The sequence below is a fragment of the Malaclemys terrapin genome, chromosome 4 (genome assembly GCF_027887155.1).
Source record: "Malaclemys terrapin pileata isolate rMalTer1 chromosome 4, rMalTer1.hap1, whole genome shotgun sequence".
NCBI classification, from domain to species: Eukaryota; Metazoa; Chordata; order Testudines; family Emydidae; genus Malaclemys; species Malaclemys terrapin.
In genome coordinates, this window is record NC_071508.1 from 106488732 (window position 1) to 106560820 (window position 72089).

At 43.5% G+C, this 72089-nt stretch overlaps 1 long non-coding RNA gene across 1 annotated transcript; it reads right to left on the reverse strand.

The window, feature by feature from the left end:
- Positions 1 to 27984: 27984 nt before the first annotated feature.
- On the reverse strand, positions 27985 to 29876 carry LOC128835514 (uncharacterized). The gene is made up of 3 exons (XR_008444664.1): positions 29785 to 29876; positions 28957 to 29079; positions 27985 to 28219 (listed from the first exon to the last, which is right to left on the reverse strand). It is a non-coding gene; the product is annotated as an uncharacterized LOC128835514 (long non-coding RNA).
- Positions 29877 to 72089: the final 42213 nt, after the last annotated feature.

Below are 72089 nucleotides of genomic sequence, written 5' to 3' on the forward strand. Positions count from 1 at the left end.
TACCCTCTGGCCAGTTCCAATTGTTGTTTCCTATAATCGTTTTCTCTCTCTGGTTTTATTGTGCAATGTAATTATTTGAATTGCAGGAACACGATCAAAACAAAAAGTGGGATATAATGTGTGCTTGAAACCTACATTAGCCTCATTCAAATCACTGGGTTTCCTAGAAAGCCGGGGTGTGTAATGAAAGCTTTCCATCCATTTATTGACATGGCAAGCTGATAAAAGTGCAGATCTCGCTGAAAGAGCTGGTATGTGCTGACAAGGGGTGTTTTAAGCATAGTAGTCCACCAGTTCTGTGAAACCTTGATGTTTAATCTGCAGATTAAGTGCATTTTTAAAACTATGACTTGTACAAGCAACAAGGGGAGGGATAGCACAGTGGTTTGAGCATTGGCCTGCTAAACCCAGGGTCATGAGCTCAATCCTTGAGGGGGCCGCTTAGGGATCTGGGGCAAAATCAGTACTTGGTCCTGCTAGAGAAGGCAGGGGGCTGGACTTGATGACCTTTCAAGGTCCCTTCCAGTTCTAGGAGATGGAATATCTCCATTAATTTATTTTATTTAAAATCTGTTTTTATACAACACTAGGTTCCTGTCCTATCAAGAGGATGATGGGGGAAGTGGGTGCGTGGGAAACAGCATTGTTTAGCCAGTTTCTATCACTGCAACCACAGAGAGGATACTGGACTCTTTACTTGGCGGAAAAGTTAGTCTCATCACCTGCTTCTAGATAACACTGTCCACTGACCAAGAGAAAAAACTATATGCAGAGCACGCACTCCAGAGGATGAAAGTACCTAATTCAAATGATTAAGTGCCACCAATATCATCCTCTGTGCTACGCAAAATGCAAAAATAAAGACAGGGCCTGCTCCAAAAGATTAAACAGACAGACCAAGAAGCCAGACGGCAATGGGAAATAAAGAGGAAATAGATTGCAATAATTGCATTATTTAGAAATCGGTGTTAAATTTATCACTAAAATTACTGCCATGGGGTCACATCTTGCAGTCTTTACTCATGCACAATTCCAGTGGAGATCAATAGGAGCTTTGTCTGAATAAGGGCTGCAGGATTTGGTCATTAGGGTTTTTTTTTCACCTCTAGGGCTCAGCTATGGGACTGTGGGAGCCAGAAGACTCCAGTTTCCTCTGCACTTTATACGCACTTACCAATCCTTTTCATACGTGCTATTCTTTGAGCCAAACAGGAGGACTAGACTATTTGCTCAGATTTTGTCAATACCGCCCTCTTACTGGCCAGCTCTTGAGCCAAAAATGATGAGTCTCCTCCAGCAAAGAGACCTTTGTCTCCTGAAACTTCTGGCTCATGGAAAGGCAAATCAAAACAGAACCTGGAATTAAGAAGTCTTCAGTGAGACCTTTTGATTCAATTCTATTCTTACCATTTCATAGGCTACCACCATAGCTTTTCAGAGAGTCATTTCCATTCATCCAGTTATTTTCCTACTGTTTTTATGTCTCCTTATTGAAGTGTGGACCTAATCTCTTCTGTAATTCAAATTTCCTTTGGCTTTTGTTACACTTTTTTCAAGTTCTCTATCTTTTCATTGCAGGGAACTTTTTAAAAAGTAGCATCCTGATCCTAGTCTTCTTGGCTTCATGGCAAACTAAAACCTTGATCCCCAGTAATAAATGCAAATGTTTCCTAAGTAAGTTTTGTTAGAAAGTAAAAACAACAACAAAACAAATACTATTATAAGTTGTTCCTTTTTTTTTTTTTTTTTTTTTTTTTTAAACCACTGGTTAAAAATAACCAGGGAAAATTTTTAAGAATCCCACTTTGTGTTCTGAAAAACATGCAATTTTTATAAGTATTTTAATAAAGTGTTTGAGGTGAAAAAATCCACTGTGTTTAGATTAAAAGAAAATATCTGTTGAACCATGTTCCTAACAGTAAAACTTGTTACTTTACAAATTGTACTATAATTCAACATCATATGCTCAGCATGTATAGAACAAGTGTTTCATATTAATGTTGCATTTGTAATGGTATATACAAGCTGCAGAAACAGCAATTGATTCAAACAGTGAAACAAAATAAACTCCCCAGTGGAGTGCATATTCTAAACACTAGTATTAAAAGTTGGGTGAACTTAGTTTCCATGATGCTTACTTTGCAAAATTATTATGCTTTACAGTTGATGTGAACCAGTGTATTGCCATGGACTTTAAGAATTACCAATTTACACCAGCAAAGGATTGAGTCTATTACTTATATTGTGATACCACACAAAGGCCCCAGGTCAGGATCTGGATCCCTTTATGCTTGGTGCTGTGAGATCACATAGATGGTTACTAGACCAAAGAACAATTTTTTTTTAAGTCCAGGTGTAATTAATGAGTGTAACATAGAATGGGTGGGATGAAGAGAGGGTTTCTTGAAGTGGCGAGAGATAGACTCAGAGAAATGTAAGATTGGAAGGGAGCTTGAGAGGTAATCTAATCCATCTTCCTGTGCTGAGGCAGAACCAAATATGTCTAGACCACATAGGTGCCAGCTTCCTCCGGGCCTGGGGGATGCTCAAACCCCAAATCTGGCCCTGGCCCAGGCCCAGACCCCGCACCCACCCCCACCCAATCCCTTCCCCTAAGTCCCCACCCCGTCCCACCTCTTCCCAACCCTACTCTGCCCCAGGCCCTGCCCTCACCCCACCCCTTCCCCCAAGCCCCTGCCCCTTTCTGCCCAGTTCTGCCCCCTGCCCCCCAGTGTGCCCCATCCCCACTCCTCCCTCTCCCTCCCCCTCCCAGAGCCTCCTGCATGCTGCGAAACAGCTGATTGTGGCAGGCTGTAGGCACTGGGAAGGAGGAGGAGGTGCTGATCGACAGGGCAACAGGTGGGTGGGAGGTTCTGAGGAGGGAGCGGGGAGCTGGCTGCCAGTGGGTGCTAAGCACCCACTAATTTTTTTTCTGTGGGTGCTCCAGGGCTGGAGCTCCCACAGAGTCAGAGCCTATGCTAGACCATACCAAACTGGTGTTTGTCTAACCTGTTCTTGAAAACCTCCCATGATGGGGATTCCAACACCACCCTTGGAGGCCTTTTCCAGAGCTTAACTATCCTTATAATTAGGGAAAACTTTTAAGATCTAACAAATCTCTCTTGCTGCAGATTTTATAAGCATATTCTCCACTCCATTATCCAAGTCATTAATGAAAATGACTGACTGAAAATTCTTTCCTTAGAAGAATCATGAACTCTATCTATTGAAAAAAGAGGAGACTTTTTAGGAGTGGCATGAGATGGGAGGGTAGAGAGAGACCACCTGTGGGGATGGGTTGAAGTCAGTGGGAGGAATTAAACTGAATATGTGCAACCTTTTGAAAGAACTATCCTTAATATGGGTTGAGGAGCTTAGGTGCAATTTTGGCCTAAGAGTCGATGGGGGGGAAAAACCACCTAGCTGGAAAACAGTTTGTCTCCTTTAAATATTAGAACTTTAGAAGGAGAAATTACAGAGTTCTCAGATCAAAATTGTGACACCCCAGAAGCTGCATTTTCCTAGAGATGCAGAAAAACCCTTCAACCATATTGAATGGCAATATCAATTTTATATGCTTCGATGATGCAGCTTCATTTCTCATTTTATCAAGTTGGTTTCCCCTTCTTTGCAAATACTCCTCTGTCCGAATCCTTAGAAATGGTATTTTAACACCTTTTCTCTCTTCTGAGATGCACACTAGATTTGCCCTTTTCTTCCCAGATATTCATTTTAGCTATTGAACCTTTAGCTAAAGCTATCCAAAGTCATTCAGGGAACAGCTTTCCACACAGCTGACTTTCACTATATACTTGTGTTCTATGTAAATGACTTACTTCTGTACTTAACCAATCTTCTCTCTTCTGTCAAAAAGATTTTTACTTTAATCCAGTCATTTTCACAGCTCACTGGGTAATCGGGCTAAAATGATTCTCTTGGAGGTATTCAGTCTTTCCTCTTGCTTTACCAGCTAATTCCTCATAAGGAACAGGCTTCCAATATCTGGGTATTATATTCCTTACAAATCTTCTATGAACCATATTTATTAAAAATGCATCCATTACTCTATTCTCTGGTCACAAATTCTGCACTTGATATTTACTATATTATAAAAAGCTAACTAAAATGTAGCCAATATCACCTCCTATTCAACATAAAGGAAAACAAACCCAAATGAACTCAGACCAGCCTGGTTTGTGCTAAGTAGTATTAATAATTCTGTTGGACTTTATTTATACTTTTAGTAGGCTACCTACTCTTTTCCCTGGTATGCTATGTTTCATGACAGAATGATGTATTTCTTGTGTTCTAACACGCTCAGAATTAACCTGGATAAACGGGTTAAACACAAAGTGTACAGAAGAGTTGTTGATTTCTCAGATGTCCAACAATATATTACATATATAATGGACACAAGGGACTACATTCGCCTCTGGAAGAGATTAGCAACTACTGATTTATCTCAAGGAGTGGGACTCCACCAGCCAAATGGAAGGTTGTGGGTTTGAAATGAGTTAATAACTTACATTTTGCATTAGGGCTTGGAGCGGGCTAGTACAGTCCATATAGTGATCAGCCATGACCACAGAGAAGGCCTGGCCAAAAACCTTAAGAGATTACTAATTCAGCATAGCCAATATATGCTAATCTCTGCAATTCGCCTGTATGTGTGTTATAGAACTCTCACATGGCTGGAACAGAACACATGATCCATTAATCAATGCTGAGTTTCACCCATAGCAACGGGGGAGAGAGTGGTGAACGGATACCCATTAAAAGCAACTCGTCCAGAGGAAACTCCTCAATTCTCAATACAGCTGGTAGAAACCAGTTCATGGACAATGGAGAAGGGGACCCAGAGATGAGTCACTTAGGATGACTTCAAAAATCTACCCCATGGACCCTCCTCCCCCCAAAAATACCTTTTTGAATCTGAGTGTCCTGGGGTCAGAACAGTCACATGTCAGCAGTTTTGGATAACGGCTGCCTAGTGGAAGATTCTTTTTACCAGACTGAATCTTAAGAGGCAAGGACTTTGTCTGCCTGGTAAAGGACCCTCGCTGCCACAGCTGGGATAAGCCTCAGAAGCAAAACCTACATGACTGTCACTTTGAACAGAAGTTTTATAAGAAAATAACCTAAGTTTGTCTTTGTCTGTCAGTCTGTCTTTATTCTTAGCACTGTGCAACTATATCTTGCTTCATTTTTATTAACTTAATAAAGCCTAAATAAATGTATGATGGTATCAGACTGACCATTGCCTTCTTGGGTAAAGGAGGGAGATCTAAGGAGGAACTAATCTGTCATGTGTGTCTGGGCCTTCAGAAAGAGATGAACTTGGATTGTGTGTAAATATTACAGTCATATCACAGGGGTCTGCTTACTTGCTGTCAAGAGTGACTGAGGTTTCCAATGGGACTGCATAAATTCTGTATTAAGGTGGCAAAAGCCTATGGAGTCAATAAGCAATGTGTCTGGCTGGTGAGGTCTAAGGAGTTAGAATCACAGTTGGCATTGGGTTAACTGCCCTGTTATTGAACAGTCTTCTCTGAAGTGAGCCCATGGTCTTGAGATACCAAGGGGCACGACAAATGGGGCAAATCACAAGTTCCTTCCTCCTCCTATTGATCAGAGACATCTATCCCTTATTCCTTCAACTTCCTCCACAAACACATACAACATTTCTGGATGCAAGATCTACTTCCTCTCCATAACCCACTTCCCCGTATGGTGTGATCCAAAGGCGGCTGAATACTGAATCTTGAACCTTGCAGCAAAAGCACCTGAATCAAATGGCTTTGCAAGCTCCCCAGATTTGCTTGAACTGGCCCTATTTTTCATGCCAAGCACAGACTGTACCCATTCTAAGGAACTACCATTAAAATGACAGGAATTCAAATCCAAGTCACATTTGTTACCCTTCATGTCCAATCACATGGCTGTCCTCATACAGCACCAAAGTCGCACCACATATTCAGTGTGTCATTTTAACAGGCAGGCAACGTGGCTAATGCATTGTCCTTTTACTGAACAGTGCTCTTCTCTCCCTTCCTTCTTCACTGCTTCAAAATTAAACTTGAAGATGATAAAAGTATATTGGTGAGTTGGTTGAGTTCAGGTTTTCTCTTCAGTCCTTAGCATTCAAGTCACTCTAGCTTGACAGAAATAACTTTTCTACTTCCTCCTATTGCAGTGCTAGGGTTTAGCCTTAGGCACAGGGTTTCTGTTAAGCACCTAAATTCCATTCCTTCTTTTGCTTTGGGGAGCTTTTTGGTGGAACAGTTACTATTTGGAGGTCAAATCTATTAACAGTCAAGGATGCCTTTTCTGGACTGAAGCAAGGGCACTTACAGCTTAACAGGGCTTAATAGCAGTTGTTAGGGGTGAGAGACATTTCTTGACCTTTGTTCTACCTTGGAGTCTGAATAGGTCTGATTTAATTAAGCAGAAATAGTATAAAAATGGATGCCAGTGCAGTGGTGCAGACGACTAAATCTGTAGTTTAAAAAGGGGGTAGGGAGGGAAGGAGGAAAGAGAGAACTGCCTCAAAAAGAATTTCCCAGTAACAGTGAGTAACCTCATTACCTCCCACCCTTCCTTCCAGCAATTCACCTTACAAGAGACCAAGTGTGAATAAGAACCCCAAATTTTGGCTTCATGTATTTATTTTGAAAGTTTCATACAGGTCTCACAATATTGTTTATTGCTGCGATGCCAGATTCTCTCTGTGTTAAGATATTGTTTTCCTTTCAAGGAGATACCCTGTCACTGGAAAGAGGAAGGGCAGATGAGTTCAAATCATGGAAATTCCCTGTTTAGCAGGAAACATTGGGGTCCCGGATGTGATGCATTTCAAACTCGGCTATGATCCTGAGAAAGAGAGACATTGACATCAGTGAGACCTGTTGTCCAAAGCTGATGATTTGTGTAACCTCACAAGAGCTGCTGAAAAACCAGAACAAAACAAGTCCTTTTCGCGCTGGGCTCATTGTTCTTGATTGGAATGTCAAGTAGCTGGTTTACTCAAGAAAGTCAGGCTTAGCTTCCACTGGAAACTGACGCACTCTAACATGACCTCACCCTTTATTATTTTCATTTAGAAGTGACCTGGCCTTCCTTCCTCCACACTTTATTACTTTTCCTATTGTCTCATCTCAAAAATAAAAGGAGGCTGCCGTATAGTCCCTAGTTCAATCCCAAAAAGAAATGTATCAAAGAGAAATGCTGGGGCCTCAGACTGTTAAAGTCTGTGGTAAGAAAGTTATGCTATACCATAGACATGAGAAGAATATTCTAACAGGAGATGTAAACAGAACAGAACATTGTAACCTAATGTAAAGTAAATTGCATGGTAATCTGTTAGTCTCTAAGGTGCCACAAGTACTCCTGTTCTTCTTTTTGCGGATACAGACTAACACGGCTGCTACTCTGAAACCTGTACTTCTCCTGGTATAAGGTCTCTTAAACAAGACACTGTATAGCATTTTCAAGTATCAAAGTCAATGGTCTTGGCGGGAAATAAAAAAAAAACAGAGAGGACCAATTTCTGCTATCTTTGCCAGCAACATCCTGGTAGTGATTGCATCACACAAGGCCGTAGGCTTGAATTTTCTAGCCTAATGACACACCAGTCTTTCAGTCCTAAGCACGTAGCTGTGATGATTTATAGCATGATTCATTGGGCAGAGAGTATTTCAGCAAACATGTGGGTGGGGATAGTTGCACGTAGAGGACTGTAGAGCTGGAATTGGTGTAATCAATAGTCATGGGAAAATAGATGCCAGCAGATCTCACTTGATAAAAAAAAAAAAGTATCCAACACTTTGTAATATTACTTTAAAATATCTTGGAAACATAAGCATGGTTAGACATTTATAGAAAAAAAATTGCTAAACAATGAGCCTGAAAAATATGATTTGTCACTACACCAAAGCTCTTTAATTTAGGGGGATGGAGAAGAGGTTAGTTATTTAGAAGAGGAACAGATAACAGCATGAAACTAAAGTTTGTACTCAAGGATGCAAACTTACAATTAATGCAGTATACTTCACAGAACATAGTGGATGAGAACTCCATTGCAATTGTGTCCTAAATGATACAATCTACAACATGTTGGAAATGTCCAAAACAAACTAAAGAATTACATTTACCAACAGGGAAATAACCAGGCACAACAACAGTTCATTGGAACTGGAAATTCAGAATTAAGATATTGGCTAGTAGGGAAAATTTTTCTTATAATAAAGATCATATTTGCCTGCAAATTATAACTCCTTGCATGTGTAAAATGAATAGTCATCTTCTTGGCTCTCTGTTTCCGAGATTCTTTTTTATTTATTTTGCAGCTCTGTTTGGCTGGAATTAATGTAACTAGTGACAAAAGGGATAGACAAGGAATTTTGGATTTGATAATTTCACACCAATAAATCTCCTATGCTAGCTAGTGAGGTTTCTGAACCCCAATCATGTGTAGTCAAAAGTGGGTATTTCAATGTGAGTCACCACCATTGTGAATGCCTTGGGCTAAGAGACTGGACTTTCATATTGACTAGTAAACTGTGATGCACAGATTAAACAAACAGCATTTATAGAATAAATTTATTTATAGAAAACGATTATTGCCACAGAGAAGAAGACACACTTTCAGAGACAAAAAGCTAAAAGTCAAACTGCAAATTTCATGGCCAGCACAGGATGGGATGTTTACTTTGTTGCTTAAAGAGACAAATTGAGGAGTCTGACAACAAATTATGGATTAGAAATCTAAGAATGATAGGCTTTTGCATGATAAACTTCCAGTTTCAATGTTATCTTGTGCAATGACTTGGAATCAGAGTAAGTGAATTGATAGAAAGAGTGGGGCATTGTTTGCATTGATTTGTGCAAGACAAACAAATAGTGAAAATTCTTCTGATTCAAAAATTCCTGAACTCTTCTTATAGAGCCAAATACTGGCCCAATTATTTACTTCAATGGAATCAGAATTCTACCCATACGTTGTGGAAGTAGATTAAATAATGAAAGAGTCTCTGATGTCAGTCAACAGTAAAACCAATTTAGCTTCATGTATAAAGGTTCTGTGGTTACTGTACAGAACAGGTACAATATGTCTGTGTAAGGTAAACTTGGGTATAATAACCACAGAAGTCAAATGTAGAAAACATGAAAATGTTCAGACAAACAATCAGAAAAACAGAATCACTCTGGTCTCAGACTTGGTTGCAGAAGTTAGACATTTAAGATAAATATTCAGGCATGTCAGTCTGAATCCTCTGCAGTCATTGAGGATCAGCAATATTGAATCCTCAAATGCTAGTTCTGAAGCTACATTTGAGGTCTGCAACTTCCTTAGCTGAATAAGAGCCTCAGCTTCCCCTGGATTCTGGAAAACAAATATTTGGCTTCTGCAGCTTAGTTTTGCCAACTACAACAAAGGAAATTTAAGTCCCAGTATCAGACCTGTGGTTTGCCAGAAGCAAAACCTTGATGTTTCTTTCAAGAACAAGCAAAATTTCCAAACTTAAAAACTGAAAACTTAAAATTTTTGGCTATTCGTAATGCTACATGATGCACAAGAGCAAAACAGAAGAGAAGCAGGACTTTTTCCCCCCACTCTGGGTCCTCTATAATGCAGTGAGGTTGGTTGGTTTTCACCTTTTGAAGCCACTTTAAGAATCAGAGGCATGGGAGACAAAAATCTCAGGTTCATCAAACAAAAACAAAAGGCATCTGTAGTCCATACTATGTTGTAGAAGGGGAACAGAGTATCATTTGAAAAGTGTATTGTGAGGCAAAATGGTCAGTCTCCAGTCTCCCCCAGTGGTCTTATATTGTCAAATATCTGTGGAAACAGCCTCTAAATTTCTGGATAGTCTGCATCATGGCTTAGCCACATAACCTTCCAGGATCTCTGAATGCACAAGCTAACTAGTCTGACAATTATGGAATGTTTTTCTAGCCACATAGATAGAAAAGGCCTCCACTCAAAGATTCTACCACTAGTCTTTTTGTTCAGGCTTGAGACCACAACATGATTAAAGTAGTCCAAAGTGGTAGTGGAGGGATAGGGGGATGAAATGAAAGTGAGATCATATCTGCCTGTCCTCCCACCCCCTATCAGTTCTGCCTCTTCCAGACCTCCATCAATTCTATCCCTACACTCCTCTAATCAGTTCCGCCCCCATATCAGTCCTGTCCCCATCACATCAATTCTGTTCCTCCTACAGCTCAAGGGCTGCCCATGCCTTTCCCAGGCCTAGGGGGCTACAGTGGGCTCCTCTATTCCCCTTCCCAGTCTGGGTGATGTAGGGTGGCAGAGAAGCCATTCTGTTATTCACAGAAAGGGATGAGGGAGGAGAGAGCAGAACTGCCCTGAGTTGCTGGACTCTTTCTGCTCCCTCCTTTGCCCTCTCTCCTGTGAGAATGGGGTCAGTCAGCTCTTGAGGGGATGCAGTAGAGCAGGGGTTGGCAACCTTTCAGAAGCAGTGAACCGAGTCTTCATTTATTCACTCTAATTTATGGTTTCGCGTGCCAGTAATACATTTTAACGGTTTTAGAAGGTCTCTTTCTATAAGTCTATAATATATAACTAAACTATTGTATGGTTAAGAAGCTTCATTTAAAATTAAATTAAAATGCAGAGCCCCCTGGAGCGGTGGCCAGGACCCAGGCAGTGTGAGTGCCACTGAAAGTCAGCTCGCATGCCGCCTTCGGCACACGTGCCATAGGTTGCCTACCCCTGCAGTCGAGCACGCTGCCTGCCTGCTGCAGCAGCTCTGATTGGCTGCCCTTCTCCAGGAGGCAGAAAAGTGGGGTAAGCAGCCAATCACAGGGAATTCCCCCACCCCCGCCCCCCAGCAGGGCTGAACTGTGGCCCCTCGGCCACTGGGCTTGAGTTGTAGAGATTGTATTCACTGGGTTGCGACCCCTTTCGACCTGACACATTAAGCACCGAAACCACCAAAACATTATTGGACCTTATTAAGATGGGATTGTGGTAGTGCCTGGAGGCCCCAATACAAAGATATATTCTGCACCACTACAGGATTCCAAAACATTACAAGTTAGCTTTTGTGCTACTTAAAATCATTTCTGATTAGCTTATAGATGAGGTTTAACTCATGCCATCCTTTAGGCTCCTGCAGAATTTTGCCCATTTTATGGTATCCTATATACACTGTATTAGAGGAAGCCAGTAAGCATTGAAGATACAGGCAAGCTCCCTGTTTGTTTTAGTCTTGTATTAGGTATCATTAGGGGGTCTACCCAGTCATCACAGGCTTCTGAACGTCCCTGGATACAAAACATTTGGGCTACTCCATTTGATGCTACACTCCTTTTTTGAGTCTCTAAAGCTAGATGAATATTTACACCAACATTTTCCTCTCACAAAAATAAAGCTATCCAATGGACTTTGATCTATACCTAATCTGACTTCATTCTCACTCTTCCTGAGAAGCTCGACTGCCTCCTCCAAGCTGCACAAATAGTAATCATAGCATGAACTTACAACACACCCACAAATGCAGCACTGAAGGAATTAAATATGTTGAAACGCTTGGTCAATTTTAGTGTCAACATAATCCTTAAGAAACTTCCTCCCTTCTCATGAGAAAAATAAACATCTGAAGGAAAACATATCAAGTCTGTTTCAGAGATGATCATAATCACTGCAAGTGATTTTGGATGAGAGAGGTTTGAATATCGGACTGTACCCAGTAGCTTTTGGCTTGGGTATAAAGAAACTGGTTTCATGTGTGCTCTTTCCTCTTCCCCCACCCCTCAATCCTGCTGTTGTCCGGACTTGCAGAACACCTTCTCTGTCTGCACTAATCTTGTCCTACATGTGCTGCATAATACCCACCTGAGGATTTTAATAAACTTCCATTTCCAGCTGTTTCCCCCCCCATCTCAATGTAGACAACACATGCCAGATTCTCATGTACACTAAGGGCTGGTCTACACTAGAAAATTAGATAGACCCAGCTACATCACTCAGGGGTGTGAAAAATCCACACCCCTGAGCAATGTAGCTAAGCAAACCTAAGTCCCCGTGTAGACAGTGCTAGGTTGACTAAAGACTTCTTCTGTTGAACTAGCTACTGCAACTCAGGGAGGTTGCTTACTTATGCTGATGGGAAAATCACTCCTGTCGACATAGGTAGTGTCTACACTGAAGCACTACAGCAGTGAGCTGCAGCTTTCCAAGTTGAGACAAGCCCTAGGGCTCCTTGACAGATCTCTGAAAGCATCAGAACAGTGGAAAGGGGACAAAGTGTAAATGGGAATTAGATCCTACAAGTTTCAATTGCCTATTGCCAAGCAATCAGTTCCCATAGCAAGAGTCAGTTTAATAATGGATATGGAGCCCTGATTGCTAGTATGGAGGTAGCCCTGGTGTGTTGCTTTCATCTGATGGATGTTTGTTGACCTATGTAAAACATGTTGGTGTGTCTGAGGCCTTGTCTAGACTGACAAGTTTCTGCACAGTAAAGCAGCTTTCTGCGTTGCAACTCCTGAGATGTACACACTGCCAAGCCACTTAGTGCACAGAAACTGCACAGTTGCAGCACTGTAAAACCACCCCGATGAGAGGTGTAGAGCTTTCTGAGCCAGGACTACAGCGCTATGGTGCCAGTGAAGACACCCTCGTCAATTACAGTGCTGTGATTGGCCTCTAGGAGGTGTCCCACAACGCCAGTTCTCATCTCTGGTCATCGGTTTGAACCCTACTGCCTTGCCCTCAGGTAACCAACCATGAGCCCCACACCTTAAATTGCTTGGGAAGTTTGAAAGTCCCTTTCCTGTTTGTTCTGTGACACATGCAGTGGTCTCAGTGCAATTTTCCAGGTGACCATGCCTGATCCCCCACTTGGAGCAATGCCGAGCTGCTGGACCTCATCAGCATTTGGGGAGAGGAGGCTGTCCAGTCCCAGCTGCACTCCAGCCTAGGAATTATGACACCTACGGTCAGATGAAATGACCAGGACACACTGTAGTGCAGGGTCAAAGTGAAGGAGCTGCGGAACGCCTACCACAAAGCACGGGTGGCAAACCGCCGCTCCGGTGCTGCGCCCATGAGCTGCCGGTTCTACAAAGAGCTGGATGCAATACTCGGTGGTGACCCCACCTCCACTGCGAAGGCCACTGTGGATACTTCAGTAGCTCGCATGCCAGTCGAGAGTGGACCAAGCCAGGAGGAGGAGAAAATCTTGGACGAGGATGTGGAGGGAGAGGGGGACCCAGAGGCAGAGGACGACTTGGAGGTCAGAGATGCATGCAGCCAGGAGCTCTTCTCTACCCCAGAGAAGGCTAACCAGTCACAGCTGTCAGAGCTTGGAGAAGCGCAAACAGGAGAGGAGGCCCCTGGTAAGTGTCTTTGATTTTGGGAATCGCTGAAGTGAGTTGTTGAGGGCAGGAGGGTTGCATAAAGCAGGCCTGTGTCTGTATGATGTGTGTACCAACACATGCCTTGTCTGAGCGGTAGAACAGGGTGTCGGTTGACTCCCTCACTTCACAGGAATCTGCCTCAGAGACCTCCACGAAACTCACGGAGATATTGGACAATCCGCTGCCACAGATTCTTTGGCAGAGCTACTTTGTTTCTTTCCCCATTAAGGGTAAATTTCCCATGCCACTCTGCTGTCATGGTCTGGGGGGAGGAGGGGAGGAAAAGACCATTGCTGTACACAGGTGAGTTGAATAAGGGCCAGGGCAGAAGCCAGTGTCTTGGAGAAGACCCTCCCTTGATTCCCTGCTCACCCTCAGCAGCGAGATATCTTCCATAATCAACACAGCCTGTGGAAAATGTGGGGACAGTAATGATTATAAGGACCCCCCCTCCTTTATGTGCTGGTTCTCCCCAAGAGCCACATGCCCAGTGTACAGCAGGGTCTGGAAAGAGTGATTTACCCTGCTCCTGCAGTAACTCATCATTTTGAGGGTCTTGTGGCTCACGTGTGCTTGCCTGGGGTCAGTCAGTTAGTGACAGGTATGTGAATAGCGGCTGTTTTAAATCACTGAATCAGAGGTCTCTGTGTTGCAAACAATACTGCTTCTGTAAAATGTTGCATTTTGGCTTCACAGATATGACCTTGGGAGCCCAGTCTCCCTCTTTGTTATCACTGGCTGAACGTCTGTGCAGATTTAGAAAGTGGCCACGAAGAGCTAAAGAGGACTTTCTGCGCGATGTCATGATGCACTCCGCGGCCAAAAAACAAGAATTGAAGGAGTGGCAGGACAGCGAGAAGAGGGACCAAAAGGAGAATGCGGTGCGTCAGAACGAAGCCACAGAGTGGCTCTTAAACATTATGGAGCGCCAAGCGGACATGCTCCTGGTGCTACTAGCACTGCAAACCAAGCAGCTCCGTGCCCGCCCTCCCCTGCAGTCGCTGTTGCAAAACTCTTTACCATGCCCCCCAGACACTGCCAACACACTTAACTTCCTGGCTCCAGTCTGTACCTGCTGCATTCCACTCTTGCCCTGTCACAGTCCAGCACTGCAGACTCCCAGTACCCACTGCACTCAACACCCATCCCTCTGGAGTTTAGCCCTGCTGAAGTACAGTACCCCCTGCACTGTACTCCAGAGGACAAGGTTGCATATGATACCGGGACAGACACAAATCTTTAACCGTCCCGGGACCCCACCTCCTCCTGGGACCCTCCCTTCCCCCAACCCCCGGAGTGCTGATGTGGTTTTTTTTTGTTTCTCCCCACCGATTGTTTTTAAATAAAAAAACTGTTTTGGTTTGAAAGCAATCTTTATTCCATTAATTGAAAGCCAACAGAGCCCTGCAAAGCAACAGGCTATTTTCTTAAACCTCTATAGTGCATCATCTGCACCAATCACAATCACCTCCTAGCATTACAAGCACTGCACTCCCGAGCATAGCAACAAGTAATAGTAGCTTTCAGCTTCAAATTGCTGCCTCAAGGCATCCCCGATCCTTATGGCCCTGCGCTGTGCCCCTTTAATAGTCCTGGTGTCTCGCAGTTCAAATTCAGCCTCCAGGCACTGAGCCTGAGCAGTCCAGCCCTGAGTGAAGATTTCACCCTTCCCTTCACAAATATTATGAAATGTACAACCCACAGCTATAAGCATAGGAATACTGTCATCAGCCAGGTCCAGCCTCCCATATAGGCAGCGCCAACAGGCCTTTAAACGGCCAAAAACACACAACAGTCATTCTGCACTTGCTCAGCCTGTTGTTGAACCTCCCCTTGCTGCTGTCAAGGTGCCCCATGTCTGGCTTCATAAGCCACGGCATTAAGGGGTAGGCAGGGTCTCCCAAGATCACAATGGGCATTTCAACTTCCCCTACAGTGATCTTCTGGTCCAGGAAGAAAGTCCCTGCTTGCAGATTCCTGAACAGGCCAGTGTTCTGAAAGGTGCATGCGTCATGCACCTTTCCAGACCAGCCTGCATTAATTTCTGTGAAATGCCCACAGTGATCCACAAGCGCCTGGAGAACCATAGCAAAATACCCCTTCTAATTAATGTACTTGGTGGCTAGGTGATCTGGTGCCAGAATTGGAATATGCAGGTCATCTATTGCTCCTCTGCAGTTAGGGAATCCCATTTGTGCAAAGCCATCCACAATGTCATGCACATTTAGTGCCTCTCCCAGGCACCCCTGCCTGGAGAGTTTTCTTCCATACACTCCGCTTCTTCAGCTTTTTCCCTGCTGACTCAGGGCCCTGCAAACACCTTCTTGCTCCCTGCAGTATCTACAGACCTAGCTGCTGTCTCCTAAAATTCCTCTTTTTACCGCAACTTCCTTCTGTTTTTATTCTGGGATCAGCAATTCAACCCAGGTGCGGCTTATTTTGTAATCAGGACTGGTTTAGGGGTCAGAATTATTGTGTGGAAACTCCCAAGCTTTAATTGTCAGTGTGTGAAATTACTAAAGACACTATCTTAAGAATCAGAATAGTCTAAATTAAGTAACCAAACTGGTAAGAGCTGAAAAGGTTTGAAAGTTCCCAGGTTCTGAGTGCACAATAAACACCGAACTACACAGCCCTGTGCTTCTGAAGCCTACCCTGACATGGCACATAAGCACATTGGCTAGCATGCTTTAGCCAATCAGGTTTCATCTTTCTATATCTTTTGTTGCTTAAACAGCATTTTCGTGGCTATTAGGAAAGGAGAATTTGTTGGCCTTTCTGGATCTTCCCACCAACCATGTTAAAAGGTGGCTTGATATCTAAGCAAAGCAAATCCCATAAATAGATTAGCAAGACATAAAATGAGGAATCAAGGTACAATACAGTAACCTGATAGCGGGAGGAGGGGAAGACTCACATGCACAAATATAGATAAATTAGAAAAAGAAAAGTGTAGCTATATAAAAAAGTGACATGGGCAGAGATTAGCCATGTTATTGGCCAGGCTAAACAAGGCTATTTAAACATTGCTCTAGGCCTAGAGTAAAATTTTCAAAGTGCCTGAGTGATTTAGAAGCCTAAATCTCAATAAGGCTCATTCTTCTAAGTGCCTTCTTTTACCAGTTTTGTCACTTAGTATAGACTATTCTGATTCTTAAGATATCTTCAGTAATTCCACAGAGTGGCAATTAGAAATTAGAATTACTATGGGGAAACTCTGATTCCCAACCCAAACTCTTCTTATAAGCCCTTGTCTACACAAAATTTCTTTGCTTTAGCTATCCTGGCCTATTTAAAGTGGCAAAACACCTCTAGTGTAGATGCAATTACACTGGTTAAAAAAAATAAAAATAAAAATAAAGTGTTTATGCCAATATAATTTATTCTGATTTAGCAATGCAAGATAAGCTATACACATATGAAGCATTTGTACAGGTATGACAGTATTATGCGAAGGCTTTTACTATCATAACTATAATATAATATGCTGGTGAAACATTTCAAGAGTAGACCCAGTCTAAGAGAAGAGATGGTCACAAAATTATGGACCATTTTTCAGTAGGAAAATACCAATTTGTCAAAATCAAAACATTCTATGAACATGTCAATTTTGTTTAGAAAAACAACAAGGGATCAAGACATGCCATTTTGTTCTTATTGGCACAAAACATTTCAATTTTTCCTGTTGAAATGACTTTTCATTATAAAATTTAAATCCAAACAGCATTTTGACTGACCACAGATGCAATTTTTTTGCACATTTTATTTCATGGGAAATTTATACAATTTTCATTCTGATTCAGCACAGAAACAAATTTCAGAGTTCTGAAATTCCCCACAAATCAGAAATTCTGGTTCCTGCTCAGTTCTTTTGCTGGAATAGTTAAACCACCTCCTTGAACGACATAAGCTATACGGGCAAAGGAGTCCTGCCAGCATAACTGTGTAGACTAGGGCTAGTTCTGGGATAGCAAAGTTAATGGGCATAGATTCACCCCTCCCCCATCCAATGTACCTATGCTGACAAATGTGTAGTGTGGCTCAGATCAAAAAGGTATGATTAGGGGTCTACTTAAATTGCAGAGAAATCACATTTTTTGAAGGTTGGTCACAGTATAAATAGCAAGTTTTGCAGATTTGTTCATACTGTATAATTGCATGGTATGGTATTGCCACCCTTCCTGTTGTGTCGCTACGAGCAGTGGCGCTGCCTTCAGAGCTGAGCACCCAGCCAGCATCTGCCATTCTCTGGCTGCCCAGATCTGATGGCAGCACCACCACCAGCAGCAACACAGAAGGAAGGTGGCATACCATACCATGCCACCCTTCCTTCTATGAAAGCAGCAAAGAGTCCTGTGGCACCTTATAGACTAACAAACGTATAGGAGCAGGGGCTTTTGTGGGTGAATACGCACTTCTTCGGATGCACGTAGTGGAAATTTCCAGGGGCAGGTATAAATATGCAAGCAAGCGTGAGTAAGCCTAGAGATAACGAGGTTAGTTCAACCAGGGAGGATAAGGCCCTCTTCTAGCAGTTGAGATGTGAACACCAAGGGAGGAGAAACTGCTTTTGTAGTTGGCTAGTCATTCACAGTCTTTGTTTAATCCTGAACTGATGGTGTCAAATTTGCAGATGAACTGAAGCTCAGCAGTTTCTCTTTGAAGTCTGGTCCTGAAGTTTTTTGCTGCAGGATGGCTACCTTTAAATCTGCTATTGTGTGTCCAGGGAGGCTGAAGTGTTGTCTTCCTTCTATGCGGCTGCTGGCTGCAGTGCTGCCTTCAGAGCTGGGCACCTGGCCAGCAGCTGCCACTCCCTGGGAACCCAGCTCTGAAGGAAGAACAGAAGGGTGGCAATACTGCAGCCCCTATACAAGAGCCAGATTTCATGAGGGAAAACCAGATTTCACGGTCCATGACTTGTTTTTCACAGCTGTGAATTCAGTAGGGTCCTAGATATGGTGAATGGATGTTATCTCATGTATATTTCTCTGGTGCTGGGGAAATTGGTTGCAAATGCATGGAGTCTTTTCATAGAAACAAAAGTCAAAGCAAACAAACAGTAAAAAGGATAAAATGGATAAAAAGTCGTGAGAACTCTGAACTTTATTTTTGGCTTCAGATCATTAAGGGCAAGATTTTGAGCCCTGGCTTTTATTTTTGCATACACAACTTATTCTGAGAGAAGTGTGAGCACCAGCTTTCCATTCACAAACATGTGTGTGCATTGCAAAGCACTCAGCTGAGTACCCCATTTCTGATTTTCAAAAATGGAAACTGGTTTGAGGCTGGCTGAAAATTTGCCCCTAAAATGCTATCTAACATGCCAGATCAGAGAATCATAGAATATCAGGGTTGGAAGGGACCTCAAGAGGTCATCTAGTCCAACCCCCTGCTCAAAGCAGGACCAATTCCCAGCTAAATCATCCCAGCCAGGGCTTTGTCAAGCTGGGCCTTAAAAACCTCCAAGGAAGGAGACTCCACCACCTCCCTAGGTAACGCATTCCAGTGTTTCACCACCCTCCTAGTGAAATAGTTTTTCCTGATATCCAACCTGGACCTCCCCCACTGCAACTTGAGACCATTGCTCCTTGTTCTGTCATCTGCCACCACTGAGAACAGCCGAGCTCCATCCTCTTTGGAACCCCCCTTCAGGTAGTTGAAGGCTACTATCAAATCCCCCCTCATTCTTCTCTTCTGGAGACTAAACAATCCCAGTTCCCTCAGCCTCTCCTCATAAGTCATGTGCTCCAGACCCCTAATCATTTTTGTTGCCCTCCGCTGGATTCTTTCCAATTTTTCCACATCCTGGTGAATGATGGTGTAAAGAAAGTAAATGTATTGATCAATTGTACTTCTAATCTGCAGAGATTATAAATATTGTTTTTCTTGCTTTATTTCTATCTTTAAAGAAGGAAAATTTCTATATAAATAACAGATGAGATGATCAATCAATAGAGAAAGGTAAAGCGATCTCATGGAACATATACGTAGCAAATATAATTCATTCACTAAAAGATCTTGACCGTCTCCCCCTTTAAATTTTCACAAATTTTGATTAAAATGTAGTATTGAATCTTAGCACTTTAGAACATTTTAAAAGGCCTGCACAAGATGGGACAAGGATCTGAAATATCAGAGGCACTTCAAAAAGCGTATTTTTAAAATTTTAAAAATTGGCAAACTACTTTTTTGTGAAGGTGTCATTTTGAAGCCCTGTCAACAGAGGTGTTGGAACAATTTTTATTGTGCGGGTACTGAAAGCCATTGAACAAAACTCAATATAATGGAAGCCACTTCAAGCCAGGGCATGCTGCTGATCTCTCTTAATCCACAGAACTACACATATAGTATGGTCAGTTGCAACAAGAGTTTCTCCTCCTAGAGCTGGGTGAAACTTTTTTGGCAAAGAAAGATTTGCCAAAAATGCATTTTGCAAAGCAACCAAAACTATTCATGGATTCAGATAGAATTCAGCAAATAGTTTCAGCCAAAAAAAATTCTGCATTTTTTGAAACCTTGATGTTTTGTTTCAATGTTTTCTAAAAAAAGAACAGGAGTACTTGTGGCACCTTAGAAACTAACAAATTTATCAGAGCATAAGCTTTCGTGGACTACAGCCCACTTCTTTGGATGCATATGCATATGTTCATATGCATCCGAAGAAGTGGGCTGTAGTCCACGAAAGCTTATGCTCTAATAAATTTGTTAGTCTCTAAGGTGCCACAAGTACTCCTGTTCTTTTTGCGGATACAGACTAACACGGCTGCTACTCTGAATGTTTTCTAAATGAACCATTTCAAATACATATTTTCTGAAGAAGATGTCTTTGAATTGACATTTTCATTGTTTCATTTGGAACACTTAACCAAAAAAAAAAAAAAAAGTTATTCATTCTGCTCTACCCACACTCACTAATCTTATCCCTGATGTGGAGGAGTGAGTCCTTAGTATCTCTGCTGAGATTTCTAATGGGTGCCAGCTAGAGATGGTATTTTTTGTGATGTGACCATCAGGAACTGGGTTGAGACCAGACTCATTTCATACTGCACAGCTGACATGTGTTAATGAGTTGCAGACACTACTGACCTGGGCCAAATAAGAACTGGTGTCTTAAAGGTAGAAAGCTTTCAAAGTCCTACTTCCTGTCCCATGAGGGAACCATTCCTCTATCATATGGATAAGACATATTATAACACTGTTGTGGAGCACAAATGAAAGAATAAACAGTTGTGATATCCTTTATTTTTAATGATAGGCCTGGATTATGCAACTAAGGCTTGGTCTACACTAAACCCCCAAATCGAACTAAGGTACGCAACTTCAGCTACGTGAATAACGTAGCTGAAGTTCAAAGTACCTTAGTTCGAACTTACCTCGGTCCACACGCGGCAGGCAGGCTCCCCCGCCGACTCCGCGGTACTCCTCTCGTCTAGCTGGAATACCGCAGTCGACGGCGAGCACTTCCGGGTTCGACTTATCACGTCCAGACAAGACGCGATAAGTCGAACCCAGAACTTCGATTGCCAGCCGCCGAACTAGCGGCTGGGTGTAGACATACCCTAAGTACTGCAAAAATACATGTATTCATGCACTGATGGGCAGTATTTTTAAGCCATGCAGCAATGTCCGTGGGACTAGTTGAACATGCTAGAAGGACAGAACACCTCATGAACTCAATAGCTACTATGAATTATTTTTTTTTCTTTGTTCTTTTGGTATCACTGAAGAAGACTTGTAAGGGAACCAGAAGTCGATTCCCATTTCAGTCTTTAAATTATGTAATTCTGTGACGTCAGAATTATACATGTGCTAAAAGTAGTTTATAGACCAGTGGGAGGCAGATTTTCAACAGAGCTCAGTGCTCAATGTGCTTTTGAAATTCTGCCCCCAATTGCAGAATTTGAGAATCTGGCACTTAAAGTTCTGCATGTCGAGCTTGAAAGCTTTTTCAGTCACATGAAATTGGATGAGCACATACATGCAATTCAATGTGTCCTTTCAAATATATATATACACTATGCTATAGATCATAGCAAAATATTTGGATACTGCTTGCCTCTGAAGAGAAACAATTGCCGGGGCAGAGGTTGTTTTCTTTCAAGTTAGGAAATTTAAAAATCAATTTAAAAGACAGAACAAACAGAATCCAATTCATCAGATTTACTAATGGCAGTCTGACCCTTGTTGGGTCAATCTCAGGCTTAAGAAATGTGATAAAATAAACTGAACATTTCAGTTTAAATCATCTTTCAATCGGTCTGATTAAATCTCCAGAATTTGGGCATTAAAAAAAAATCAGTTATCCAGTTACGGATCAGGATCCTATTGTGGTGGCACTGTACACACACAAGAGATCCTCCCTACCCCAAACAGTTCACAATTTAAGTACGATTGTAATGAGAATAAGCTAGTAATAAGAGTCAAGTTTAAAGAAGCCACAATCTACAGCAGTTACCTTGACTCAAAGTAATAACAATAATAATAATCATAATAATAGAGGAAAAATACACTACTACACAGAGCTTGGAAAACCTGGGAGTGGGGGGGGAAGAATCCACTCAACAAGCAAGCTCTGCTGCTTTTATAGCCTTCAAGGCCATTACAGAAAAGCTCAAATTATTGCTCTTCATTTACAATAATACTCCTGATGCAATTTCAATGCCACAAAAACAATTTTTCCATAGAAAAGTCCTAGAAATATCTCTCCTCTTTTGTCCATCCCCATCCCACATACACAGACTCAGGTAATAAATGAGTTTGAAAAACAGAGCGCCTGAATTTGCTCTCTCAAACTGCTGTAAATCTGGAACAGCAACTGAAGTCAATGGAGAATGGGTTTTGCACTAGTTGAAGTGAGATCAGATACAGACCCATGTATTCTAGTGCTCTCTTTTTCTCCTCCCTTTCCTGCAATTCTAATTTAGGGACAAGGGCATAATGCAAAACCTGGCAGTTGAGCTCCATTCCTTTCCCCTCATCCATCCAATATAAGGCATTAAAGCAGTTGTATATGAAATTTTAAGTGTTACTGCTTCTTTATTAACCTGCTTCTTTATTCAGTTACATAAGTCTAAATCTATAGCAACAACCTGTTCTAATCAAAGGGCACAATGAACTCATTAAATATTTGAAAAATCAGTTAATGCCCATTGTTTTTCTTGTAATATATACCCACATTACATTCAGACCGAAAGTAGGATTTCTAATTAAACATTATACACATACAGTTAGTCCACTTAAAATCACACCCTGGAAAGCTTGTTTCTCTATGGTAAGGAAAGCCTCTCTTTGAATTGGCGGGAATGAAGCCAACTGTGCTCCATAGTGCACAATACTCACCACACAAAGTGAACAGACCATGGAAGTTATGCACAGGTCAAAGGCATCCTAGGCATAAAGTTACATTAAGCTTTTACACTATAAAGCAGGCACAATGGACCAGCTCCGGCAGTGCAAAGGGGATAAGCAGGCCTGTTCCAGGGTACACTCACCGCTAGTGTACCTCCTCCTGACTGCTCTGAGAACTAGCTCCTTCCAGGTGTAATGCTCTCGTCTGTCACTCATTCACACACCCAGCAGCCTCTCTCTACAACCAGGATACCTCTCTTCACGGCTTGTCCCTCCAGCCAGGTCATTTTGTGTTTTCCCTGCTTCCAAGCTATCAAAGTCCCACAGAACAATCCATCCCAGGCAGTCTTCAAATCCACTGCCTGAGTAGTGGAACCCAGGCCCACTCTCAGCTCAGGGACTCTCTAATCCATGGTCAAGATCAGCAATGTCCCACCTCACTGCCATTTCCTACTCTGCCTCTCTCAGACTTCTGCTCCACCATTCTTCTGGGTAAATATTCCTCAGGGCCTGGATCCCCAGGATTTCTATTCTCCCCTCAGCTTTCCATCTCTAATCCCCTGGGAGCAGTTGCAAGCTTCCCCTAGTGCTGCCAACTTCCTGGCTTTATATTAGCTCTGCCTGTTCCTTCTCAGCTGGGCTCATTAATCAGGGGGTTGCTTAGACCACTTAATTCCCTTCAGTTCTGGGCTATCTGCTTCATTGGCCCTGTATCATCCTCATTAACCCTTTCCAGGCTAGTGTGGGGTGAGCACCCCACCACAGTGCCCTAGTCCTAATAGGAAATCAGAGAATTTCCTTTGCACAGACTAATATCTGAGTAGCATGAAGCCAATACAGCTAGCTCTACTCCATACATTTCTCGCCACTGGCTGGCTGGCTTTGTCTTCAAGGAGTGGCATGGGTGCAAGAAGACTTGTGGTTGGAACACAATGTTTTCCAGTGACACCGGGCAAGCAGCCAACTGGTGTAAGTTAAACCAGCCTTGAAGCTGCCTTGGAAGAGTGGCAAAGGGAAAGCTACCTAGGCTTCCTCCCTCTCGCGTGTTCCCACCGGAAGTTCTGGCCCAATGGCTTTAACAGGGTGTACTTGGAGAATCACATATCTTTTCATACTAAGTAATATAGTTGACATGGAGTATAGTCAGGAAAAAAATAAGATAAACATTGTGTGTGTATTTTCATTTTCCTTAGGCTACAGTCATTTCAAATAGTACCTGACCAAAATATAGACCTTGCATTTCTTCTTTTTCACATAGAACCACCCAGCCTTCTCTCCAAAACTTAAATGTGCAGTTTTGCTTTTGATGATTGACCTCTAAGAAGCAATTTAAAGAGTTACATCATGTGTTTCTGTGCATCACTTCCAATCTCATGACAGCAGTCAGAATCAAGTGGGGTTTTTTTTCCACCTAAAATGGTAAAAAGAAATGCAGTATGCAATATGGCTTCAATGATTAAGGAAGTCTTTAGTTACAACTAAATTCCACTAATTTTTGTGGACAACATTTTGTAAATCTACATAATTTTATCTTTAGAGAAAGCTTGTAAATAAGATTCTTGTGCAACACAGTGTCTTCCAGGAATGTATATATTCAAATACCACTTCAAAAGACAAACACAAACAGTTGTTTCTGTTGGTAATGCAATACTTCATCCTCCTTCCACTTAAAAACTTCCCTCTTTGCACAACAAACAACATGCCCCTAGGCAGCAAAGTGAGAGAAGTTGGTGCAAAATGCTACCATTCTAAATTGCATGTTACACCCACTTTGTACTGGAAACATAAGTGACTACATAAGGCGTAGGCCAATGATGAATTACATCTCTAGTCTTTGAGGCTCTCTAACACCCCCATCTTTTGCTATATCTTTGCTTTTTTTTTTCAGATTTAAAAATTTTATTAAAGCTAATGTTCAAAAATATATGTATAATACATAGGTTGAAAAGAGTGTCTGTACATCTGGGTATAGTGTTTAGATTACCCACAAATACAAAGGTTGTTTTTAAAGTCATAAGATACATATAGTGCATAATCAGGAATAACCCAAATTTAGGTGAATGAATTTAAGAATACAGTTTAGATATTTAGCATCCATGCATTCAGGTACATTACTCATGAAAAAAGTTATACAGAGAGTTGGTGGCAGAAAGCAAAATATATCAATGAGTGAAGACTGTCCCTCAGTAATTGAGAATTTAGGATAGGCTGTCCATTTAGAAAATACAATCCACAAGGAAAGTATTTCAGCTCATCCCCTCTGGTATTGCCAGTGTCCAGTGATGTGTTCTATGTAGATGTCCCTCAACCACCTAATAGCATCTAACACCATCAGCTACGATATCATGGACTTCTCCAATCAGTTGCAGTGCACACATACAAAATGGGAAATGACTGCCTAGGAAGGAGGACTGCAGAATGGGATCTGGGGGTCCTAGTGGATCACAAGTTAAATAGGAGTGAACAGTGTAACACTGTTGCAAAAAAAGCAAACATCATTCTGGGATGTATTATCAGGAGAGTTGTAAGCAAGACACAAGAAGTAATTTTTCTGCTCTACTTTGTGCTGATTAGGACTCAGCTGGAGTATTGAGTCCAGTTCTGGGTACCACATTTCAGAAAAGATGTGGATAAATTGGAGCAAGTCCAGAGAAGAAGCAACAAGAATGATTAAAGGTCTAGAAAACATGACCTAGGAGGGAAGATTTTTAAAAAATTGGGTTTGTTTAAGTCTGGAGAAAAGAAGACTGAGAGGGGACACAATAACAGTTTTCAAGTACCTAAAAGATTGTTACAAGGAGAAGGGTATAATAGGCCAGGGAAGGCTAAGCCCCCGAGGGACACCTGGGTCATGGTGGCCCTGCCCCTTCCCGAGGTCCCCCCCACCCACTGCCTGCTGCTTCTGCCGCCTGCCTACCTGCACTCCACTCCCCCACAGGTCCCCGCTACTTGCTGCGTTGCTTCTCTTCAGGGGCGGGGGAGTGAGGAGGGATGCTGCAAGCAAGTTGCGGGTGCAGGGATCTGGTGGGGAAGTGAGGTGGCTCAGCTGGGCACTGGGGTCGCCAGCTTGGTCAGGGGGGAGTGGAGCGCCGGCTCTGCCCAGCACTTGGGCGGGAGGAAGCAGCTCGGTCCAGCATTTGGGCTGGGAGTGGGGGGGGGAGTGGCTTGGGCCGGTGCTGGGGCTGGCATGGCGCTCCGGGGGGGATGGCTCAACTAGGGTTACCATACGTCCTCTTTTTCCCGGACATGTCCGGCTTTTCGGCAGTCAAACCCCCGTCCGGGGGGAATTGCCAAAAAGCGGAACATGTCCGGGAAAATGGCGGCTCTGTTTAAGAGCCCGGCTGCCTGAACGCTACCGGCTTCGGGCAGCCCGGTGCCTGGAGACCCTGCGCCGCTGGAGCCCGGGAGGGGAAGTGCCCGGCTGGGGGCACAGGGTCCGGAGGCATGGGGGCTGCCCAAAGCCCGAGCGCTACCGGCTTCACGGTTTGCTGGGCAGCCTCCAGACCCTGCGCCCCCGGCTGGGCGCTTCCCCTCCCGGGCTCCGGCGGCGCAGGGTCCGGAGGCACAGGGGCTGCCCGAAGCCGGTAGCGCTTGGGCAGCCCAGCTCTTAAACAGAGCGGGGGCGGCTGGAGCCTCCAGCCCCCGGGGCTCTGTGTAACTGACCCAGTGTCAGTTACACAGAGCCAAAGAGGAGAAAAGCCTCCAGCCCCCGGGGCTCTGTGTAACTGACACAGGGTCAGTTACACAGAGCCCCAGCCGCTGGAGGCTCTGTTTAAGAACCGGGCTGCCCGAGAGCTACCGGCTTCGGGCAGCCCCCTTGCCTCCGGACCCTGCGCCCCCAGCCGGGCACTTCCCCTCCCGGGCTCCGGCGGCGCAGGGTCCGGAGGCACAGGGGCTGCCCAAAGCCGGTAGCGCTGCGGCAGCCCGGCTCTTAAACAGAGCCTAAGAGGAGCAGAGCCTCCAGCTGCGGGGGCTCTGCTCCTCTTCGGCTCTGTGTAACTTATACAGTGTAAGTTACGCAGAGCCGCCGGAGCCCCGGAGGGGAAGTGCCCGGCTGGGGGCACAGGGTCCGGAGGCATGGGGGCTGCCCAAAGCCCGAGCGCTACCGGCTTCACGGTTTGCTGGGCAGCCTCCAGACCCTGCGCCCCCGGCTGGGCGCTTCCCCTCCCGGGTACCAGCTGCGCTGGGGAAGCGCCGGCTGGGGGCGCAGGGTCTGGGGGCTGCCCGGGAAACCGTGATGCTGGTAGCACTGGGGCAGCCCTTTCCCCCTGGCTGGGAGTGGGAGGGAGGAGGGGGCGGAGTTAGGGTGGGGGAAGGGGCGGAGTTGGGGCGGGGCTAGGGGTGGGGAAATGGGCGGGGCCATGGCCCGTGGAGGGTCCTCTTTTTTTATTTATGAGATATGGTAACCCTAGCTCAACTCAGCCCAGTGCTGGGGCTGGCCCAGCCTGATGCTCAGGCGTGGGAGGGAGCAGGAGCAGCTTGGCTCAGCCTACACTGAGGCCAGCATGGCCTGGCGCAGGGGGAGCGGCCTGGCACAGCACTCTCTCCAGCCCTCGGGCTAGTGGGGCTGATCCAGGGAGGCTGGGGTGGGCAAGGCAGGGCTCCTCTGGTCACGGGGGGGAGGGGAGGCCTCAGGGCACCTCCTGTTATGGGGGGCAGGTTTCAGGGCTCCAGTATGTGGGGGGTGGGGCCTCAGGCAGAAGGGGCGGGGCCAGCAGGCTAGCTTCCCTAAAGTGGGGATTCACTTCACCACCCATGGTTTTCCCTTTCTAGTGAGAATTCACAAAAATCATCAAACTAGTAAGCATCCTTCAGCAAAATGATTCTTCCTTTTTCCTTCCTTTCCAGGCTGCAAGATTCCATCCTAATCCTTGTTACTGCCCCAGTTCTCCAAACACATAAAATACAAAAATAAATAAAGAGAAATGCCAACATTTCTTTCTCGTAGTGCCAACCTTCCTGTATAAGGCACCCATAACTCCTTTACATATTACAGTATTAAGTGTCCTTTACATTCCACACATTGTACACCTGGTCTTGACCTGATCAGTTTCCACATTTTGAGAAACTATTTCTAATGACATATGTGTGGCTTTCAGACTTTACTCAGTATGAAGGTTGACTGAGGCCTTACATAATAAATAACTTTTTTAAAAGTATTATTGTTATTATTATTATCCCCTATAGGAAGCCAGCATAGGAGCTTAGATAACTTTGTTACTTCCAAAGGTGATTAATGAGGTGATTTTAATATCAACAGCTCAGCACCAACATTTTCAAACACTGTTTATGTTACAAAGCGACAAAGCCATTTGTAACTTCTGCAGCTGACAGCTCCAAGATGGGCTCCATCCAGGAGAGATGTTTCCTCCAATTAGGCCATTGTTTATCTTATCCATGACGAAAATAGGCCCCTTTGCTCAGAGCTGTATGCTGTATGTTTCCGACATGGAGTGTTTTATGTCTACTGGTTCCAGAGAGCCTAGAAAATAAACACAAAAATACTTTCCTATGGAGTTAAGATGCATTTCTGGTGAATTAACATCAGTATTTATAAAATGAGCTTCTACATGAAACATCTTTCCTGGAAATGCCCAGCACATTGGAGCATTCTCTTTCTAAACATGGAGAGATACTAAATGGCATAGCTACTGTATAAACAGGCTGTATACCAATGCAAGGAGAAGCTGATTACATTTAAATCAGCTTTTGACAGCTACCATCATAACAATTACGCCATGTTGCACAGAGTTCAGGTTCTCTTCACAGTTTTGTTCCTCTAATAGTTTACATTTCTACTAGATGTAGAGTCAGACTGGTTTGGATAAAACAAGAACCCATCTGAAACGTCATTGCCCCAAACTCAAAACAAAAACAAATTTTGAGGTTTGACTTTTAAAAAAAAAAATCTACGTATTACTACTATTAATTTGAATGCACTTTTATACTTCCTGGTTCAAGCCAAGACCAGAAATAGAAGTGCTGAGATACCATGAGAAAAGCTGTTCTCATGAAATTTCCAGCTGGACTGGAAGCAGGAAGTACCAAAAATATTGTGAGAGTCTCTTCTTGAAAGTTAGTTTTCCAGACGTAAGAGGTTTGGACAGTTCAGATAATAAGTTCATCTGAATTTGGGGTGCTGATTTGCAAAGATTATTGGTGCTTATCCAAATCAAATATCTGAGCTTTATTAAGTTATATCGTTCATTTCCACTATACCTTTGTGGTGAGATGAGTTAACTTGGGAGTTAGGTAGACAGCACTAGAACATAGTTATGTGTTGCTCCATAAGAGGTCAATCCTGCAAGTTGCTGAACACTACGGCTCTGCTCCTGTAGAGCACTTAAAGACATGCTTCACTTTAGGAATACAGTACAGTAAAAGCTGTGTTATCTGGCCCTGTACCAACCGGAAAGCTCTATAAACCGGCATTTCACGGTTAGGTGACTCCACCCACAAGTGGGAGCTGTGGATCCAGCGCTTGGGGCGGGGTGGGAGCAGCGCGCAGAGCTGCCTGGCCGTGCCTCCGCCTAGGAACAGCAGGGACAGGTCGCCACTTGCTGGGAGCCACCCGAGGTAAGCGCCCCCCCAAATCCGGCATCCTGAAACCCCTCCTGTGCCCCAATCCACTGCCCTGAGCCACCTCCTGCATCCAAACTCTCTCCCAGAGCCTGTGCTCCACACCCCCTCCCGTTCCCCAACCCCCAGTCCTGCACCCCCTCCCACACCCAAACTCCCTCCTTCTTAGTTAACTAGAATTTTTTTTAAAAAAGCTTTTACTGTATTTACAATATCTGAGTGTCTCACAGTCTCTTAACGTATTTATCCTCACAACTGCCCTGTGAGGTAGGGAAGTACTACTATTCCCGTTCTACAAATGAAGAACTCAGAGGAGCTAACTAATTTACTCAAATCTATGGCAGAGCAGGAACTGAATCCCTGTCTCCCAAGTCCCAGGTTAACCCCCTAACCACTGGACCATCTTACCTCTCAGCCATGCCAAGGAGTTCACACTACTCATGTGTGTAAAGTTAAGCACATACTTACATGCTTTGTTGGGTTGGAGCCAGAGTGCTCAGCATCTTGCAAGAGCAGGGTCTTAATGTCAATACTTGAAGTAATATCCTGTTGATTGTTAGAGGTTACTGGAATAAAAGGACTCTTAGTTGTCACTCTGCCAAAATATTATATACTGTAATTAGGACAATGAGAATGGCAACTTTCCCACTTACTCCACCCTTTACATTTCTGCCTTACCTTGCTGAACATGTGCTGCTTTGATAAACAGGTTTTGTAGGTTTGAAAGTTATATTATTGCTGCTAATGGGAATGGACTCTAATATTCCAGGAAGAAAGATTTACTAAAACACTCTCTGGACACTGAAAGTCAGTGCATATTTCATATATTTCCTCTCTTTGATTACCAGGGATGCTACTGCAGTACTAGCTTTAAGGGGGAGGGGAGGGTAATGGACTCTGTCATGCACAAAATAGAAGTGTCAATAGTAAGGCAGACATTTTGCCAATGTACTCAGAAGTGGGTGGGAGCTTTCTCTGTGCCAGTACAGAGATAGGGCTAAGGAGAGGACTCAAAACTAGTTAATGAAAAATTGCCCCTTGATCGAGAACTTTACCTGAACAAACACTTCAGAAATTTTCATAAATATTTGCTCAAATGAAAAGCTACCTGTGTTCATGATCCTTTCTGAATACTTCATCAAAGAAGTTTAGTGGCAAGTTTAGACAACTAATAGAGAATATTCATGAAAGGAGCTAGCGAACAGGAGCAGCTAACAGGGGAGTTTTGCGAGGGACTTCTCCAGGTGAAGGAGAAGCGATTACGTGACTCTAAGTTTGTTGTCTGTTGTGTGTGTGTTTGTGTTTGTTGTGGTGTGGTGTCCTTGCTACTGGACTGAAATATAGCATGTGGTCTGTTTGTTTGGGGGACAGTGTGCTGACTGTGTGGGCAGGGCCAGCTCCAGGCACCAGTGCAGCAAGCAGGTGCTTGGGACAGCCAAGGGAAAGGGGTGGCACGTCCAGTTGTTCGGTGGCAATTCAGCGGCGGGTCCCTCAGTCCCTCTCGGAAGGAAGGACCTGCTGCCGAATTGCCGCCGAAGGATGAAGCGGCGGCGGTAGAGCTCCCGCCGAAGTGCTGCTGATTGCGGCTTCACCCCCGCGCCGCCCCCCCAGCCCCCACTGGAGCCAGCCCTGTGCGTGGATGCTGAACCTAGCTGAACCCTCTGATACTCTGACAAATGAAGTGTAAAAATATAATTAGGAAGGCCAAAAAAGAATTTGAAGAACAGCTAGCCAAAGACTCAAAAAGTAATAGCAAAAAAATGTTTAAGTACATCAGAAACAGGAAGCCTGCTAAACAACCAGTGGGGCCACTGGACAATCAAGATGATAAAGGAGCACTCAAGGATGATAAGGCCATTGCGGAGAAACTAAATGAATTCTCTGCATTGGTCTTCATAGAATATCAGGGTTGGAAGGGACCTCAAGAGGTCATCTAGTCCAATCCCCTACTCAAAGCAGGACTAATCCCCAGACAGATTTTTGCCCCAGATCCCTAAATGGCCCCCTCAAGGATTGAACTCACAACCCTGGGTTTAGCAGGCCAATGCTCAAACCTCTGAGCTATCCTCCCCAGTCTTAATGGTTGAGAAGGTGAGGGAGATTCCCAAACCTGAGCCATTTTTTTAGGTGACAAATCTGAGGAACTGTTCCAAACTGAGGTGTCATTAGAGGAGGGTTTGGAACAAACTGATAAGTTAAACAGTAATAAGTCACCAGGACCAGATGGTATTCACCCAAGGGTTCTGAAGGTACTCAATGTGAAATTGCAGGACTACTAACTGTCGTTTGTAAACTATCATTTAAACCACCTTCTGTACCAAATGACTAAAGGGTAGCTAATATGATGCCAACTTTTTAAAAGGGCTCCAGAAGAGATCCTGGCAATTACAGTCCAGTAAGCCTGACTTCAATACCAGGCAAACTGGTCGAAGCTATAGTAGAGAACAAAATTGTCAGATACATAGATTAATATAATTTGTTGGGGAATAGTCAATATGTTTTTTTGTAAAGGGAAATCATACCTCACCAATCTACTAGAATTCTTTGAGGGGAGTCAACAAGCATGTGGACCAAGGGGATCCAGTGGATATAGTGTATTTAGATTTCCAGAAAGCCTTTGACAAGGTCTCTCACCAAAGGCTCTTAAGCAAAGTAAGCAGTCATGGGATAAGAGTGAAGGTTCTCTCATGGATTAGTAGCTGGTTAAAAGATAGGAAACAAAGGGTAGGAATAAATGGTCAGTTTTCAGAATGGAGAGAGGTAAATAGTGGTGTCCCCAGGAGCCTGTGCTGGGCCCAGTCCTATTTAACATATTCATAAATGATCCTGGAAAAAGGGGTAAACAGTGAGGAGGCAAAATTTGCAGATGATACAAAACTACTCAAGATAGTTAAGTCCCAGGCAGACTGCAAAAAGCTACAAAAATGGCAGATGAAATTCAATGTTGATAAGTGCAAAGTAATGCACACTGGAAAATATAATCCCAACTATACACCTAAAATGATGGGGTCTAAATTAGCTGTTACCACTCAAGAAAGAGACCTTGGAGTCATTGTGGATAGTTCTCTGAAAACATCCACTCAGTGTGCAGCGGCAGTCAAAATGGCAAACAGAATGCTGGGAATAAGTAAGAAAGGGACAGATAATAAAACAGAAAGTATCATATTGCCTCTATATAAATCTATGGTACGCCCACATTTTGAATACTGTGTGCAGATGTGGTCGCCCCATCTCAAAAAAGATATATTGGACTTGGAAAAGGTTCAGAAAAGGGCAACAAAAATGATTAGGGGTATGGAATGATTGCCGTATGAGGAGAGATTAATAAGATTGGGACTTTTCAGGTTGGAAAAGAGACAACTAAGGGGGGATATGATAGAGGTCTATAAAATCATGACTGGTGTGGAGAAAGTAAATAAGGAAGTGTTATTTACTCCTTCTCATAACACAAGAACTAGGGGCCACCAAATGAAATTAATAGGCAGCAGGTTTAAAACAAACAAAAGGAAGTATTTTTTCACAGAATGCATAGTCAACCTATGGAACTCCTTGCCAGGGGATGTTGTGAAGGCCAAGATTATAACAGGGCACAAAAAAGAACTAGATAAATTTATGGAGGATAAGTCCATCAATAGCTATTAGCCAGGATGGGCAGGGATGGTGTCCCTAGCCTCTGTTTGCCAGAAGCTGGGAATGAGCGACAGGGGATGGATCACTTGATGATTACCTGTTCTGTTCATTCCCTCTGGAGCACCTGGCATTGACTACTGTCGGAAGACAGGATACTGGGCTAGATGGACCTTTGGTCTGACCTAGTATGGCCGTTCTTATGTTAAGGCAAATGTTTGACTTATAAATATGAGCATTTGCAACAAAAACTATTTAAAAGATGTACACTCATCCATCAGGGCATAGAAACAAGAACATGTGAGTTATATGTCCAGTCAAACGGCTTGTGAACAAGCTACAAAGCAATTATTTGCAGGACTTATTCAATAGATAATTTCAAAAAATACATTTGCAAAACATCAAAACCTTACAGTTTGCCAACGAAAAACAAGCTAAATTCATTCAAAAAAAATTTCCTCTCAATTATTTGCTTAGTCTTATGCAGAAGTGTACAGAGAGCTATAGCTATTATTCGCCAAGTCTAACCATATTAGCCTAGTCTACCATAGCAAGGTTAAATTATTTCAGGGCCTACATACCATATCCTAGAAGTTAATACATTAACAGTGGCAGATAAGATGGTGGCAAACAGAGTACATTATGACCTTTCATTTCAGATGTGGACCTTGCCCACGAAAGAAGTGAGGTTCTTACCCACGAAAGCTTATGCTCCCAATACTTCTGTTAGTCTTAAAGGTGCCACAGGACCCTCTGTTGCTTTTTACAGATTCAGACTAACACGGCTACCCCTCTGATACTTGACCTTGCCACAGTTACTCATGCCTGATTACTTCCAAAGGGATTAGTGCAATGCTCTCGCCTGAAGACCACTTGGAAACATCAGCTAATGCAGAATGTAACTGTCAAATTACTCAGCTTGATCTCTGGCATGGAACACGTTGCACCCATGCTCCATAACCTGCCTTGGCTTCCCTCTGCAAGTTTAGCTGACTCTGACATTGTCCCTTTTTGCCGTTTGACAGATGTGTTTCAATTAAAAAGTGAGCAATTTACAGGTAGCTCAGTTGGATAGATTGGGAGTGGGATCCTATAGAAGAATGATTCTCAAGCCACACACTCCCTCGTGGCTGGGTGTGGTGTAGTAAGCTCTCTTTCTCTGGCGTCCTCCGCTGACAGTTTGTCTGGCCCTATGGCAGTCTGCTTTTTCTTGTGACTTGGACCTCCAGCCCTTTCCAAGGGCCTAGCATTAGGACTAGCCCTTCACCTTCAGTGTCCCCATGGTTTCTTTCCCAGAGTGAGGGAACTCTAAACCTCTTCCTTCTAGGCCTGGGTTGCCAACATTATATTTCAAAAATAGGAACAGACCTCAGTTGTCCTCAGTCTTCAACTAAGCCTCTGGGGACAAGTCTCCTCTTCTCACCCATCCTTCCCGGGGGTTCTCTCTCTGCAGATCTGGGCGCTGCTTGCCAGACAGAGAGATGGGTCGGCCAAATTTGAGTGATGTTGGCAACTTGACCTGGTGGGTGGGGTCACAATGTCACTCACATTTGGCCCAACCTCTGTCATACGAAATGGAGGGGTGGCCAGGACTGATGAGAGTGTCATTGCGACCCCCATCCACCAGAACAAGCTGCCAACCAGTAGCACTTTGCAAAGGAAAGTGCTGGAGCATCACTCCATCCTGGATTTCAGGTGCCGGAGCAACACTTCAGACTACTTCAGACCCAGCAGAACTGAAATATGGGATAAAAGGCATCCTGTACTGATTTATTATGGAACCGGCAATTTGTTATTTAAATAAGGGACATCCCTTATAACATGGGGCTGTTGGTGACCTGGGTCCCTCTCCTGGACCTCCACTGTAGCTTTTACTTCCTTTCTGAAGAAGGCCCCACTCCTCCCAAGCTGAGTTTGATAACAAATCAAGCTTTACATACACCCCAGGTGCAACAGGGTGGACTAACTGAGCTCTCAGACTACCTTTAACCCTCACCTGTGTGGCATTTATACCCCATCACAGACCCACTGGAACAGGAGCAGAGTAGAACTAAGGGGGAGTAGGTTTCAGATGGCTGCATTTGAAGAAGGTGGGGGGATGGGGCAACATGTCTCCCATTTACAGTGGTTAGAGTTTATAGTCATAGGAAGGGCAGGGCCATGATGCCCAGTAGGGGACAGCTGTCACTTGCCATCTATAGCTTCCACGTTCCACCTTGTAACAAGAACTTATGGCCAGACAGAAAATGTGCACTGAGAAAAGTAACAAACAAAATTCCATATCTTAAGTAGCTTGCTGCTTTCTGCCTCTTGACTTTTTTCCATGCATGGTTCCTGGCCAGAAGTGTATTTAGGGCAAGGAAAGCTAAGAAGAAGGAATCGACCTAGAATGGAAGTCAAATACCTCTATTTAATTTTACAGTTGTTGACACAACTTGTTACATGTGTTTCCTACCAGAATAAATGAGATCACAGTCATCTGATTTTCAAATTACCATATCTATTGTTTCAGAAATACAGGGTGTAAATAATTGCAGTGCAATCTCCTATGTCTGGACCTCTCTCATCCGGAACCGTTATCAGGATTAGCATAAATTATGGTGCCATCTAATAATGAAATCACTGAACACTGATTGTGCCAACTATTTAAACCTGTAATTACTGCTCATTAGAAACGTGGTTCATGTTATTTCCCTTTACAGACCCAAAGTTGTTGTCAAAAGTAAGCCTGCAAAAATTCAGCAGAGAAGCAGCATGGAAAAAGTAACTTCTTCTGCCTGCAGGACAAAACATACCAATATTTGATCAGCTGAAGGGAATAGAAACATGGTGCCAGAAATTTCTTACCTATACATAATAAATACAGATTCCCACAGAAAGCTGTGAACATGAATACACTCTAGCAATAAGCTTCAGATGGTGCTTGTGAAAGTACAGACACTGTCTCCTATGAAAGGGGTAAGCCTCTCTGTATGTAATAACCCTATATTAGCAATATTGAAGAGAGAGATGTTTACCTCTAGGTTAATGGTTATTGTGTGCGTGGTTGTATTTGACCAGGAAATTCTTGGAAGAAAACAATGGGACTTCAAGGTGAATCAGGATCATGTTTAAAATTTCAAACAACAACATGAATTTCAGCTGTAAAGTTTTGGTCCATGTGGCAGAAGTGTGCTCTCATACAAGGCAGTTTCTGGACACAGTGTTACAGTCCCACCAAAATTAGTACCTGCTATAAGAGGTTTCTACTGGTGGGGAAGGGAAGTCTTTTTACCATAACTCTGATTTGCATTAATTTACCCAATACCACTGCATTTGCACCCTAAGAAAGCACACAGAGTAAGAGATGCTTTGGAAGCCACAAGGAGCAAAAGTCTGCCATCAGACCCATTCTAGTCCATTTAAAACACAGCCACTAAGATGACCTTACTTCACTTAGAACAGGTTATCCTCCCTCTAACCCCTCCACTCACTCCCTGCCTTTAACAAACTCATGCTCCTGGTCTTCATCTTTAAGGTCTTCCACAACCTTGTGTCTTCTTATCTATCCATTTGTGACTGTTATATCACTCCTCTGCCCTTTAAGTTAGCTTTGCCTTCCCATTTGTTCCCTTCTCCAACACTATTTTCATGATTTCTTCCATGCCACCCCTTATGCACAAAACACTCTCCCTGAACTGAGTAATGTGCAATGCCTTCTCCTTCAAATCCCTCCTCAAGACCCACTTCTATTATGAAACCTATAAGAAGTTAGCCACCTAGCAATGACTAGAGACTGGGGCATTTGGGGGATAGCTAGTATTTATTTTTAAAACATTTTAATTATACAGTTTATACTTTTCCTGGTCTTTTTTGTACACTGCTCATCTTCTTAGATTGTTAGGTGTACAGGACACAGCCTACAAGCTAATGGCTGGACAGCATCTAGCACTTTGTGGGCATTACTGTAATACAAATTAATAATCATTTGGATGACAGACTTCTAAATTAAATAAGTTTAGCACATCTCCTCCTGACTTGGCTAGAGGGAGACATGTTGGCATATCTTCTCAGGGCTGGTTTTAGGGACAGGGGGATAGGCAGTCACTTTGGGCACCGCATTAAAGGTGGCACAGGACAGAAGCAAAGAGGAAAGAACTAGCATAGTAAGCTGTTATCTTCGCAGATCCCTTTGTAAATAGCTTGCAAAGGGTAGTTGCAGGGCCGGCTCTAATTTTTTTGCCGTCCCAGGCAAAAAAGGAGAGCGCCCCCTCCCTCCCCAGTGCCACACCGCCAACCCCCCCCCCCCCCCCGCCAGCGCCGCGCCAGGCCGCCTAACCCCCCCGCCCTGAGCGCCGAGTTGCCCAAAACCGAACCGGCCCGGGCGCCGCGCCAGGCCGCCCAACCCCCCTCCCCCCCCGAGTGCCTCGCCGGGCCACCCAAACCCCCGGAACGCTGCACCACGCCACCCAAACCCCCAGAGTGCCACACCAGCCAAACTCCCGCCCCCCCGGAGCACCACGCCGAGCCACCCAAACCCCAGCCCCCCCCCGAGCACCATGCCGGGCCATGCCGGCCAAACCCCCGCCCCCCCCAGCGCTGCGCCACTGAAGGCCCCGCCCCCCCAGTGCCACACCACCGAAACAAAAAAAAAAAACCCTCGAGCGCCACCCCGCGAACAAAAACAAAAACACCGCAAGCGCCCCCTGCCACCCCAACATTGGCCACCCCTTATAAGGTGCCGCCCCAAGCTCATGCTTGGTCGGCTGGTGCCTGGAGCTGGCCCTGGGTAGTTGATTAGGATTAGTCTGTTTCCCTGCAGATCAAACACTTTACAAGATGAGGGGGCTGCAAAGTGCTGTTCAATCCTAATACATTTCATGTCTATGGCTTGACAGTAGAGAGCCAGAGAATGACATGACAAAAGACAGGGAAAGGAGCAAACAGACAGAACAAAGAAACAAAAGGGAGAGAGAGAGAAGAATTAAGAGCTGTCCAAACACAGAAACAAAGCTAGGGACTGGGGATGACACAGAAAAAGATGCACCCAAGAATATCTAGAGGCAGCTATCCCAACACCTCCTATGAAGCACCATTACAGCTAGTGCAAAGGAATCATTGGCATATTTGGGAGCAACTGAGATGAGAAATACCAAATCCCAACTAGACCTATAGTGCCAGTTCATCCTGCTCCTGAGACTGTGGCAGATCTATTCATAATTTAAGGCTACTATTGATCATCTTGTTAGATTTCCTGCATAACACAGGAGGCCATACAGTTTATGCAGTAATTCCTTCTGGAAGAGCCAGAGCATCTCTTTTAGAAAGCCATCCAATCTTGATTTAAAGATGGCAAGCGACAGAGAATCCACCACCTCCCTCTGGGAGTTCTTCCACTGGTTAGTTAGCAGCTTGGTTTAAATCTTGCTTTCAGTAACTACGTGCACATAGCAGCTTGGATTCTCAACTGCACCTCCCGTGTGCTGTAGTTTAGGAGCAGCAGCCTGGGCAGTGTGAGGAGTAAAGCCACCTTTGTGCTCTTCATATCTTGAGCCTGGATGGGGACATGCCCAGCCCCCAGCATAAATTAGAGATGCCTTGGAGGGTGTGGGGGTGGATGTAGGGTTGCCTATTCCCTCTGAAGCTCAAGTGAAGATCTCTGTACAAAAATTTGCTCAGGTTCCAGCCCTTAATGCCACCAGAGCAGCATAAAGGGGCCAGAATGTAGCCATGATTCAGGGCTAGAAAATCTAATCACCGGATGGGGGATTTGACTAATTGGTTCTATTATGTACCAGTGTCTCACTAACAGCTGAGAGGCACAAGAAACACTACTCTGAGATTGTCATTTGATAGAAATTAGCTGGACTAATAGAACTGCTGACACTGTGTTTTGAGGGGGGGAAAACAATGTGTTCACCCATAATGTGAATGTTCCTCTTCCTTTTACATCCCACTGGGTTCATCATTTTGGAGAAAGGATCTGCAAAATTTCGGTTTCTAAAATAAAAAGCTCTTTTTTGGATAGGTTGGCCAAACCCAGCAAAAGCTATTTGGTTGATTAATATTTATATTTAAAATAAACAAAAAAAGGAAAAACCAAATTAAGACACACCCCAGCCCTGTGTAAAAACCCCAAAACAATAATCTCTACTGACAACTTTAACCCTCTGAAGCACAACATATAATGGAAATAGCTACTTAACTTGGACTTAAGAGGTGTGAGGTTCTGCCATAATACACTGCTAGCTCAAGTAGGCATAGCCAATGATTTAGTGCAAATGTGTTTTCAGAACTGCTAGCAAAACAAAAGCAGAGCGAACATGTCCATACAACAGATTTATAGAGATGGACAAACCAATAAAGAGTCTAGACAGCACTGAACTGTGCGTTTGGCTCTTCTTCTGCCCTCTGTCTGTGAATGATGTTGAGCGAAGGAAGTGGATTAAACCCTGGCAATCAATCAGTGACATGCATTATTTACATATTTTCTTTCTTATTATCTAATAATCTGCTCCAATTGTTTATATATAGCTAAGCCAGATCCTGTAACTTGGCTCTTCCTTCCAACTTTCTGACCACACCAGAACTTTAAGCCTTATTGTTTGCATTAGTGGAGGGTGGGGGGAATGTCAGTGGTATTGTTAGTTTTTAAAACTATCCCTTTCATCATTTGTCAAAATATTCTGCTGTTTGGCCTGTCCTTGTTCCTGACTGAACAGAATGATGGATATGTCAAATGAAAAAAAATCCTACTATTCTTTTCACAAAGATTCTTAAACTTTGTTACAACTTTTGACATCTTTAAATGTCTCCCAGTTTATGAAAGCAATTGGTTTCCTTTAAACCCTAACAAGATGAACTGCAATTCTGTTCAAGTCATTTTTATGCCTTTCCTCCCTGACAGAAGAAACTAGGATTTTTCCTTCCAGTTGACTGCAAGATTATATTTAGTGTTTTTACTCTGTTTTGTACAAATAGAAGTGGTGACGTGTTGTGACAAGAAGACAGACTTCATATTACCATATATTTATAATCGGCAGAATAAAGGGTAGTATGTTAATAGGTTTATTAAAGCAGACTATTAATGCATATGAAAGGAAAAGGCATCAACTAGTTCTACAATTATCTACTCACTACCCATTTGCTTACTCCACTGAACGGGTAGAGAACTAATCAATCAGAGATGGGAGCTCAGGGGGAAAGGGAGAGTTTAGAATAGCAGCAGACTGTAAAATCATCCATTGGAGGACTAAAAGATTTATACAAGCTGGAAGAGCTATAAGAGCTCTGAAGTGACCGAGTCATTCCCATATGGATTAATTGTTGAACTCGGGTCTCTTTATAAGGTTTTGTTAAATCTTTGATTGAGAATCATCTTAGCAACTAGAAAAAGAGTTCTGCTAATACCACCGGCACAGAATCAGACTGATGGTCAGTCAAGCAGAACTGCACTAATACTAAGGACTGGAATTATATTTTTGGTATGTTTTTGCGTGCACGCGCACACACACACACACACACTAATCATGCTAATATCTCAGGCAAATTAATAGACAAAGTTCTAACTCAAACTTAGACAAATCCTTCTCCATTCCCTAATTAGAAAGTCAGCTATCTTGGTCTCTTCCAAGACTAGAAGCAAATGGTAGCCCATTGCATTGCCCTGCAGTGTTGAGACAGATCATAAACCTGTCACTTGTCCAGGACTGAGTATTACCCATCTTGGACCGCAGACCAATGTACTTTTTGTATGGCGGTAGATCCCCATTTTGGGGGGAAAGGAAACATTTTTGTTGCAAGCTAAGGTTTTTGTTTTGTTTTGGGCTATTTGATTATAGCTGTTTGCAGATTCACAGAGGTTTGAAATAGAATAAATCTCAAGGGAGACATTAGTGGGCAGAGTAAAGATGAGGTAATCAAAGCTACATGCTAAGCACAGTTTATCACAGCTAAATTACAGATATCATACCTATCTCATAGAACTGGAAGGGACCCTGAAGGGTCATCGAGTCCAGCCCCCTGCCTTCACTAGCAGGACCAAGTACTGATTTTTGCCCCAGATCCCTAAGTGGCCCCCAAGGATTGAACTCACAACTCTGGGTTTAGCAGGCCAATGCTCAAAAGCATGTGATATATGTGTATTCATAGATATATACATATACCTAGATCTGTATATTATATATTTGATATTATATCACAATATGAGTGTTGTGTTTAAATATGATATGATGTAATGGTGTAAAAATAGGAGTCTAAATCCTGTTGCAGTTACGTTTTCATAAAAGCCAACCTATAATCCCCAAACAACAATACCCCTGGTAACCGATGGCCTGTTTCTAAAAAGTTAACCCAGTAATATGGTCCTATCCTAAAGAAAAAAAACTGGAAAACTTACACCATGAAGATTGGTTTTATAAATGAAACAGATTTTATAAATGAAACAGGTAAGATTCTGAGAAGTCATTTCTCACCACAGCAAGAGGGTAAGATCTTTTTGGTATTTCCACATGTAAATTTTGAGTCTTAGCCTCACTGGGAGAGATAAATGTGGTATCAGACTCTAAAGCATTACATATTCTCTCTGTCTCTGTCCCTTTCTCTCTGTATATATTAATTTTATAGATCTTTTTATTGTCTGAACTCTACTGGTTGCGTGAGAAGCAGAACAATAGGCCAAGTGCTTCCATTTCACACATGCCACTTCTATAATTCAACAAAGAATAGTAAAAAAGATCTATAAACTTGTTATAAATCAGTGCCCTAAACTAAATTAACCATTGAAATAGATTATCATAAAAATAATGTCATAAAAATATTCTTCACCTCTGTGTCTCAGGTTTGGGTGTGCACACGTGTGCCAGCTCCAATGGCAATGCTAATGATGTGGAATGCTGGGCTTGTGCGTCTACTGCTGTGGGGAAGAGAGGGAGGCAGGCAGGGCGGTGGGAAGGAGCTTTAATATCTCTACATCTGGGAAAGTAACTCATAAACAGATCCACTAAAATATAATTACTCTACATAACTCACCTTTAGTAGCAATGAGTCATCTTCTCTTTCTTATTAGCAGTCAAGCACTAGTCTTTTGGGCTGTATCTCTGTGCCACTTGAAGAAATTAACGATTAAGCAGATTGGGCTGCTCTAATGGACGCTACGGTTTAAGCAATACACAGCTTGTGCAAGGTGTCTGGGTTCTACCCTGCATTGCTTATCCACTGAAGAGAAAGCTCCTTGTTTGCACATTTTAAAATAAGTTCCTAGAAATAAGCAAATATAAATATTATAAGAAGATATATAGAAAATGTATCATACCGAACAATCCTGGATTGGGGGTGTGTGTGGGCTAAAGGCCTAATAGACCCTTTCCATCTAATATCTTCCATTATTTCTAGAGGAGCAGGGAAGCAGCGGGACACTTAAAATACAGGGCAGCTTCAGGGCTGCTCTAATTTACATTCTGACTGCAATGGCCCCCTAGTGGCTGTCTACCAGCCAAGAATAGCTGAACTACCACATCCTCAGGCCACTCCCTCTCCTCTCTCCAGCATGCCCTCTACACATCAAGCCAGTACTATTAGAATCTAAACTTCATTTTAAGGCACGTATTTTGACAAGGAAATTCATTCAGCATAGGCGAGCTGTGAAATCTTCCAGAAACGAAACTCAGCTGCTGAACTGTCAGGCCTGGGTGTCAGCCATATGGCAAGAATAGAACCTTCTAACCGCTTTTTGCCTTTGGTAAAAAATGGAAATATAGAGGACTACCATGCATTGGCAGCCTGATTTGCATAAGATGGACTAAAAAAACTTAACAATGATGTGGAATGCTGGCTTATGCTGTTGCTGGTGGAGTGGAGGGAGCAATGTGAAAAACAGCCACCTCCGTAGGAATGAAAAAAGAAATCCAGGAGGGAAACCACACATAAGGAGCTAGCTGGAAGGGAGGTGGCTGTCAGCTGTAACAATCAGAGACAAAAATAGCCATTTGAGGCCACAACTGGTTGTGTTTCCCAGATTTAAAGGGCTAGCTTTGGAGGGTATTCTAGGAGAAAAACACTCAGGATAAATCAAACTAAGGAGTTTAGTGCTGGCTAGGAAGTCAGAAAGTAAGGAGCATGCAGGGATAGGGGTCTGAATTCCTTACTTATAGGAGGTGAGGACTCTACGTGCATTACAACCTCACATTTCCAGAATTGGAGCCTGGAATACTATGTCTTTCTTTTGTTTTCATTTAGAACATTGTGATGCTATAAGAAATATACAAATCCCTGTTGAATAAAGAGTCCTTTGTTTGTGGTTAACCACATCTTCACAAAATAGTGGGCATAACTCATTGTTAATGGGGCTGGGGATGTATTAAACTGGGGTGGCGGGAAGCTATAGCAGTTCTACAGAGATTGTAACATGCCTGGTGATACTATCAATAATAGAATTAATCAGGCAGTTTAAACTATACAGCAGTAATCTTTTGCATATATTGAAGAGCATTAAGACTCCAAGCATCCTCACTACAGAGAAGGGGGACTGTATATTTTGTTTTTAAGTGTCTCAATCCAGTATATAAGATAAACTCACCTTTCAGGATAGATTAGTTGTTATGCCATTTCAAATAAGCATTGTTAACAGATACACTGACTTGTTAAGCTAGGTAATAATGACACCACATTTTATTTATATGGCTTCCATCTGCTGAAGCCTTCGAGGCAGCTCACAAAGGGCTTGATTTTCAGCCAGGCCTTAACATAGCTGCTTTTTATGCCAATGCAAATAACAGTCGTTGGAGGCTGTGAGCACAGGTCTAAATGCTAATCCCTGCACTCACAATGCATTATTTTATTTGCTCCTGCAACAAAGGCTCTCTCAAAAAGTCAGGCTCACAAAATACATAAGGGATGAAACAGTGAAGACTCTCCATTACGGTCGTTTAACATTATCAAATGACATTACACCCTTCCCCGAAGCTTGCCATGCAGGGGGAGGAATGGTCATTTTCAACTCCTCCATCTCTATCTCATACCCCTGTCTCACTGTTTTTTCTCCACAACATACTGAAAATTCAACCCATCTTCTCTGTCCCAATAGCTGTCACTGTGCCCTCATCCTCTCCCATCTTGATTACTACAACCAGCTTCCCCATCAATCTATTTAGCTTAACAAAGAGAAGGTTAAGGGGTAACCTGACTACAGTCCATAAGTACCTACATGGGGAACACATATTTGATAATGGGCTCTTTAATCTATCAGAAAAAAGAGCTAACACAATCCAATGGCTGGAAGTTGAAGCTAGACAAATTCAGACTAGATAGAAGGCATCAATTTTTAACAGAGGGTAATTAACCATTGCAACAAATTACCAAGGGTCATAGTGGATTTATCATCACTGGGAATTTTTAAATCCAGACTGGGTGTTTTTCTATAAGATATGTTTTAGTTCAAGCAGGAATTATTTTGGGAATGTTCTATGGCCTCTGTTATGCAGGAAGTTAGACTATTTGATCACAGTGGCCCTTCTGGCCTTAGAATTTATGTGTCACGCAGCTACGGAACACTCAGCTCTAGTCCATCCTAATTGCAGCTTCAAACTTACCTTCTTTGCCTGGTGCTCCAGCTAGGACAGCTCCCCCTACTTGCATCATTCTATTCACTCCTCTTCCAGCTCTATTTCAGATGTAAGGCTATGGCTATACTACAAGGTTTTTAGCGACACGGCTGTGCCGCTACAGCCATGCTGCTAAAAGGTGCGCAGTGTAGCTGCTGTTTGTCGGCAGGAGAGAGCTCTTCAGCTGACAAAAAACTTCCACCCCCCACAAGCGGCAGCGGCTTTGTCAGCAGGAGAGCACGCCTGCCGACAAAGCGCTGTTCACACCCGCCCTTTTTGTCAGTAAAACTTTTATCGTTTGGGGGGAGGGTGTTTAACACTCCTGAATGACAAAAGTTTTGCCGACAAAATGCCAGTGTAGACAATGCCTAAATATCTTGCTGTCACTTACAAGCTTCTACACAACTCTGCTCCACCATTGCTGGCAATTCCTCTCTACACCTCCTCCCACAGCCCCAGGTGTCATTTGTATCCTTTTCCTATTCCCATCTTCATGCCTTCATCTCTGCTGCCTCCCGCTCATGCACGCTCATTAACCAATCTACATGAAGCGCCATGCCTGCTCACCACCTCCCTACCTTCTACAAGTCTCACTTCTATTTCATTGCCCACAAACAGTAAGTTATTAGCTTAATCCAATTCAGTTCTCCACACACATCTTGACGGCACACACACAGAAATTAGATAAAAATGTAAATACTCTTGCTTGAATGTGGCAACATAACACTGCTTCATTTCTTAGAATTCAGAATAATCACACACAAGAACCCTAAAACAGAGAGACACATGAAGCAGGTTGCTCCCTAAAACAGAGAGGACCAACTCATCCCACCTCCCATCCTATATCTGGTTTGCAGGGCTGAACCTTTATATAATGTTTATATTTGTAGTCTATGCATTGATTATTTATATTCTGTGCATTGATTATGCACTGATAGGTTCCATGCTAGTAAACAAACAACCACTCTCAATGAAACAATGCTAAACTAGGATCATTGTGGTCTTTAAAAGGTTTCTTTGTACTTTTATGCAGATTGTTTTTTTGCTGGCTGAAGCACAGCCAGAATAGAGTCTGCAAATCCTTAGAAGAAATGTTTTGTGGCTCTTCAGAATTTTCAATATCTCGCTGAGAATTAGAGCAGGAGACAAGATGACTAAGCTGGGGGAGAGGGAGACACTGCACCAATGAGTTGGGACGTACAGTCCAACAGCCCTGGCAGAAACCTACTGCTGAGCTCCCTGGCTTTCTCAAAAAGGCAGCGGGAGCAGGCAGAGGAGCCTGGCACTGCCCTCTGGCTGCTGAGAGCCCTAAAGTGCTATTCTGTGCTTACAGGAATTTTAATTCATTCTGATCATACAAAGCCTCTGGCTGTTTTCCTAAATCCTATGAGAGCTGTTTTCCAAAGAGCCTTACTTCGGTGGCTCAAATTTGGGGACAGCAGTTTTTGTCTCTACTTCTGGAACCGTAAGGCTCAATCCCACATGGGGGAGTAAAGGAGCTTAATGGGTCCCTTTATTCCTCTGGATGGGCCATCTGAGTCCAAAATCCCACACATTGTGACCTGGCGAGCAACTGCTGCCAGACCACTACCCTCCCTCCCTCACAGGTGGGGAATAGACGGACTCATGACTACGCCCCTCCTGCCTTTGCAGCACACTGGCCTGGACAGCTGAGCCCGTTTGGAAGTAAGCTGCACTAAGAAATGGGCTGACATGGCTTACTTCCCCGACGGAGCAAGGGAGAAGCAGGATTGAACTGTGACTCCTAGTCACAATTGGGGTCCCTACTTTTCCTGCTGGGGCAGTGCAACCAGGTGCTGGCCCTTACTCGGAGTGGATTGCAAGATGCCACCCTCGCCCTTAGTGATATCTCTGGTTTTATGAAGATTCTTTTTAGGTTAATAGAGGAATGGGTGGGAGTGAGAATGAGCTGTCATTTCATAAATGGAGCAGCTATCTTGTGTGCCATTTCTTGTTCACTTGGGGCCGGATCCTACCCCCCGATGATAAAGCAGGCCCTTGCCATTCTGTGGGCCCCACACTCACAGATTTAACAGGGTTTGCTGTAGAGACAGGACAAAATGGAAAATCTGAGATCCAGATAATCACCCTGCAGTTTTGGGTGTTTGGATTCAGTCTTTTCATCGTTATAAACTCTAGATCTGGATTTGCATTTCTTACCCTCCTCCCATCTCAAAACTAAGAGTATTCAACTCAATTTCTATTGGTCTTTTAAGAGCTAAAGCCTATGTAATCTATCAGTCTCAGCTTGGTTATATCCAGCTTCACCACATTCATTTGAACATCAGTGATCTAACTCAACAGTACAAAACGCAACAATCTTAATTTAGATTTTTGTTTCTTTATTTTCACATCTGCTTTCCAAAATAAACCAGTCAGTTTTTTACTGGTCGGTACATGAACTAAAATATATCTTGCTTGAGTACGGAAGTGGCTTAGATTAATGAGTTACATTTATTTAGGTTCTTCATTTTTACTGTAGTGTAAAAATAGATTTTTATGTTTCTAAACTACTAGTTATTACTGGCCTGATTTTTAGACTGCTGAGCAGTTGTAGCTCCAAGTTAAATCAGTGGATACTCAAAACTCTAAAAATCAGGCCATGAGAGACTTACTCATTGAAATGTATAAACTGTATTCTTGGTTAGAACCCACTAAAATACGCATATTAGGAAACGTTTGTGTTATTTGAATACAAAACAACTACATTTTGATTGAGATACAGAATAAAATTAATGAAGATGACTCATCTAATAACTTTGCATTTAAATGGCAAGTTTCAGAATGAATGATCCCCAGGCATTTAGCAGAAGGGAAGAATAAACAAGTCATTGAATTTTTAGGCAGAATGTAATTACCTAAGTTGGATTCTGGCCAGGACACAGGGCTACCCACTCCTATTCTCGCAAAAAGTTCTACTACTAAAGAAACGGCAGCTGTTGTAGCAAAAGAACCTACCAATTGCTCATGCAACCTACATCTGTTTAATTCTGAATGGGTTTGACTGCTACCAAATATATAAAGACAAACCACTGAAGTGGAAGTTACCAGCTAATGACCTAGAAACAGAAACACACCTGCTAATCTTCCACATCTTTGGGGGAGTTCCTCGTACAGCCCAGAAAACTCCCAGTTTCCCCTTGAATACATTCTTCCCAGTTTCCTGGGAAGGGTAAGATCAGAGCTCCCTCCCATTGGGTGCAATGGCCAGAAATCAGCAGCTCTTAGGACACATGCAGAGGAAAGGAGCCCCCTCAGAGGAGACAGCGAACCAGGGAAGCTATGTAAATATAGCTCTTAAGAACCATGCTGCCACACTCCCTCCATACTACCTGCCAGGAACTGCCCCAGAATCCCTCTTCAGAGCAGTGCTGTGTTTACAATGGCTCCAGTAGCTCCATGGAGCCAGGCCCGTGCTGAGAAGGGGCCCCGGCCTGCTCCACTTGCACTGCGCCCCAAGACGCCGCTGGCTCTCCCCGCCCACCACTTGCTTCTCTCGGCCTGCCTGCCAGCTGGCCAAGGGCTCCTCTCTGCTCCCTGGCCCCACCCCCTGCTCCTCTCAGCCCCTGGCCGGACCCCAGTGCACCTCCGGCTCTGGGCAGTCTCTGGTTCCCACCACCTGTGGAGCGCCACCTGTCTCCCCGGAACTGAGCCGCCTGGGACTGGTGCAGAAGCCTGGCCAGTCTCAGCCAGGTGTGTGGTTCGGGGGAGGGGGGAAGGACAATGCGGAGAGCTTGGCTGGGCCCCTCCAGGCAAATGCATCTTGAGGGAGCCCAGCCAGGGCAGGCCCTGGCCTGGCTGATTGCACCACTCCTGAGGGACCAGAGCGATTCCCGGCCCTGGGACTGGCCCTGGCTGCACTGCCGGCTCAGCCCAGCAGACACAGTCACCTCCTAGCAAGGCCGGTGAGTGCAGCCAGGAGGCAGGGCTTGGGGTCGTGGGTCTGTGGGGAGTATGCAGGGCATGCTGGGCTGTGAAGGGGCGGGGAGGATCTGTGTGTATTGGGGCACTAGGGAGTGGTGCTGGGTAGTTGTGGTGGGGCTGTGGTCAGGGATGGTGTTGTGCAGGGCACTGTGCATTTGTGGGTGGGTCTGGGGGGGCTCTGGCCATAGGGAGTTGGGGGGTGTTGGGCAGTGGGGGAGCACGTGGTGTGGCATGGCATGGACAGGCCACTGTGCGTCTGGCAACTGCTGGTCTATAAATAGTGCCCTCTCATTGGGCAGAGCAGGACCACCCCTGCCATGCCATGCTCCATTGCCCCTGGCTGGCCCCTCGCTCTGGGGACTGACTTCCACATGCCATGCTCCATTGCCTCCATGGGGGCCCACAAATATGTTTGGCACCAGGCCCACAAAAGGTTAATCCAGCCTGGAGGAGTTTGCAATTACAAATGAAAAGGTTCTGCTGGGCATTATGTTACTCCTGGAACCCCACTGGGGAGTAGGGGAATATTTCCTGCTCCCAGCTATAAACCTAGTCCCTGTAGGTGGCTATCCATGGTGATAGGGGAGAGCATATGCACAGCCAGCATTCCTCTCAACCCGGATACTGCTTTTAGATCCCTTTTTCTTTAAAAATCACTGCATTTTCTATAACTTGTGTGGGATTCAGAAACCATCTGAAAAAAGGACAACCCCTGAGGACATTCTAGTACTTACTAAGGCCCTCAGTAGAGCATTTAAGTATGTGCTAAAATCAATGAAATTTAGGAATATGCTCAAATGCTTTGCTCAATAGGGACAGGATTTACTCATGTGCTTAAAGTTAAGCACACATTTACATGCTTTGCTGAATTGGGCCTAAGACTCAAAAAAGGGCTGCTCCCTAGCAAGGAACTCTGCCCAGAGTCCACTGTTTCTTGCCCCTCTCCTCTAAATCTCTATAGAACTGTTACCAGACCAAGGCTGTTGTAGAACTTAAAAGGCAAATTTATTCAATAAGCACTAGATCAGGTGGCAGCTGCTAGACAATCTGCCACCAATCAGCAGTTTATGAAAGAGTAAAGAATCCAATAATAACTCACAGTTGGGGAGGGAGAGACAGCCTGCAGTTACGGTGGGAAGGTCATAGTTAGACTATTCTTTTGGTGAAATCGTTTCTTATCAAATCTATTTTTAGCTGGTAAATTTGCCAGTCCTGCTGGACTCTGCTAGCAGGATACCCACAGCTGAGCCCTCTGCAATATATACTATAGGTCAGAGGTGTGGGACTTTTCAATGGAAGGGGGAAATTTGAAGATAAAGTAGGGGAGAGAAAGATATACCATTTTGTCCCATTTCCCCTTTTACCTCCCTGCTTTTCAAGGTGGAGAGAGAGAGATCCTTATGCAACGACAATGACACTGACTTCTGATGACACTCAGTCCATTCCCAGGCGATAAAACCTCATAAAAATATTCATCATCCTCTCTCCCAGTCACAGTATGATTTGTGGGTGGTTAGAAAGGGTTCAGGTTATGCAACACATCTGGAAGGTGTTTTTGTAGTTCCCCCACATGCAACTGGCAGCCCTCTGATTTCTATACCCATCCATCTCAAATGAAAAGATTTGTCTATGTCATTTTCACTTACAGCTCAGAAATCCCTATACAAAAATTGAACAAAACCAATCTGAGGTCTACTTTCCTAAAGAAGCATGAAAAACTCTGGCAGGTCTCAGTGTAAACCAAGTTTTTCCAGTTGGATTACAGCACCATCTTCAGGCCTTTCCGTAGTGCAAGCTTGTTCAGTTTATTCTCTTTTCTGTACATACATATTCTTTGATTCCAGCAGGATATTTAATGATTTCAACAATGACAAACTATATCTTTTACACTGCCTCATTTAGAAGAAACTGAGCAAAATCCCTTTGGATATGGGTGGTAAATTTGTTGGCTACACACTATATATATATGTATACTTACAGTACAGTTCTGTTTGTGATAGTTGAAAACAGAACTGTGAGATAATAGTAAGATACAGTATGTGTGAAATACCTTAGTTAAGAACTGAAAACTGAACAACAGATTCTTGCTACAGTACCACAAGCTTAAAATGCTGCTTGCATTGGTCCATATATACTGCTAAGTAGCAGCAGTAGCTGTGATTGGTCCATTAGCTCTCATTACACTTTTCTCAGGCAGACAGATAAATATAGATATCAAGTATTCAGAATTTTCGATGACACAAATCGCTAGGTCAGCTTTGTCCATGGAGTCTCTTGTTTGATAAATGACTTATCAGAACAAAAGAAAATAAAGTGTTCTGATACATTTAAAAGACCCTGGGATATAGGCTGGTTGAGTATGCAGTTTAACAATTAGACTTGTATTAAAATAACATCCAACTGTGCAGAAATTATCTGCTGTAACAGTACAAATGGATTTTTAAAAACACCCACCACTTTTCACCTTGAAGAACCTAAGGAATTTACAGGGCTGGATTCCATTCCAAAGGGTTCAATGTACACCATTTCATCACTTGAGAAATCCATTAGTGTTTGTGGGTGTGCATTGCTGCCCTAGGCCAGTTGCACAGATTTTGGAGATATGCAGCAACCTGAATCTTAAGGACAGGGCTTTACAGAACATGCTTTAGGGCACAGACATGGATTCTATGCAGGCTCCCTTCCCCTGCTCAGTGCCAGGTGAGATCACTTAACAAGACTTTGTGCCTTCATCTGGACATCAAACTGCGCCAGATCTTCAGTTCTTGCTGTAAATTACCAGGCAAACTAGTCTGACACATGACTAGTCTCACCAACCCCAAGTATTCAAAAAATCATGTTGGCCCCCCATATCAATCATGAGAGATTTGTTTTAAACTCATAAGCATAAAAATAATTTTTGTTCTTTATTTGCTTTCTGATGTTTCAGATCTTTGGAAGGGCTGTCACACTTTTAAGCTTCTCTCTGCCACCAGGAGGTACAAAAACATTTTTTAAATGAAAACTGAGATTCAGATGTAATCACATTACTCCAAGAGCTTGGACTTTAAGCAAAACATCAAATATCATGAACCTCACGATAATATCATGAGAGTTGGCAACACTGCACATCAGCATGTAAAACCTTTTGGAAGGCCTTTTTTTGTTTGTTTGTTAAATCTCTGCTGTGATGAGAATTTGAACTAAAATAATGTCCTAAATGCAGCCAAAGATGATTGAAGTCCATGTAAATGCCCTTTAAAACAAGGATACCCTCTCATTCCAAAAGGTATGTGTGAGCTATGTACCTATGTAGGGCATTTGTTGTTTTAAATGCTATATATGTTATGGCGTTAGAAGCCATGAAGTTGCTGCAGAACTGATGAGAAGCAGCATATGCCACACACACACTCACTGCTTCAGAGTAATTGCACATATAAAAGTAGATTTCTTTTTTTAAAAGTCTTGCGTGCAGAGAAGAATCATTAATTTCACTTGAAGTGATTCCCAAACAGGATATGGAGCCTCTAACAGCTCTTTGGGTTGTGCCAATTGTATTGTGCAGGTGTTTAATCCAAGTGCTCAACTGCACGTAGGGAACACTCATTCCGCAAGTGCCGGGTGGAGTGAGAGCTGCATGCTAGTGTCACATAGCTGCAAGGGGTTGATTCCTCAAAATCAGCAGAAACCTTGGGAAGTTGCTAATTTTTGTAAACAAGAGCCTGGGTTTTATGGAGCAAAACTGAGCAGAAAACACTGAAGTACACGAGAACCAAATCCCTTCTGCCAAAGCCTCTTATTACAGCAGTGAAGCACTAAAACCTGCCATAAACAAGCTGATTGCTCATTTCAGCCTCGCTCTGTGTCTGCAGTCAGGAAAAGCAGCAGCAGCTTCAACCTAAGTGGAGCTGTTGGGATAGGAAACATCTCTTGAAGGTCATTACCAATCTTATTTTTAGGCTTTCTTAGAACTTCCTCATTCACATAGAACAGAAAACAATATATATTTGCTTAGGATGAAAGCTGAGATAGGGTCACTGGAATTGTTGGTGTACACAATACAACTACACATGCTTGCTCTGCTTTTTAAGGCAGTGACTGATATGAGGCTGTGGGAAGATTAGATGTTCTTAGGTGAAGTAAGGATAAAAGTCCCAATGTGGCTGCTAATGGACTTTTGATCTCAGTACAAACCACTAGAAAGAGTTTGACAAAAGGACAGTCTCCTCTAAAAGCTGACATGGACCCAGGGAGAAGACTAAGGTTATGACTGTCTCCCACTTCCAGGAGGCTGTATTTGTGTGTGGTGGGGAGAGGTTATGCCTGCAGTGTTACTCAAGGACCAGGGGGAAGGAAGTATAGCAGAGAGGCAGCATGGACTGGCCCTACACAATGGAAGTGTGGTTAGTGAGGGGGCAATTGTGGATGATCCTTATGAAGCGGTATTAGCAGAGATTGAGCCAGAACCATTGATATCATTGGCTTTATGGTTCGAATCCCTCTACACACAAGACCTACTCCTAATTGCAGTCTCTGCACTCGGTAATTGAAGTTTAAATTATGTGCTTCAGTGAACTGGGTCCTGCGGGCCTGACTGAAAATCCACTGAAGCACAGGCACAGACTTTGTGATTTCCCGGGGGCAGATGATTGACCTCCACTCTGCCCCTGGCCCCTCCCCCTCTCTGTCCCCTCCCTGCCTCTTCCTGCCCCATTCTGCCTCCTCACCCTCCCACCAACCTCCTTCACACTGCTGAACAGCTGATCACGGGTGGATGGGAGGTGCTGGGATGGAGGGGGACAAGCTGATCAGCAGGACTGCCGGTGGGTGCTGAGCACCCACTTTTTTTTTTTCCGTGGGTGCTCTAGCCCTGGAGCATCCATGGAGTCCACACTTATGCACTGAAGTCAATGGGAGTCTATTGACTTCTATGGGTTTTGAATCAGGGACTGAGAAAGAACTTGCAAGGTAAGGCCCAAAGTAAAAATGTATCTTGAAATTGATGTATCAGTTCTTTGGTGCTGTAAACAACAAGGCTGACCAGAGCACAACCAAGAGGAAAGTTGGGAGGGAACACAAGCCTCTCTGTCCCCGTAGGGATAAGGTTTCAAGAGAATCTCTGAATTCCCATCTGCCTTTATGAGAGGTAGCAGTAGCCTTTACTAGAAACTTATTTAAAATCTATAACATTAAACATTAATAAGCCAAAAAAAGGTCAACTCCTAAAGGTAGCTGAAATATATAAACAAAGAGCATGGCTACACTTGCAGATGTAGAGTGCTGGGAGTTAAACCAGCCTTCAGAGACCGCAGCAGGGAAAACATTGCTGTGTATTTACACACTCAGCTGGAAGCGCACTGGCGTGGCCACATTAGCAACTCTTGCAATGCCACAAAGAGCAGTGCATTGTGGTAGCTTTCCCAGCATGCAAATGGCTGCAACGTGCTTTTCAAATGCAGGGGGTAGGGTGGAGTGTGACAGAGAGTGTGTTGTGTGTATATGGGGGGGAGAGTTGGTTTTTGGGGTGCTGAGAGTGTGTCAGCATGCTGTCTTGTAAGTTCAGACAGCAGCAGACCTCCCTCCCCCCACCGCCTCTCTCTCACTCACTCACAACAGCAGCATTCCACACTAATGGCGTGCTTTGTCCCGGAGCACATAAGCATGCCGGCTGTCAGAAACGGAGCTTTGAAAGGGGATATCCGCATTCCTACAGCCGAGTTCAAAAGAATGACAAGAGTGGCCACTTGACTTAAGGGGATTATGGGACATTCCCGGAGGCTGATCACAGCGTAGTAATGCAACACCTCATTCACACTGACGCCCGGGCGTTTCAGCCGCAGCACAGCAAGGATTATGCTTCTCGTGGAGGTGGATTACCAGGAGTGCTCCAGCTGCAGAGTTCAGGCACTCCATGGCTGTGGCTACACTCAAAACTTCAAAGCGCTGCCGTGGGAGCACTCCCGCAGCACCGCTTTTAAGTGCGAGTGTGGTTGCGCGCCAGCGCTGGGAGGTACGCCACCTCCACGAGGGGATTATCTTACAGCGCTGGGAGCACTGCTCCCAGCACTGGGGCACTGTTTACACTGGCGCTTGACAGCGCTGTAACTTGCTGCGCTCAGGGGGGTGTTTTTTCACACCCCTCAGCGAGAAAGTTGCAGTGCTGTAAAGCGCCAGTGTAGCCAAGCCCTAAGTGCCTTGCCAGTGTGGACAAGTTGGGAGTTAGGTCGCCTGGGGCTGCTTTAATGCTCTAACTTGCAAGTGTAGCCATGCCCAAAAACATTTAGTTTATATGATTCAGAGTACCCAGAATGCCATGGGACAACTATGCAAATACAAAACCAGCCAGAGTTTTAAACATTCATAGAAATGTAGGGCTGAAAGGGACCGCAAGAATCTAGTCCAGCCCCCTTTGCTGAGGCAGGGCCAAGTAAGCCTAGATCATCCCTGACATATGTTTGTCTAACCTGTTTTTTAAAACCTCCACTTCCACTTGAAATGCTAAACTAGACAGTAACTATTATATCTACATAAGGCCCAGGAAGTTGTAAGGACCCCTATTGGTGTCAAATTATTGCACTTGGCCACTGGTTCACACAGAGGACTGGTACGTGGCCTTAGGAGGGATTGTACATCTCTCTCTCAGCTCGCTGGTGCACAGAGCAAGCACACAGGCTCCACGCTGAAGAGGAGCAGTTTGTTGTATCTCTATGGAGAATCACCTAAGAGGTAATTTATCCTTCTAGACTTATTCTGTGGGTGCCAGTTTCTCCAGAAATTGTTCTACCAAAAGTAATGAGAGAGGCCAAAGAAAGATTATTATTTGAGTGCTGTACTGTCCACAAAGGAAGATATAGAGCCTGGCCAGAGGAGAAGTGTTAAAGGTTTTATAAAAATAAATAAATAAAACTCCCATTTAACAGAACAAGCAGACTTGTGCATAAGTGTTTTACCCAACTTCCACCTTCCCAGCCAACCCTCTCCCTTCCAAACTCACAACTACAATTATTGAAAAGGCATGAAATGATTTTAAATTAGCTATATATCTTCACTGAACTGAAAAGAAACCTGCATGGGGTCAACATATTGAAAACAAACAACTTGTCTCATTCCTAGTCTGTTACTTTCAGTGGAACTAGCTATCCACTCTATGGAGTAATTTGATTGAATCTTTCTTTTACAACATATGAATTGTAGAATAATTACTTGCACTGAAGGAAAGGTTAGAACTGCAGGCAGGGGGGAGGGAGCTGGAAAGGAGCACGCAATCTCAGTCTGGGGTTTACCCATGACTGTAGCTGGCATAAAACAAACACATTTACCAATGAATTATTCTAAGATAATTAACAGACTGAGGGAGAAACTTGCAACAGTTTAATGCCTACTGTCAATGGAAATGACTACCAAGCTCAGCTTTGCCTACCCAACTCACAAAGGCCAACAAGGCAGAGAGAGGGGGGAGGGGAAACAAATCAAGGAAGAAAACACAGCATTTGTGAGTTGTTAATTATAAGGTGCTCACATTGGAGTAAGAGGGATGTTACCAGAGCTTATTAGGAGATGGAACAATAGTCTATGGAAGCAAGTGGCTTTGTAAGAGAGCTAGAACTCACTGGGCCAGATACTGTAAATAGACAGAGCTACAGTGAAGTCAACATGGATTTGGTCCGCTGGGCATCTTTCATTTTTGTTCTAGACAAAATGGCAGTTTTTTGGTTAATCTGCAAAGTTGCATATATCATGGTCAATGGCTGCAGAGCCCGGTCCTTTAAAAAGATGCATGTTTCAAACCAATAAAATGTGTTTGCAGAGTTTTACACTTACAACTTGGAGTGCAAAACAAAACAGCAGAGTGGTTGCTGATGTAGAGAATCATAGTCCCATTCACATAAAGAGTGGCAGCTAACATACACAGCCTTCTATAGGGAAGATATCCATGTGAGATTTGTAGCTTATCCACGTACAACAGGAATAAATAAATGGTGAAGAATCTGATACCAATCTTACTCTGCCTTTTTTTTTTTTTAACTTGCTCAAGGGAACATAATTCAAATGCTTCTGTGCAGAGTCATTATGTACAGAGCCAAGTTGATCTTCCACTTATTAAGGAATATTTAGCACCCTTACTCAGAAGCTCTTAGATCAATGGAGTCCACCAGTCTTGATCTCAGATTGCTCTTGCTAACAGTGTGGTTACAGTAATGCTAGCCCTGATCTTCAAAGGAAAAAGGATATTAGAGTGGAAGCCTATGGTAATAAAATCTGATGCAATGAAACTGTTTACTGTGAAATGTTCATATGTCGCCACCAAATCTGAGCCTGCACTTTCAAAAAGAAACTCTAATTATTCAACAGTCACAAAGTGGCAGGAAGGTTGTTTAAAGATTATTTTTACAACACAACACATGGTGACTTTGCAACCATAAAGGAAGTGTGAGGGATATAAATATTACACAAAATACTCAGAGCAATTACGAATCACACATTCTGAACAATTCAATAGCAGCTTCTAAATAAATAAAAAGATATGCTTTTTTTTAAATTAAGGAAATTATATACAGCAAAAGAAAAGGCTTTATACCTGTACACATATAAGTGCCAGAAGAGGTCTGATCAATGAATGGTAGAAGAGGGAGAAAGAGCAGGACTAATAGAGAAAGAGTGAAAAATCTAAGCAAGTGTAACAAGGAGGTATGTATGTGCATGAAATTGGTGCCCACATCAATCACGATGTTTGAATGAACCTGGCAATTTGTGACAGAGCAAGAAAACTATCTTGCCCTTAAACTTATAAGATATATCAAAGCAAAATGCAAGTCTTATAACTCCCAAGCCAGTGCTCTGGCCAGTACTACACACTGCCTACTGTTCAGTTTGGGGACTTTTGTCATTTCTTAAGCAATTACCATCAAATGCTGGAAAAGATGAAAGCTAAAACCAAAACCCCTTTAAAAAGCGTCAAAATAGTTAAAACATCTCTGCTGCAAGGCTGAGAGGAATAGGCTACCAAGTCCATAGCCCCAAGAACCCCCAGCAGAGGGACACAAGCATTCCGCCACAACCAAAGAGTCATTTTGTTTCTGAAGCCTTCACACACACCACACATGTAAGTACAATTCTAGCTACCAGCCATTATTTGTGAACAAAAATATACTGAACACTCTTGTTGTTATATCTAGTTCCTATCTACTGTAGGCTTTTCTACGGCACCTATCAGCATGGTATCTAAGTGCCATTATACAGTTACCAGATTTTTTCCTGTGTTCATGTACCTGGGAATCAATAGACAGGAGACAAGCTGGCTGTTAATTAGATAGGAGATTTGAATAATAGGAACCCTCCTATATTTAACCCTGTGCTGTATTTACTATATTTTTCTTTATAATGTAGAAATTTGTAACAATCTATTATATTGACATAAGGATCTCATACAAAATCATCATATGTCCCAGTTCTAGTGGAGCAGTCCCCGTTTGTCATGTGATGTCCCAGGAGCTCAATTTGAAACACTTATAGCATCGAAGTTTTTCATTTCATCAGTCAAAACATTTGTTTTTATAACTAAAATATGTTTGTTCAAGGTGTATTGCTGTAGCCCATAGAATGTGCTCTGTGTTTAGCAGGAACATAGCCCAGTGGAACGAGTGTTCTGTGTAATCAACAGTATTTGGAGTGAAGATGAATGAGTGAAGATGCTATTACAGCTGTTCTTTTGCTCAATAAAAGCTAGTGACACATTCTCAGTGTTGCATGTTAAACTCATTCGGAACACTAAGCACTGGGGAAAATCCTCCACTTTGAGAAATATACACATGTTGCTGTAAGTTAGAGACTAGTAGTAGTGATATCAGCTCACGTTATTTAAAAATACACTTTTGTAACAGTATTTTTGACCCTAAAAATGTGGCTACAAAAACAAGTCAGTTTTTCCTTTTGAAAATATGTCCACCTTACTTATATAGCATTTTTCATCTGTAGATTGCACCTTGGATTCAATCAATTATAGAAAAAAAGTCCTTAAATTTAAAGCACATCTGGTTTCACTTGTGGTAGCTGACCTATGTTTTACTACTTTCACTAAAGGTAACAATAAGATTCTCAGATAAGTCTCAAACTATGGAAAGCTATTTTGAATAGCCTTTAATAATAATAAAAATGCTTTAAGATTTGTACATAGTAATGAACTGAGACCCAAGAAATCCTTTTCCTACTCAGAGCTAATTTTCATACTGGGTCATGCAACAGATCCCAGCCTTTAGTCAAAAGACTAACAGACTGTAAGAACTACTAGGAAATGGATAGAAAATGAGACAGAAAATATCATAAGGCCACTATATAAACCCATGGTGTACCCACACCTTGAATACTGTATCCATTTCTGGTTGCCCCATCTCAAAAAGGATATAGTGGAACTCGAAAAGGTTCATAGAAGGGTAACAGATCAAGGGTATGGAATGACTTCCATATGAGGAGAGAGTACAAAAATTAGGGCAGTTCAGCTTAGAAAAGAGATGACAAGGGGGGATGTGATAGAGATCTATGAAACCATGAATGGTGTGGAGAAAGTGTTATTTACCCTTTCCCACAATACAAAAACCAGAGGTCACTTGATGAAATTGATAGGCAGCAGGTTTAGTACAAACAAGAGGAAGTACTGTTTCACACAATGCACAATTAACTTATGGAACTCATTGCCATGAGATGTTGTGATTAACGTTAAGATTGTGTCATGGTTATTTTTAGTAAAAGTCATGCACAGGTCATGGGCAATAAACCAAAATTCACAGGAGCCCATGACCTGTCTGTGACTTTACTAAAAATAACCGGGAAGCAGGGCTAGGTGGGGGGAGATGAATGACAGCTGGAGTCACATGGTGGGGGGACTGACAGGCCTTCCCCCACCCCGCCATGATGGGGGCAGAGCCCCGGCTCCAGCAGCCGCAGCCACAGCAGGGGCATGCAGCCATGGGAGGAGGAAGGGAGCGGGAGATGCAGTCACAGTGGGGGAGGTGCAGTCATGGGGTGTGTGTGCAGCCCCCACTCTGGAGCTGGCTGCAGCTGTGGGACAGGGGCACACAGTCCCGGCTCCAACGCCAGCCACAGGCACACAGCTCTAGCCGCAGCCGGGGGGAGGGGAGGGCGCACAACCCTGGGAAGCCACCAAGGGGGTGCACAGCCCCTGCTGCAGCCCCCAGTGGAAGCTGTGGGGCAGAGGCACACAGCCCCAGCTGCAGTCCCCATCGCAAGGCATGGGGCAGGGCTGCACGCTCCTGGTTCGAGCGCCAGCTGCGGGGCAGGAGAGAATAGCCCCCGCTTCAGCTGTGTCAGAGGTCTAGTAAAGTCATGAAATCCATGAGTACCATGACCTCTGTGACTAAATCATAGCCTTAGTTATGGCCAAAAATATAACTGGGTTCAAAAAAGAATTAGATAAATTCATGAAGATAGGTCCATCAGTGGCTATTAGCCAAGATGGTCAGTGATGCAACCCCATTATTAGGGTGACCCTAAACCTCTGACAGCCAGAAACCAGAAGGAGAAGAAGGGAGGTGGATTGCTCCAACTGCCCTGTTCTGTACATACACCCTGAAGCTCTGATACTGGCACTGTAGGAGACAGGATAATGGACTAGATCAATGGACCATTGTTCTGACCCAGTATGGCCATTCTTATTGCAATCACTACATTAGTACACTGAATAGATAAGTAAACATAAGAATGGCCATACAGGGTCAGACCAAAAGTCCATCTAAGCCCAGTATCCTATCTTCTGACCGTAGCCAATGCCAGGTGCCCCAGAGAGAATGAACAGAACAGGTAATCATCAAGTACCTTGAAACTGTCTACTTTAACTACTTCAATAAACTTTTCCCATTAGATTACAATTTTCATTATGGGAGAATGTATGTATTTGATACATACATGAACACCATGGGCCTGATTTACAGAAGGTTCTGAGCACCTGTATCTCCCATTAACTTCAAACAGCACTCTAAGCACTCAGCACTTCTTTAAAATGAAGACTCCAACAGATTGGGCTGCTAGGAACTTTCAGGTAACAAAAATGAGAGAAAAAACAGAAATGGATAAAGAAAGGGAAGAATTTGTATGAGTATGTGAGAGTGTGGGTGCATTCATAATATTATTGGAATTCAGAATAATGAAAATGGCATTTAGCCTGACACAGACAGTCCATATTACTCAGTGTTTTTCCCTATGTTGGCAGCTAAGCCAAGCACTTATATTCTGGTGTTTTTTCAGATATTTGTGTGTTGGACATTACCCCACAGCTACCAGAAATAGCACTACAAAGAGGGAGCAGTATATATCATTTGATTTGTTTGTAGAACCCATAATAGTAGCCCTGTGACCATTAACTTTCTCTTTGTGATCATCTTTTTTTACATTATGGCTGAGACTACACTTTATTTCTCTTTTGTGGTTTAGTGGGAGAGATAATATTTCAGAGTGCACTTTGTCTCTCTCTATCTCATACACACACTTTTAAAATGTCATCACTGTTTTGGCAAAATACAACTGAGTGAAATGAAATTCATGTCCAGTGTGGGTACAGGCAACCAAGGTGGTGGTATGGTTCCATCAGGTGAAGTGTCACAAGAAAGTCAGAAAAGCTCAACATACTAGATTGATATGACTACATTCGTGCATCAGTCTTTTAGAATACACCCCACCCTCCGTGTATCAAGTTTTAGTTTGCGTTGTTTTGAATGATTTTCTTCCCATTGACACGATAGACAGTCTTGTCAGTCGCAAAGCAAAATGGCTGCCAATTCTGTCAAGAAGTCAGAGATTCAGGCCTACTCTACACCTAAAACTTAGATCAGCCTAGCTACGTCACTCTGGGCTGTGAAAAATTTCATGCCCTGAGCACCAAAGTTAAGTCAACCTACCCCTCGTTTAGACAAGGCAAGGATGATGGAAGGATTCTTCCTTTGACCTAACTACTGCCTCTTGAAGAGGTGGATTAACTACATCGATAGAAAATACACTTCTGTCAATGTAGGAAGCATCTGCACTACAGCGTCACAGTTGCAGCAGCATCACTGTGCAGCTGTAGCATAAATATACCCTCAGTAACAAAAGGTGGTAACTTCTGAGGCGGAGGAAAGTCTTTCTTAAAACAAAAAAGCTCTCCCTTTTGATACCTCCTGTCTCCTCTCAGCCCCCTCACCCAAGATCCCCCGCTGCTGGCTCCTCTCCAGCCAACCCCAGGACCCTGCCAAACAGCTGATCGGTGGCCAGCCCTGGAGCCGAACAGTTGTGGCTGCTGAGTGCTGAGCACCCCCTATTTTTTAAGGTGGGCTTGAGTTCCGGAGCATCCAAGGAGTTGGTGCCTATGTTGGTGCCACTTGTGTTGGATGCAGCCAGGGCCGGTGCTACCATTTAGGCCAACTAGGCGGTTGCCTAGGGTGCCAAGATTTGGGGGCACCAAAAAGCGGCTCCCCCAATTTTTTATTTATTTATATATATTTTTTACAGCTGCCGCTGCGCTGGGAGGGAGAGGGAGTCTGAGCCGCCGGCAGGCAGCCCTGATTCAGAGCTGCCACACGGATCCCCGGGCTGGGGAGCTGCCACGGGGGGGTGCCTCAGGGCGGGGGTCAGCTGCCACACGGCTCCCCGGGCTGGGGGGGAGCTGCTGCAGGGGGGGGGGGATGCCTCAGGGTGGAGGGGGGCCTGGGAGCTGCCGCAGGACTGGGGCGGGGGCACAAGGTGGAAGTTTCGCCTAGGGCGTGAAACTTGCACCGGCCCTGGATGCAGCTAGTGTTGGTAGCCATTAGTATTCTCAGGGATGGAGTCAGGGGTGAAAGTAACTTAAAGGACTTACCAGTACGCTGGAGTCCTGAGCGGGGGGGGGTAGCCTCAACCGGAAGAGGTGTGGCCTCAACCGGAAGACACTGGGACTTTCAAGATTTAAAGGCCCTGGGGTTCTGGCTGTGGCTGGGAGCCCCAGAGCCTTTAAATCACCCCGGAGCTACCAGCTGCAGAGGTGGCTGGGAGCCCTGGGGCTCAGGGGTGAATTAAAGGGCCCAAGGCTGGCCACTGCGGAGCTCCGGGCCCTTTAAATCATCGCGGGAGCCCGGTTGCCAGAGCTCCGGTGGGGATTTAAAGGGCCCAGGGCTCCCCGCAGAGGCCGGAGCACCGGGCCCTTTAAATCCCCACCCAAGCCTGGCTGCCAGAGCTCCGGCAGCGCTTTAAAGCCCTGGGCCCTTTAAATCATCGCCGCGGAAGCCGGTCCAGTCCGGCACAGCGTACTGGCTCATGCCGGTACACCATACCAGACCATACCGGCTTACTTTCACCTCTGGATGGAGTGGTAATTTTAGAAGTGACTGTAGTGTGCTAGATGCATAACATTTAGGAGAACTGGAAAGCTACAGTTCACTGGAATCACTTTTGAAGTACAAATTATTTTGGGAAACTACTCTGAGTTTTGTGAAGAGATGGTCTACATTTTTTGGCCAAACTCGCTTCAGTGTTAAAAAAAATGCAGATTCGGCAACACAGAAAAGTTTTGCAAATCTGTGTCAGTTTTGCTGAATTGCTTTGGCTGAAAAAATATGAAAAAACAAAATATTTCAACATTTTTTAAATGAAACATTGATTTGTTGTAGTTCAAAATTACTTTCATTTTGATTTTTTTATTTTCTTTATAAAATATCAAAAACATTTTAAAATGATTGACAATGAAATGGTTCAGTTTTGTCAAAATGAAATGTTTCATTAAAAAAAAAAAAAAAGATCCCCCCCCCCTCCACTTTTCAATTCTCAAAAATATTTCAAAACATTTCATCCTTGACTTTTTTTTTAAATGTTTGGAATTGGAAAAAAAAAATCTGCTATTTGCACAACTGTAGTGTTGTGTCCTAAACTTTGCTTGTGTTCAGTGGACTATTTATGATGTAACACGCAGAAGGAACCTTTAGCAAAAGATTCAAGGGGCATGGACAACAGGGAGAGGAAGTAAGAACAGAAAACTTCTGAGTTGGTAGAAGGTTGATTCCTTCCTTCTAGAGTAGAAACAGAAAATAAAGTTTTTGAATTTGAGGCAACTACCTCGGGTGCCGAGTGAAGCAAAGACAGTTACAGGGAACTAGAATTTATGCCATTTAGAATGTCTTTGTTCCCTTTCACCCATCATATGCCAGTATTTACAATCTCTCAAAAGTAGACATGTTTCATAAAGCCATATCATGGTGGGGATATGTCTTTCCTATTCAATATCTGTCTACTGTTGTTCTCTTTGTTGAAGTTGTAGTTGCTTCTGCTGTTTTTCACAATCTCATCCTGTCTGTATATAAAAAGTTGGTATAAAATTCTCTTTCCCCTGCAGTTTCCCTAAGTTAATAGTGCAGGTTCCCTGCTACTTGAGATTTATCATTAGTTCTAAGAGTCTATCTATCATTGGCAGGATTTTCAAAAGCACTCAACATGACCTAACTGTATTCCCCCATTGAACCAATGGTAAAACTCCCATTGACTTCAATGGGGGCAGAGTTAGGCCAACCCTGAGTACTTCTGAACATCCCAACCTTAATGCACCATCCATCTAATGATCATCCTTATTCCTTACACTTTCCCTGATACTTTCTCACCCATTTTTATTTTTATATTTATTTGTCTACTCTCATATAAGCAGTGCCTTCTACTTCAACATTCAACATTGCTATTGGCATAGCCATCCCTTGGGTATGGCGAATCGGGGCGACTGCCCCGGGCCCCACACTTCCAGGGGCCCCACCCTTCAATAAAATCATAAGGAGGCAGGCGGGCAGGTGAGGTGGGAGAGCAGGGTGAGGAGGCGAATGGGGAGGTGAGCGGCAGGCGGGCAGGTGGCCAGGGGCCAAGGAGGAGCCCCTGTACCAGAACCTCCCCCACCCTGCAGCACCTCCTGCCCCCTGGCAGGCCCTGCTGATCAGCATCTCCCCCTCCCTCTCAGCACCTACCAACTGCTGCAGATCCCATGTTTCGCGGCGTCAGGAAGCACTGGGGAAGAAGGGGAGAGGAGTGAGGGCACAGCGCACTTGGGGGAGGGGGCAGAACTGGGTGGGGAAGAGGTAGGGTAGGATGGGGCCCTGGGGGAAGGGGTGGAGTGGGGGTGGGTCTGGGCAGAGGAGCAACCCCCGGCAAATTAGAAACTCAACGCCTATGTCCCAGGCCCCACACACCTCTAGGGACGGCCCAGCATATTGGTCTAAATGCATGGTCTCTCTGATCAGACTCCTGAAATCCAAGTGGCTTGTGTCCGTTTCCCATTCCTTCCCAGTCTGTTCTGTGAATGAGCCCCACAAAGTAACTTCACTTGCTTTGTCATATAAGATGTCCTATCTGTGAAAAGACATTACTTTTTATCAGTTTATACTTTTCCATATATTTTGCCATCTCATCTCCATACATCTCTGGGATCTTGCCTGCCATTGGAGTCAGATATACTACCCTATAGTTTCCTATTACTGTAGTGCCTCCTTCAAAGATGGAGGTAATATTTCCTTCCTTCCTTCATGTTCATTGACACCATTCCCTCTCTCTACAGGATTATCAAATTATGTTATTGACCACTATTCCCTTTGGAGTCTCTCTGTATTTGGGATCAAGACCAAAACGATTCCTACTTCTTTCCACTTGTCAAACAAGCCACAAATCCTGCAAACAAACATATATTATACAATCCATAGATTATAAAGACAGAAGGGACTAATATGATCAATTAATCTGACCCTCTACAAAATACATGCCATAGGTCTTCTCTGAATTAATTTAGGAACTAGACACTAGAGCATATCTTTTAGAAAAAACATCCACTCTTGATTTTCAAATATCCAGTGATGGAGAATCCACCACAAAGGTTGGTAAATTGTTCCATGGGTTAATTACCCTCACTGTTAAAAAATGTGCACCTTATTTTGAGTCTGGGGACTGACTGGCTAAGCAGCAGTTCTGCAGAAAAGGGCCTGGTGATTACAGTGGATGAGCATCTGGATATGAGTCAACTGTGTGCCCTTGTAGTCAAGAAGGCTAACAGCATATTGCGTTGCATTAGTAGGAGCAATACCAGCAGATTGAGGAAAGTGATTATTCCCCTCTATTCGGCACTGGTGAGACCATATCTGGAATAATGTGTCTAGTTTTGGGCCCCCCACTACAGAAAGGATGTGGACAAATTGAAGAGAGTTCAGCGGAGTGCAACAAAAATGATTAGGGGGCTGGGGCACATGACTTATGAGGAGAGGCTGAGGGAACTGGAATTATTTAGTCTGTAGAAGGGAAGAGTGAGGGGGGATTTGATAGCAGCCTTCAACTACCTGCAGGGGGTTCCAAAGAGGATGGAGCTAGGCTGTTCTCAGTGGTGGCAGATGACAGAACAAGGAGCAATGGTCTCAAGTTGCAATGGGGGAGGTTTAGGTTGGATATTAGGAAACACTATTTCACTAGGAAGGTGGTGAAGCACTGGAATGGGTTACCTAGGGAGGTGGTGAAATCTCCTTCCTTAGAGGTTTTTAAGGCCAGCTTGACAAAGCCCTGGCTGGGATGATTTAGTTTGAGGGTGGTCCTGCTTTGAGCAGGGGGATGGACTAGATGACCTCCTGAGGTCTCTTCCAACCCTAATTTTCTATGATTCTATGAATTTATCTAGCTTCAAATTCTAGCCATTGGATCATGTTATACCTTTGTCTGCCAGATTAAAGAGACCTCCATTATCAAATTTCTGTTTGTAGTTACTTACAGACTATGACGAAGTCACCCCTCAATTTTTCTTTGATAAGTTACAGGGACTGAGCTCCTCGAATCTTTCACTATAAGTAGGGCCCAACCAAATTTATGGTCCTTTTTGGTCAATGTCATGGTCATAGGATTTTAAAAATTTCAGATATTTAAATCTGAAATTTCACAGTGTTGTAATTGTAAGTGGCCTGACCCAAAAGGAGTTGTGTGGGGGTCACAACGTTATTGTAGGGCAGGTTGCAGTACTGCTACCCTTACTTCTGCACTGCTGCTGGCAGTGGAACTGCTTCCAGAGCTGTGCAGCTAGAGAGCAGTGGCTGCTGGCCAGGAGCCCAGCTCTGACAGCAGAGTTGCCACCAGCAGCAACGCAGAAGGAAGGATGGCATGGCGTGGTATTGCTACTCTTACTTCTGTGCTGCTGCCTGCAGAACTTGACCCTCAGTCAGCAGCCGCTACTCTCTGGCCACCTTTCTGGATTTTTCCTTTAATTTGTCACTCTTTTGACTGATAGAGCCCAGCCTTGCCCAGCCCTCGTTCACCACCAGGAAGCAACTACTTTCTCCCAAAAGAGAGCTCAAGCATCTCTTGGCACAATGTACATTCATTAATTTAGAATATCTTTAAGTCCCTGATCCCGCACCACTAAAGTCAATGGCAGTTTTTACCATTGACTTAAATGGGTAAAGGACCAAACCCTAGCTCAGCATCATAAAACACCCATTTATGCATTAGATAACACCCAGGTTTAAAACTAGTGATAAGCAAACTTCCAAAGGTTGGGGTTTGAGAAAGACAAGCACCCAAACCCTTGGATTCTTAACCAAAGCTTATCCAAACATCTTAAGCCTGCAAATAGAAGAGGGGGTGGAAAAGAGAGTCTGGTTTAAGTTACAGTGTGTCAGGATCCTGGGCAAAGGTATGCAGGACTAGTGGCAGGAATTTAGGGTTCTAGAACTGAAGCCAGGGGTCAGAGCCAGCATCAGGTTCAAGAGCCAAGCTGAGGGCCAAGTCAAAATCAGCACCAGGAGTTAATTGAGGGCATAGCCAATGACAGGAATCAGGCCAAGGGTCAATATCAGGATCAATATTGGGATTCCAGGGGTCAACCAGGAGTCACAATCCAAGTCAGAAGCAAGGTCAATACCAGGAGCTCAGGAATGGCAAGGCACTTATAGCACCTACCTAGAAAGTCACATTGTTGCCTGGACACTCCCTGGGGTATGCCCAATGGGACAAGGAGCCAATCAAGGATTGCTAAAACTACTGTCAGAACACTCGAGGTGGAACCTCCTAGGGTATTCAACCTCTGTGGATTGTTGGTCACAGGACAGCACCAGCTTAGAGGAGGTAGCATTGCAGGGCTGTTGGTTGCTTGGTAGCCCTGCAGGCCCTGGTGGTCCATACAGGGTGAAGATTTGGTGGAAAAGGGGAGGGATTATTTTATTTTATCCAAACCAGTTTTCCCATCCCAGATACTATGTAGATACTCAGCTAGTACAATAATGAGCATGGTACACATTCTCACACACTCTTATCTACCTACCTTTTTAAATACATTTCTAGCATTCATGACAGGAAGACTCAACAGTTAATGTATAACAGATTCTGCTCCCAAGATAGGGAACTATTTTGCTCATCATAAGAGTGTTGAAGCTTGGCTATATCTGCTTTGCCAACAAAAAGTTACACCGAAGTAAAGCCCAAAGAAATAATAATCTGAATAGGAGACAGTTTACAAATTCTGACTTTAAAATATAAAATTTTTGGAGGGTAGGGGAAGTGCAAAGTCGACACTTGTACCTAACCTGTCTTCTCCTATTCTATATAGTCAGCACTAGGAAATGAATCACACTCTTTGGAAAGCAGGAAGGCTGATGCAGCCAGTAATAGGAGGCATCCTCTGGCTGTCCTATCCGTGACTTCAGCCATGCTATCATAACTCAGTCCTTTGCCTTTTCTACATAGATTCCATTGCCAGTCCTTCCAAGGTGTATCTAATGGCAATTATCAAGTGCAATTTTTCTGCAGTGGCAAATACTGTTTACTAAAGACTCAGACACCAAGCTTGGTGAGGATTTAAATTGGTTTAATCCATAAATAGGGCCAAACTGGAACACTGGAAAGCCAGCCCCGATCAAGATTTGAACTTTCAGACTTGGGTCCATCTTATGTTTCAGCAGGGGACAAAAAGCAAAGACATCATGCATTAAACCAGAGAAAATTCCTTTGTCCCCCAGGTTTTATTTCTAGGATAGTAAATCTAGCTTATATTATCCAAATCCAAAATTGCATTAAAAGTATTAAAATTAACCATTAACTCCTGTTCATTACAAATCCTGTGTTGAACTTCAGGACTTTATGCGAAGAGTAGGTTGTTTGTGTATGGGTTTTTTTGTGCATGCTCTTTTTTTTTTTTTTATTTTAATTAAAGGTTGTTTTTACTGAGTTGCTTGCCTAATAGGAAGCCGGGCTTTCACCTATCTTTTTCCTAAAACACAACCAATTGTAACAGGTCTCACACAATCAACTGCAATGGATCGGATTCTTAAAAATAACATTTGAGAAAGCAGGTGTCTTCCGGAGAGACTAGCGTTCCACAGATGGGCGAAACGATTAAGTATAACAGGAAGTGCTATCTTGCACTACAACAAAATGTAGTGACAGATTGATAATTGTACTATTCTCGTGAGAAAAGCAAGGTCATTATTAAATTTATGGAAACAGTTGCTCATAAAAGACATTTGTATAAACCTAAACACTTTTTTACTGCTATGTTAAATTTACCACAAAACAAAGAACTGTCAGTTAAGACGTTGATCACTCTTTACGCCCCAACACTTCACCATACACTGTAGAACATACATGTTAGACATGGATTCATAGATTCAAATTTTTACATTTGTGCAGTCATCAAAACATTCCTCATACTCAAATTCCCTACTAAACTCCCCTCATTTCAATGAGATTCATTACACAAAATTCCTGCATGCAGGCAGACATTTGCAGACATGGAACTAAATACTAAACCTCACCAAAAGCATCCTCAGTTACCCATCCATGGAAAATCCTTTGGAGCATTACAGAGGAAATTCCTTGCTACAGAGAAGAGAAAAACAGCAATCACTTTTCCATGCAGTTTCCAATGTTCTTTGTTCCCTGGTTTTGGGAAGGAGGGGAAGAGGCAAAATCCTTCCTGTTCAAATCATAACATATTGGCTTTCTCCAGTATGTTCCCTATAGGTCAGTTACATCTTCTGAGCTTTGTCTAGGTTAATAGACTATACTGTCACTCAACACCACCATGCTACATAGCCTGGGTAAGTTGGTTATTTACTATAGAGGGAGACTGGAGCAATCCCTATATTTAGGTTGCTTAACAATTTCCATTATAAAGGATTTGTGTGAACTTTTCATTGAGACGTTCTCACATAACCATTGTTTACAGCAGACCTCTGATATGTGATTTGAGGAACAACCTCAGGTTAGAGAAGTGCCTATTTTTGTCTCAAAATTCTGTTCAGGTTATGCTAAGAGATAAACCGTTAAGAGTAGCCTTCTCTCTTCTCTGGCTTGCATTCCTTTTGGCAATGCGGTAAAATAAGTAAATAAACGCACAGGCCAGTCCCACTGCCAAAGCAGTAGAAGCAGACGACAATGCTTTGGAGCTGCCAAAGCAGCTATATGAGAGATGTGGGGGCAAAGACAGCCAGGCTATCCTCTCCACCCCCAAGGTTCTACACATGGCCCAGTGGTCCATGCCACCCTCTGATGGCAGCACATGAGGTAGAAATTTCCTCCAACTCCAGGAGGTTGGAGAAAGACACAGATGGACCAGAAGTAGGATCTCCCCGAAACATCTGGGAAAGTGTGTGTAGGGTGAGTGAGATGGGCTGACCTAGGCTTCCCCCACCTTCTGTATACCATTAGGACCAAGCATTTGGACCCAGTGGTCCTTCCCTGTTCTGGGGTATGAGCCATCTCCTCCTACTAGCTAAAATAGTTAGCTCTATGGCTCAAATGGTAGTATGCTGTGCTGTAATACCAAAGGCTGAGGGTTTAAACCTTGTAGATGATGTGCAAAGGGGAGATAGAATGTCACCTACAATAAAAGAAGGTTGCAAAGTCAAGCACTCAAAAGTTTAGAAATGCCAGAATCACAGTTGTAGTGTCCATCCTTAATTCTGCCCCCTTATACATATGCATTATGAAACAGTCTTCAATGACATTACCAGTTTTCCAAAGGACCCTTTGACTCATTCCATGCACAGGAGGCAGAATTAAGGTTATATGTGTAATTGTAAATCTGATATTTCCAAGGTGTTTTGTATTTGATATTAGAGAAGATAAACCGTTCCCAATGTTAACAAATGAAAAAAAATTGGAACCACAATCAAAGTCCTGAAAGGCTGAAAGTACTGGTGCTCTACAATAGATGGGTGAACACAAACAAATTTTTCAGGGCTTTGTAGAGGGAAGAGAATTCCAGGCATAATATGAATAGGGTAGTGTTCATTGCAGATAAGTAAATGCAAGGTCACAAATTTACCCAACCTGCCTTCGAGATTCCAAGTACTAACGTAATCAGATTCCTTTTTAGAAATTATCCTCCACTCATTTATTGGTATGTGAATTTAGTGTCCATGAAAGCGCCAAACTGACAATTTAGGGAGCAATGTCTTTTATTTGTCTACGTAACAGAAACAGCACCAGCACAGGTAATCCAAGTTTCTCTTAAACCACCAGTGTGATATAATCTTAATCTAGAAAGAGCACACTTAATGAGGAAATGGTAGTTCCTCCTCCATGATTATTCAAATTTTAGTGTGTCTGTTGAATTGTTTATAGGGGATCCAAAATATAATTCTGGTCTTTGAGTTCAGCAGAGCACCTGTCTATATATAATAAACTGGACTGAGACTGCCAATTAACCATTTTATGAGGATCTCCAAATAGCCTTAGAGCTAACTTTCAGTTACATCTTACCTGGGCTAGATCTGAACAGGCAGCGTAAATGTAAAAGGCTGTGTATAACATTATAAAGGCCCCTGAGCTATCCAGCCCCACAAAAATAGTACTTTTTAAAAAAAACAACAGAGATATACTGTAGACATAGATTAGATAAACAGTGTAACAAAATCTCAGTGTGGTCTATACCCAATAATTCATTATTTCTGAATAGAAACACACCCTGCTCTGCTGACTAGATTTAGATTCAGTCACTAACCAGTTCACCCGTGTCTAATGTTCACCAGTGCAAATAGCTGTTTTAGGGATCCTTCTCTGCTAAAACCAAATTTGAATCAATTTCCTGGGAAGCCTCACGAGGTCTTGAGGAACTAGGGATCTATGTTTTTACTATCTGAGAAGAATACACTTCTTTCGTCCTAAGGAAACTCTAACCCTGACTTTATCATCCCATCTTTTTGCATGCCTGGTATCTGTGTGAAGCACAATATGGGGAAATTGTATTTTCTACTGTGTTTTAAATAGATATTTATTAGGATAGTGTCTTTCATGGAAAAATATACTACTATGAAAATGAACTTTGTTTTAGTTAGACCGTACAAACATGTATTTTAAAAGCAAACAAGATGAATTTTTCTTAAAATATTTAACCAGAAAAAGAACAACAGGTAGAAACAGCCTGACCTTGGAGTATTACATTGTTATGTTCCCTGATATCCAGTCACAAAACAAATTATTTTATAGGCACCTGGCTCATTATGCTTTACAAATTAAATCTTCATTTATCTATATTCACCAAACAGTACCTATTCATCGCCTTCACTTAAAAACACATTGCCCTTCTTTCTAGCCTTGTTAATTTGCAGATGCTAATTAAATTTATACTCATAAAAGTATCTGTTTAGCATGCATGACTAGATCATCCGTCAATATCCATTA